Genomic DNA, 72,089 nt, shown 5'->3' with positions numbered 1-72,089 from the left:
TTTTATCAGTACTTGGCTTTATCAAGCACTTGAATTGCTCTTCCATATTTTGCAGCTATGGCTTGTGCTTCAGCTCTATGGGTGATGTACTACATCAGATTTGATATGGATGAAGTAGATATAGAGAATAAGGAGTGAGGGATTGTTTCCCTCTAATCCACCCACACAATAGTGAAGGTTGAGGATAACACATTGAGCCAGTCATGGGTGAAATAGGACATAGTATGCTTCAATTCAAAATAGAAATGAGTACATGAGAGCCTCTTATATAGGCATAGGCTAGAGCTTCTTGCTTGCATCATAGATGAGGTGTAAGAGGGTTCAAGAATTAGCTCAAAAAGAGGATAAACAAGTGGAGAACCCGTATGCACATTTTAAGGGGCTTTTTTGACCTCCTTTTTGGCTTCATATGCATTAAGAAAGATGATGAAAAGGTCCATGGTTCATATATACATGCATGGGCATTATTTTGGATGTGTACATGGTCATGGGGAGCTAGGGAAAGGCTTCATAAGCTAGGATAAGCTAAACTTACCCCAACATATGCACTCCTAAGCCTAGATTATTTATATGATTCTAGGAATCTCTTTGACACATCTACAAGGTTCACATGATTCATCATGGTGGTTCTCAATTGGATTCATCACCAAGGTTCACTAGGATACATAAATTAGGCTCCTAAATAGAGATCCTAGGGTTTGATTACATGACAGAGCACATTTGTGTAGGTAATGAGAGAGTGCTTGTGAGTAGCTTCATCTTCATGATCATGGTCTTCAATTATGTTTACCTTTGCTTTGCATCGATCTTTGTACTTGTTCTCCATGGTCCTTTTGTTGACGTCATTTCATCCTTGATTGTTGTTCATGTAGAAGCAATGGAATGGTGGATGTCCTGTCCTTCCACAATGTTGGCATTCTTTGACTTTGAAGCGATCCTTGGACTGATGGTTGGTTCTACTGCAATGTGTGCATTTCTTCTTTGAAGAGGTTACTACATACGCTCCATTTGAGGTTGATTCCTTGTTGCCTTTATTGATCTTCTTTTCTTCTTCTTGTAGAGAATTGATGATGCTATCAACCCAAGGTATTGGTTCTTTTTCCTTAAGCACAATTACAATTTGGTCATACTCCTCAGGAAGGGCCTTTAAGAGCATTGCTACTTGGTCTTCTTCTTCAGCTGGTGACTCTATGTACACCAAATTGTGTGCTAATTCTTTTAAGCATATTAATGACACTAGAGAGGTCCTCATCATGAGCCCGTACAATTGCATTTCCAATGAAATTTTTTGAGTGCTTACCTTTAACTCCAAAGAGCATTTCTAAGGTTTTCCGTGCACTAAGAGCAGTAGTGGCTTCATTTAAATAATGCACGTAATTATCATGAAGTGTTGTGAGAATGACGCCAAGTTCTTTGAACTTTCACTCAGTGGTACCCTATATATGGACACTGATTATGCAACCAATTTCTCAGTTTGCAGTGCACCATGGATCGTGATATATGTTCCTATACGTTAGTATTAGGTCTCTTAGTCAGCTACTTACTATCTATATCTTTAGGCTATTTCCACTAGTATTTCCCAAGTTCAATCCATTTGATGGGTTTTTGGTTTCTTGTTTGATTTTGGTTCTTTCCTTTGACCTTTTGGCCCGTTTCTTATTTTTGAACCCCCCTAGCTGGAATCTTTATGTTTCTCAGTGCAATTGATATCCATGGTCTGCATGGTCTATAGGATCTGGTCTTCTCTAGGTTTTAGCCTCAATTGAAAGAGGTTAACGGCATGCTATCCCCAAGTTTTTTGTTGTTTTGGATCTAAAATTCCAATTTTTCTTTATATTTTGGTTTGATCTGGCAATTTTTGGGCTCTTTCCAAGTTCCTTGATTTGAGGAGGGTCTTTAAATCTTTTTGCATTCAAAGGGCTATAAGTCATTCTCCACTCTGTTGCTAGTGAAAGTTGGGATGGTTTTAAGATGGCTTTTTGGACAAAGAAAATACATTCACAAGGTCACTCGACCATCGTAAGATCAATTCCTTGAAAGAGGGGGCAATGTTCGTGGATTGCTGTGATGGACATTTGTAGCATAGCTATTTGACACTAATTAAATCTAACGTCAATAATCAGGGAAGCATGGGGCACAAAGACACATTGGGTTGTCAAGCACAACGGAGTTACTACTGCAAGAAGATGCACTCACGAGTAGTCCCAAATCATGTCTAACAGTCTAACTACAAGCATATGCTTCATTTTCGCTCATGTTAACTACTTGATGATTCCTCGGCTAAATGTCGACTCAGAGCTTGAAAAGTCTTGGGAGACTATAGGTAGGGATCATTAGAAGGTACATGAATGGTAATCCATCGTTTTGCAGGTCATCAAAACATGACTAGGAGTGGTGTAATGATATCTCCTAAAGCTTAGGAGCATTCTCTTATAAAAAACTTAGCATTATCACTTAAAAATATCATCAAAACAATCAGTTTAAGCTCACAAAGCGTAGATGATGCGATCTTCAACCAAACTGACAATGAATCACTCAATATAAAGAACAAGAGGAGAGAAGCACAATGCAATAGTCAAAAAATCAGTTTGGATTACCAAAGTGAAAGAAATGATGATTAAAAAATAGCTCAATATAGCCACAGCTTCTTCCATACAAGCTTACAAAAAATTCTCTCTCTTTAATTTGACCTTTATACCTAGGGTTTCTGAAAAATACCCTTAAGCCCCAGTTCTCATGGAATTATAGAATTATAGAAATGAGAGAAAAATCTACAAAACTCTTTTGCACTATCTTTCGGAAATCTAGATTTACAATAGAGTTTTTAGGGCTAGAAGGGATTTTTGGATCAACATCTGCAAACATATGGCTCATTGCACATTTTTTATTCAAACCAATTTGGCAAAAGCATCGTTGATCAAATGTGTTGGTCTCGAGCATGGCATTCACTCTTTTTTTGGTTGAAAAAGACCTTTCCAAGTTCATATTGTTGTGTTATTAGACATCCTCCTTATGTGTGTATATTAGCATAGTGGAGTTCACTTTAGATCTAAGCAAGTGATGTTGATGTAGATGCAGAGTGGGAATTTAGTGTAGTGTGTACTTATGATCCTTCTGTCCATGATGCATATATGTCAGTTGTTGCAGAGTCACACGTTTGGTACTTTGATAGTGGTGCTACAAAGCACATTTCTTTGCATTGTGATTTATTTGCCACTCTCGAGGCTGTTCCTCATAGGAATACAGTCATTTGTGCCAACAATGCCTCTTATTCGAATGGTCAAGGGAGTTGGAAAGATTGTGTTAAATTCTACAAATAGAAATTATTTTATGATTTTGATGCACTTTATGTACCAAGGATAAAAAAGAATCTTTTGTCTGTATCTGCACTTGCAAGACTTGGTCTTGTTGTCAAATTTGTGGATGGCAAATATACAATTCATGATCTTAGGTTTGGTGATAAAATTGTTGCATCTAGCATTTTTTGACATGGGCTATATAAGCTCACTTTGTATGATGACAAGTGTGGGAAAAAATTTGCAGATGTTGTGAATTCAAAGGCTATTTTATATGTCAAACTTTGGCATGCACATTTTAGGCATCTAGATTTTGCCAGTTTGTTGCGTTTTCAAAATTCTAATATGGATACTTCTTCGCCACCTCTTGAAGTACCTTCTAAGCATGTTTGTGAAAGTTTTATTTTGGGTAGAATGTAGCATTCAAAACTTCCAAAAAATGGGTCAATAAGGGCTACATGCAGGTTGCAACTTGTGCATAGTAATGTTTCTGGGGCCATGCAAACTCCATCCTTGGGTAATTACCTATACTTTGTGACTTTCATTGATGATTACTCTAGGCATGCATGGGTCTATCCGCTAAAAGCTAAGTACAAAGTGTTCATGTGTTTCAAGAAATATTTTGTCATGGGTGAAATTATCTCTAAATGTACTAGGGACACCCTCCGTTCAGATCGACGGGGGGAGTATATGTATCATGGATTTAATGCATTTCTGGCTAGTCATGGGATTAAATTACCAAATGCACAGTACCCTATATATCTAAGAAAAATGGTGTTGTTGAAAGAAAAAATGGGTCTGTTATGAAGATGGTATGATGTATGCTTAAGAGTCAAGCTTTACCACATTCATTTTGGCTTGAGGTTTTCATGTGTGCTTCTTATGTACTTGACATGTGTCCTATCAAAGCCTTGCAGTCTATGAAGCATGGAATGATAAGAAGCCATATATTGATCACATGCACGTTTTTGGTTGTTTAGCTTATGCTTTTGTGCCACAAACACAACACAAAAAATTCAATGATAAAGCTTTCAAATGTATTTTTGTTGGTTACAATCTCGAAAGCAAAGGCTACAGGTTATACCATCCACAAAAGAAACGTATCTTGGTTTCATGAGATTTTGTATTTGTCAAACATTCTATTCAACCTTTGTTATCATGTACCAAAGATAGTAATATAACCTCACAACACATTTATGACACTTTATTGCCTCTTTTTTAATGTGAAAATTTGAATGTAAGTTCCAATGAGGCAATTGTATAGCCTATGGGGGTTTCTAAAAAGGTTACAGTTGAGTCTATTACTGATGCAGATGTACATGATGTACTTGATGTGGAAAGGAATAAGAATGAAGAGGCTTGGGGTATGTGCCAAAATGGTCGGTGCATACCTTGCATGACAGTAAATTGGATGTACCTATGTCTAGTCATACTTGTTCAGGTTCTCGACATGCATCATATGTGTTTGATTTTGATGCTTTGGTTGTTTCTTGTTTATGTGATGAAGAGGAACCTCTTTCTTTTGATGAAGCACAAAATTCAAAAAATTGGATGGCTACAATGCAATCAAAGTATGATGCACTAATAGAGAATGAAAGAGACTTTATGTGATTTACCTCTTGGCAAAAAGGCCATTGATACAAAGTGGGTTTACAAGTTGAAATGTAAGTTAGATGGTGAGATCAATCGCTACAAGGCTAGACTTGTTGCAAAAGGTTATGCAAGCAGAAAGGCACTAACTATGAAGAGACTTTTGCTTCCACTTTTTGTATGACTACTATTTGTTTTCTATGTTCATTGGAAACTTACTTTGGATGGAATGTACATCAATCAGATATTCTTATTTCTTTCTTGAATGGTGATATATTTGAGAAAATATATGGAATGTAGCCTCGTGGTTATGTCAAGAAAGGACAAGAAAACAAAGTGTGAAAATGTAAGTATGCATTATATGGTTCAAGCAATCTCCTTGCGCTTGGTTGAGAAAGTTGGCATTCATATGGTTAAACGAGGCTTTTGTAGCATTCCAATTAAACGCACTTGTATGCCAAGCGTGATGGTGATGTATTTCTCAACGTTGTTTTGTAAGTAGACGATTTGTTGATAATTGGTCCAAATGAGATACACATTGTTGAATTCAAGGCTGAATTGAGTGTTAATTTCAGGATGAAAGACTTGGGGTTTTTGCATCATTTGGGCATACAGTTTAAGCAATGTGATGGAGGTATTAATTTGTGTCAAGCAAGATACATAGAAACATTATTATGTAAGTCAAGGACTACAAACATATTGCTACTCCAATGGAAACAAGTTTGGAATTGAGCCTTCATGATTTCGAAGATTTTACTAATGTCACTCTTTATCATAATGTTGTTAGCTACATTATTTATGTGTGCAATACAAGGACGCATATTCAATTTGTAGTTTCACAAGTCAGCAGATTTCTACATAGCCCAAGGTCTTAGCATTGACAGTCTGTTAAAAGGATCTTCCACTACTTGAGTGGCACTTTACATATTGGATTTTTTTATCCCAAGGGGCAAGGGGGATCAATGCCACTATATTTGCATGCTTTTTTGGACTCGGATTGGTGAGCTAGTTGTTATGACACCACGAGTGTCCACAAGTGGTTTTATTTCATGCTCGCTAATTGATGCATATCATGGTTGAGCAAGAAGCAACATATTGTGGCCACTTTTATGTGTGAAGCTGAGTACATGGTATTAGAGCTACAAATGAGTGTGTGGATTGATCATGTCCTCAGGGCATGGCACTTCCCTATACACTATGTGCCAACTCTCGTTCATGCATCACTCCTAGGGGGATTTGTTACCATATATGTGTTAGTGATGTGTGTGAACACACTTAGGACCATCGGGGTACTTTTTCCCTCGTTATAAGGTTTTTCCCCCCATTTATTGTATATACATCCATCACTCTAGGGCTAACTTATCTTTCTATTTGCACACTAATCAATATTCTCTCTTTAGTGTGCCTTGAGCTTCTTCATTTGCCCCAATTTGTGTGTGCATATGTGCAACTCTAACTCCAACAAAATATACAAATGAGCTACTTCAATTGTCAATAGAAGCATCAAAGATTCCTAAAAAGGAACTTGCCAGTAAAGCCAACTCTGAACCCCAGTTCAAAGATATGGTTGAGGTGTTGTTCAAAGCCAGAATCAAAGCGAATTAGCCATACCTAGCAGGGTGGATTCATATAGCATCCATCTATCGCAAGCTGGCAAGGTAATGGCTAAGAAAATGCTCCATGAAACTGATACAAAGATTTGGCATGATCTAACACCCTATGAAGTTGAGATGCTTATAGAGCGAAGGGAACAATTGGAGCAAGAGGCCATCTACCAAAATATACAGAAGGAGACTACTATCTCCACTAGGCCTCAAATTAAAGAATGGGCTAGAGTCCTCCAATCACCATCTCACAAGTACCAAAGTCTGATATGAAGGAAGCGCATGACAAATGAAAATATAAATGTGAGTGTATCATTCCTTTAAAATTTTGGGAATATGCCAAAATTCAAGAAAGAGGAGGACGATGTAGATAGCAGGAATCTACCCACAAGAAGCGACTTTTACGTAGTAGAATCACCGACAATTTCAGTAGCTACCAACTGGTAATTGTACAGTTAGACAGGCAGTCAGGTAGAACCCAATACGAGTGCTTATAAATAGGATCCAATACTTTCATTTTGGGATCTGCTGTTGATCGATCGGTCTAGGGTAGAGCTTTATTGTATTCATGAGTCTTTGAAACTCTTGTAATGTCTTGTAATTTAGCACTCAATGCAATACCAATTGTACTTATTATGAGAACTTATCAATCTGAATATCTAATTTCTAATTTTCTCAATTCTTATCATCTGACTTCATTCGTTCAGTTCAATCTAGTTTTCTATCTCTCTTTTTCTATATGGTGATTTGAAGTCTAATTTCTTTATCCTATTGGATCTCATCTCTGACATCTAACTCTGAAGTTCTGAACTTGAATAGCTGCCAAGTGACCACCTCATTTTAAAGTGGTACACTAGCAAATCAAGAGGGTCCAAGGCATAAGACCAAGCCCACAAAACCGCAAAAGAAAAATACACCTTTGTTCTTTGTTCCTAAAGAGAGGTATTATGTTGGTGCATCCACTCTCTCTCTCTCTCTCTCTCTCTCTCTCTCTCTCTCTCTCTTTCACACACACACACACACACACACACACACACACACACACACACACACACAACATTATGGAAATCTATTCTACATAATAAGCACATCCAGAAGCATCGTACCAAATAATGTATGGAGCATGCTGGATATAGTGAGGCAGGAAAAAACTTGCGATCATGTTAGTTTCTTGGGAAAATACCTAGGTAAGAGAAAATGGAACAAAAATTAGAATTTGGATTATAATCAATCAAGGAGTGCACATTCTAGTTTCTTGTTCCATGTAGCCACCACTTTGGCATTGATGATATTGGTAGTTGTGTCTTGTATCTAGTTAAATCTATAGATGACAAAGAAAGATGAGTAGATACTTACACTTTACTTCAAGGGTGAGTTTAGGTTTACAACACCTCCTCAAACTATTGTCTTGCTATCCCCTTATAACACCATCATCATCACTACCAAACCTCGCAGCTCCCTCTCGATGATCCAAGCAACCAATGCAAACCACATAATTGATGTCATAAAAACCCATACAATGTTTGTTAGTATTGATGCAATCATGCTTGCAAATGGGCACCACCCATTCCGATGCCTTACAAGAAAGTAGAAATCCATCACAAGTCATGGTGTTGATGTTTACACATAGCAATTATGGTGGTCTACATTCCGATGCCTTACAAGAAAGTAGAAATCCATCACAAGTCATGGTGTTGATGTTTACACATAGCAATTATGGTGGTCTACAACCCAAGTTATACAACTTAGCCAAACTAAAGTGGCAACTACGGTTGAGGATCACCATTGAGTGAATTGAATCAACTAAATTATGTTAGCATGTTGAGATGTCAAGCTCAACATGTACAACTCTTGGATGATTACCATCGACAGTCATCATCACTAGCATGCCTTGGTGGATACACATATCTTCGCTAGTGATACTACAGTTGTACTACACCGAGCTGGTCTACTTATCGGAGTGATGTCACACTTATCTACTCACTAGCATTTTGTACTAGACCGTTGTACTAGTTCCCCTTTTATGTTGTATTTCCCTTATGTTTTGTAGACCTCTTATCTTGAATTAGTGAAGAAGAAGAAGTATAGTCTTTTGGCTCCATCTTTGTGTGTGTGTGTGTGCGCTTGCAAGAGATCAAGCTCTCTCCTTCTCTATCTCTTAACATGGTATCAGAGTCTGGTTGTGTCTGAGGAGCTTGGAGCAACAAGCAGGAGTAGTCTAGGAAGCGGCTTATGTATTCCCTGGAGCCATCATCATCGATCTCTGATTGAGGTGATTCCTTTTTTAGAGTGTGTGTCTTAGGTTTCTATACAGTCAATTTGTCCTTTGGACTCAAACTGTGTTGCCAAAATTCCATTCCGGGTGCATTTTGACCCCCCTGCATAATTCAACCACATTATCACCTCCAACAATCAAATCATCAACATAGATGCATATTACCACAATTCCTGCCTCATTTCTTCTGCACATTTCTGTATCAGACATCTCAAAAGCCCAATGAAATCATTTGCATTAAATGCAGCCATCTCTTTATCCATAACTTGCTATCATTTTTTATCCTTGACAGCATCCTCAAAACATGTGGGTTCTAATTCCTCTGTAATCTTTGCCATAACTGCACAATGACAAGCCACATAGCTGTCATAAGTCAATCTTTGCACAAGATTTCTTGCTGTGTCTGACGTGCGTGGTCCATGATCACTTTCGGGTGCCTTGTTCCTTGCTTGCATCCTTCTTGCACCCGGAGTCTTCACAGAGGGTATGCCAAACTCCTCATCCAAACTCTACTCTCGCCATCATCATAACCAACACTAACATTTGGCAACTTAGGGGCATCATCAACTTTTTCCTTTCCTTTCCTTGATACATTTTTCCTTTCCTTTCATGTAACCTGCCAATGCTGGATTCTCACCATGGCCAACATGTACTAGATGACCCTTGCGGCCCACTCAAAACTTGTGATTGCGCACCTGTATTTTTTGTAGCCACATTATCTCTTAAATCAACCCCCAAATCATCTTTTACATCAGCATACCAACTTGCCATTTCATAAAAAAATAACATACTTGCTGACCCTCACTTTACCCGTGACATGATTGTAACACTTGTACCCTTTTTGCTCGAGGGAATAGCCAATGAGCATGCATTTTTTTGGCTTTTAGATCAAGCTTTGTTCTTAGCTCCTCTGGCATATGTACATGAGCAATACATCCGAACAGTTTAAATTTTGATATATCTAGTTTTTCACCACTGAACTTTTCTTCAGGTGTCATATCATGTACTGTAGCAATAGGGGTCCTGTTCATAATGTAGACACCTGCAGCAACAGCCCCTCAACCCAATACCAATAAGGCATGTTCTTCTCATTCATCAATGCTCTAGCCACTTATGCAATGTGCCTGTTATTTCACTTGACAACACCATTTTGCTGCAGAGTATACCTGCATGAAAACTGCCTCTGAATTCCATGCTTTTTTCAAAAAACCATTGAACTCATTGGAGAAGTATTCTCCCCCTCCATCTGACCTCAGGTGCCTACATGTTTCCCAATATATTTTTCAACCTTTACTTTGAAATTTTGAAAATGCATAAATACCTCACTTTTCTGCTTCATGAAGTAGACCCATACCTTCCTTGTATGGTCATCAATGAAACTCACATAGTATCTACATTCACCCATAGATGCAGTCTTTGTCAAACCCCATGCATCTGTATGCACTAAATCCAATGCATTCCTTCTCACATGCTTATCATGAGGAAAGGATTTTTTTTTCTACTTTCCAAATTGACAAGCTTCACAAACTTTCTGCATTTCAACAAATCTAAACGTAGGTAAACCTGTAACCATCTCTCTAGTCTGCATCATTTTCTCCCTCTGCAAATTTGCATAAACAATACGTTTGTGTCAAATCTCTATATCTGGAACAAGACCTTTACCTTGTGCAAACATGGCAGCATTCACTCTGGGCACATTTACATCCAAAGTAAACATTTTTCCCACTTTCTTTCCTTGCAACGATCAACCTTCCATTTTTCTTAAGCTCTTCACCAAAGAGACCATTGGAGTTAAAACTGACTTGCAAACCCTGCTCAACCATTTGCCTAACAAAAACCAAGTTCTTTGTAATGTTGATGGATACATGTAGTACATAAACCAGACACTTCACTTTACCATATGTTATACATGTAGTACATAAACCAGGTACTTCACTTTACCATATGTTATAGACAATGGCACATTTCTTGTATGCATAATAGGATGTGCCGTATCATCCCCAATTTCTACATAACTAGGGCTTTGTAAAGTCTGCATTTCCTTGAACCATTCACGTAGAGTCCACATACTAGACATTATCACTAGATTTTGTAACATTTGTAGACATAATAGTCAGCATGTGCTACACCACAAATAGCCTCTCGTGCTCATTTGTATTCTTGCTAGTGGTTGCATAATTGTTTTGTTGGCTACTGTGTCTGGACAGTCACATTCAAAGTGACCATGTCTTCCACATCCCCAACATACTACATTTCTGTGTTGACCTGCATTATTGCGTCGCACATTTCCACAACCTCTTGGACTCCCCATGCCTTAAAAGATTCCATAACCACCATTTGTGTTCTAACCCTAATTGTTGTTCTGTTGTTGTGCTTGGTGGTTGCCTCTTCCTCGGCCTCGTCCTTGACCTTTATGACGTCCTCTTCATCTTCCTCTATTGTTGAAGCAGAGGAGCTAGACCTCTTAGGATTTTTACAAGTGACACATCAAGGGAGTACCTCATTTGACCTCTTGAGAAGGTTGATTCATCCTCATTGAGCTCAGTTTCAAGCTAGTCTTTGGCGCCTTTCTCTTAATAAATGTAAGATTCCAGATCCATCAACATCATGATTGGGATAATCCCTCACAACCAAGACCCTTGACGCTATTAGCTGCTTAAATTTCCATCTCTTAGGTGAATTCATTCCCTCTAGTGGTTGCCTAAAAGAGCCATTTTTGTCCTCCCCTATGAAGATAATATCTTGATGACGTACATTTGAGTACATTTGGCACGTTACACAAGACTCCACAAACAAAAATACATCTTTATACATACCTTTCTACTAATACCTCTCTTTGATCTTGGCAAAAGTAGCCCATACACCACGATTAGTGTTCGGGAAAAGTGTGTCTCAGCTTATATTTGTGTTGCTTTGAAATTCAAAAATTTTGCTTGAGAGAAAGAGGAAAAGGCAAAGTCCTACCTAGATTTTGACAAAAATAGTGTGAAAATATAAAAAATTAGCTCAAATATTCAAATTTTCCTTTTAGAAAATCCATGGGGAAGAATTGTGTAAGGTTTGGAAGGACATAATTTTTTGGTGAGCATTTTTCAACGAGCGCTTTTTAGGAATCCGACAAGCAGTTTCCAAGAAGATTCTTTCCTACCTTCTCAACTTTATTCTCTCTCTTGATCCTCTCTCTCTCTCTCTCTCTCTCTCTCTCTCTCTCTCTCTCTCTCAGGTGTGTGTGCTTTACCAATGGTTGTATGTTTGTTAAAAAAAGGGGTAAAGCTTGGTAGGTGGGTTTAAGGTATTTTCATCTTGAATAACCTATATTGAGTTTAAATCTCCTCGTTGGATAGATCTCCAAGGTCTCTTCGATTAGTTTCCTACGATGTTTGATCAATTTGCTTTTTCTTCTCCATCATCATCTGCTTCTCTCTCTCTCTCTCTCTCTCTCTCTCTCTCTCTCTCTCTATCTATCTATCTATCTTCTCACTCATCTATGCGACTTGTCTTCTCAAATGTTGTGATATATGTTGGGCAACAAGCTTAACAACCAACTTGATAAGTGTCCTTCTATTTTGTCACACTTGGGAGCACTCATACATATGCACAATTGTATACAAACACAAAAATATACCCATAGTAGAGCACACACACTCTTTTCAAACAACATGCTATACACTGTGTAACATGATAAACCATCAACCGGACAATGATACATGTACAAAAAACGTTCGCAACAAATCAATTTCAACAGTTACACTCCATAATAATGGTTCGAATAACATTTAAAGACTGCAACAAAAAAACCATAGACTAATATTGAAAAGGTTTAAAGTACACAACTTAAAACAACAACTACAATAAATTAGATATGGACAAAAAAAAACAATAGAATATGCTAATATGGTGTCAAGGCCTTATTTCTCTAACATTAGCGAGGAAAGGTGAGATCTAGTTGTTTTTGTTGTTTCTGGCTTCATTGGCTTGTCCTTGCACAATAGTGTATGCCATCCACACTTCTACCCAAGCCTCCACATGTCATTCAAAGGATGCACACTCTTGTGGGGTGTGAAAACCATGTTCTCTCCAAATCATGTTTGCATTATTGGCTAGTGTGGCAATTTTCTTAAAATCCCCTTCTGTTGGATGTGCATTAAAATCAAGGTCTTGCATGGCATTGAATATGGAGCTTGTGGCCTCTTTGACTATACGGAGAGCGTCTATGTAGTTGTGTGCACTCTATTGTGCATACAACATTTATAGCATAGACACTGTTGAGAATGTAATTGGTGTGCACATTGTTGATGGGCCAACACAGGGAGGTGATCGAACACGCTGATCGCGTTGTCCGTGGTTTCCCCTAAGCATGGTAAATATGTGAATGAGAGAAAATGAAGAGAATAACTTTAGAAAATAGATACTTAATTAGAGAGACTTGCGCATGAATGAATGAATGAAACTAGTGTTCTTCTGGCTATTTATAAAGAAACCCAAGCGTCTTTACTTCAAAGGTCATTTGCACCATGTCCTCCGTAATATTTTCACATAAAATATTATGAAGAAAAAAAATCTCACGAAAAGATTAACCACCATCAATTGACTTTCCTTCAAAAATTAAACATAGTTACAAGAAAACAAAACATAGTGGCAAATACATAGCATATGGTGCGAAAATTAAAACATAGTATATCCAACCATTAAGTTTTGGTTTGTCATTACATAGAGAATAAGTTCATATGGATTAATCAATACAAGTCGGGATTTAGGTTCCAGGTGGTCGCAAATCTTATGGGGGTTGCGCTATTGGGGCGTGTGCAGGTGGGGGGCCCATGGGTAGTGTGGGAAATAGTGGTGAGTAGAGCGGTTGACCATGGCTTAGCCAACCTAGAACTATAGCTGGAGGTCTACTCGGAGGAGGAGCAAATGGCACAACCGAATCCTGGTGACGTCGTAAAGGAGACGGGGGTGGCTATGACTGTGCTCTATATGATACCTCTCCTAAATGAAGAGTCAATCCTAAGCTACTAGGAAGTCGCTGCTATGAATGAATACGTGCCAAAACAATTTCTTATCTTGGTCAATGCTGATGCAATGTGGTTATAGATGCTCACACTCCATTGCCAAGCCACCACAACCTGCAAGACTATCCAAAAACTGCATCCCTAACCTTTGTGAAGGTACCTAACAACCACTTGTTTACAATAGCAAAAACATTAATAGACATTTCAATGGCACATTAGCGGACTAGTTCAATGGCAAAAGTCGAGCATAAAAGTGTCCTCATTGACTTACCAAGAAAAGAACTCGCTCTTCTCCACTCTAGGTCAAAATGGTGCTCCAAGGACATCTAGAGTCCATGGCAAGTCCCGTAGTGGCTCTCGGATCTCGCTCTTCTCCACTCCATGCCAAAACGGTGCTCCAAGGGCATCTACCGTCCATGGAAAGTTATGTAGTGACTCTCGGATTGTGTCATTATTAAACTCGAACCCATCGTTTTCAGCTCTCACATCTCCTGCTTGACGATCATATAGTGGAATCATTAGAAGGCCTTCAATTTTACGTGTGAACATGACCAACAGTAAGGTCGTGAACTGCAATATGGGTATTGTTTTAAACAAAAAACACACTAACATCTACCAACCACAAAATTCATGGAGAAATGGTTGAGAACTTACTGGATCCGTGAAATCATCTATCACAGCCTATGTGTGTGACACCATTCAGAGAAGAATGGTGCAAAGATGGCAAAAATCGTGCAAGTGGGCCTCCTCGATGATGAGTGCCAAGTGGTCTGCTCGGCACGCCATGACTATTGTGCCACTGGCAACAAGCTCGACAGAGAATGCATTCCATCGGGGTATGCCACCAATGCCGTCATCAAGTTTGCAATGTGTGGGAAGGTCTGCCACACAAGTCGCACCCTCCAAACCGTTGATTAGGCTCCATTTTGCCGGAGTGTGAGAGAGATCCAATCAAACATTGGATCACTTGAAGGCTCCTGTAATACATAAATACCATGTGAAAGAAGATTGAGTGAGTGCTTATCAAGTTCAAAATTGAAAGTGGATGCCAAAGTGTCATAAACTACTCAGAAGAAATCTTCGGATCCATGAGAGCCTTCCATAGATGGCATAGATCAGCAAGTACTACGAGATGTATTGGGACTATCCCAACACTTATAATTTCTGTCATTTCTACGTTAGAGTAAGCCGAAACTATGTCAAACGCAAAATTTAATGAAATGTCAGATACCACAATTTTTATTTTTATTTTTAAAGCATTTATTTGTGGTGGTATTCCTTACCTAGTGGAAATGAGTCAAGTGGTTTGAGTGACCGAATAGAAACTGGGTGGTTACCCTTGCTTTGTCTAGTAGCAATGGATATGGTTCACTCGGGACCTCAGGATCTCAAATCCTAGGAAGGACTAGATCTCCGTGACTCCAAGTGACGTTCGGAATCACCCTCCTCAATCTAATCCCCCACCTTCACGACCGCTCCTTTCACTTTGAAACTCCTCCAAGAACCCTGAAAAATCATCGATGACTGGCCATCCTCTCTTCTTACCTTGTTTAGGTCTGTCCACTGCAACTTTTGGGCTTCGACGTTCCTTGGTTTTACTAGGGGAAATGGCATCGATGGGAGATTGATTGATGGTGACACTTCCTCTTTTGTCATTACCCTTAACCTTTTTGTGCAATGATGCAAGTCCAAAAAAAAGTGAGGACACTATAGAAAACCAAACACATTAGTTGAACAAGAAAAACATTATTTGCCGTTGTATGCTTCAACTTCGTCTTCAAGAAATTTACCATCTGCATAGTTTAAAAACCATGGACAGTCTCTCCACGTTTCCTTACCATGGAGCTTCTCTAACCAATCGTCGGGATACAGACCGCTCTCCTCTCTCTCAGGCTTCACCCACACATCGTTGGGATACTCAGGGTATGGACTGCAAAGACCTATCTTAAGGGCGCCCAACCACCATCTACAAATAACAAGAGGAATAACTCCACCATTCATAACACACAATTTTAATGTTGCATCCTAATAAAATTGTATAGTTTAATACATGTTTAGCAAGCGTCGGACAGTACATGCAAAATGTGGCTGCTCCTCTGCATTGTGTGGATCATATGGCTTGCTTCCACTGCACAAAAGCCTTGCCAAAGTGCTTTTGTCAAAAATCCTGCAATGCCTTGCCAAGAGACATGCCACAATCACGTGCGACGCGTGTATGTAGCTTCTTTGACATGGAGTTCTCGGCCTCCATCTTCTCAGCAACACTCAAATACACCCTTACACTTTTAAGTATTAGAATGTGGCAATACCAAGTAAGACCCTAAACTCTAATGTTATTAGGCTCACCTTTCAAGCTGCCACCAATCTACGTGCATTCTCAACCATTGTGAGAAGGGATTTTCCTGTATCGGAATAGATGCCTCCACTAACGACACATTGCCCTTGGCCAATATATCAATCAGGCAATATTTTTTTATAATTTACCATTGGGATAACATAAAATCAATAAATTAAGGAGAACAAACACTGCTTTTCAAAGCAAATAGTACTTACTCCGAAGGACTAATGCATGCACGTGCAACCTCAGAGACTCTAAAGGCAGTCATTTTACAACCCTTCTCTGCCCAACCCACAAAAGAGATGCATTTTTTTAAAAAATATGTTCCATTCTCAGGATTGGCTATGACTGTTATCTCTAGTCCCTTTCGCACAAAAAAGTTATCAATCTCTTTCACAACCAAATCATAGCTTGCGTTGTAATCATCTTCAAACATGTGGTACTCTCTACTCCCCTTGACTGGTAAATTTTGTGTTTTTAGCCGATACATTGCATCGAACTCTTCCTGTAATATAAATCGTCAAATAAAACTGATTTCCAAGAAAGACCCCATGTACTTACCTAATGCATGTGTATTGTAAATTTAGAATTATTTTTCACAATAGTTGCACTAGCAAAGACATACGTAGTCTAAGCCATTTTGAACGGTTCATTGTCGTCGCACGAAGTGCCCTATCAGCTTTTGCCCTATCTTCTTCATTGAATTTGTCCAATAAGAACTGTGGGTCCGCAAGCGCTAATTTTTGCATCATAAATATATCGTGTGTAGTGGTGTGAGGCACATGGACTTGTGGCACCTTATTTTTTAATGTAACATAATATTAACAATTAATAATATCAAGTGCACCAATAGAAGTGTGAAGAAACTTATTTGTTGATCATGCCGAGCACCAATAGAAATTTTACCACCTCCGTAAGGTCGCACTTCACAATCGTGCACTTAACCTTTGGTGTAGATAATTCATCCAATCGCTCCTGAAATGCCCAATCTTTCCACGCATGGAATCGATGATTGTCATCCCATACAATGAACATTTTCTCCTCCATGTGAGAGAGCTCAGGAATGTCTCTAATTTGGTTATCAAATGTGACCAACATCACTAACTCTCTCCAATAAGTGCCACGCATATCAAATGGTATAGGATCTTGTTTCGCAAAAGCTTCGAACACAATGAAGCGAGCCATCATGGGTTGGTAACCTCTTTCGGCTATAAAGGTCATTAGTTTTGTCACACAATCATTATTCATTCTAATGGCAGGGTTGGCCAAAAGATGACAAAGGGGGATGTGAGGCAACAAGTGATTGTATGGCAAAAAATGTGCATCAATCCAGCCTAATGAGATGTAGCTATCAACCACGGATCCAAAGAGATCGGTAAGAGGATCATTATCCGTGTTTTCTGCGAGGATGATCGTTGACATGACTGCACCCGTCGAAGGAGGCACTTGCACTGTCGTCAAAACGGACGCTCCAACCACGAAACCGCTCTCTTGAGTGATGTACAGAGGAATTTCTTCTTGGGTGGTGTGAATCGTCATTTCTTTTTGACAGTCCACATCTTTGGTGCTTATGGATTCCAAAGAAAAGATGAAAGGTGAAAATAAAAGAAGAGGTTTGAAGGTAGGGGGAGAAGGTTTGAGAGAAATGAAATGAAACAGGCTAGGAGAAGAAGGTTTGAGAGAAATGAAATGAGAGAGAGTGGGAGTACAAGGTTTGGAAAGGTGGGAGGCAATGAAATAAAAAGGGTTTTTTTTTCAAAGAGATAGAGATCACTAACGCTAAAGAGAAGAGTAGGAGTGTGAAAGAAATAAAGAAGAGAGAGAGAGAGAGAGAGAGAGAGAGAGAGAGAGAGATTTTATAGACAAAAGGGAGGGGGGTGGGGGGGTCAAAGAGGGAGGTTAGGGCGGCGCGGGCGGCGGGTCAAGGGGGGGTAACATGGATGGGGTCGTATGTGCGGAGTCAAGGCGACAAGGGAGAGGGTGGGGACAAGGACCCGGGCTCGTATGCTCGCGTGGACTACAGTGCGGCGGTAGACCACGCGGCACGTGGGCCTCACTGTCGCCCATGTGTCGCGTGGCCTACCACCGCACCACAGTACACGCGAACGTAGGGTGGACGCCTGTGTGGACTGCAGGCACCAGTAGTCCATGCACGCCTACAGGCGTTGTCCTTGTCCAAGCCCCCTCCCCGTCCACACGCCACCGTGACTCCACTCGCGCTGCGCCCTCAACCCTTCGCCATGACCCCGCGCAATGAGGTCCGCATAGAGCCGGTTCCCACGGAGAGAGAGAGAGAGAGAGAGAGAGAGAGAGAGAGAGAGAGAGAGAGAGAGAGAGAGAGAGGGGCCAATTCCCACAGGGAAAGGGGGTTTACAACAACTTTGATGAAAGAGGGGGTCTCTAGCCATGTACTTGGTGAGCAAGTATTTCTAAATTTTGTTGAAGCAATGGTTCCCTTGGTGGAGGACAACTAGTGAGGATGCTTACATGTTTCTCTTGTTTGGACATAATATTCAAAGTAATTTAACTCTGAAATACAAGTTTCGAAGGTCCGTGGCTGCAATTAGAAATGGGCCAACAAAGGAGAGCTTTGGTGTGGACTCCTTGCTGCGGCAAAAAAGAGATTGCAAATATGATTTTTTTCACAAAAGTAGGTTTCCCGGGCAAGGAGTGGAAGGAGAGCGATGCTTTGTGTTCAAGAAATCTATAGTTGATCCTGCATCATGATTAGGTTTGGTTAATCACATGCGATGAAGTGGACCTGGAGATCTTCGGCACACTTGAGTGCAGTTTGATCACACTCATCGAGTGACGGATTGGGTGACCATGGCATGTCACATTTACAATCCAGGGTTTGTTGTCTTAGAAACATATTTTTGAAGTTTGGCATATCTTAAGAAACAACCAACAACATGTTTAATAATGTGCTTGTCTTATGTTGTAGCATGCAAGATCTTCTCACTATTGCAACTTGTGAAATAAAAGAGGAAGACATGGAAACACAAATTCTTTTCTGGCAATGCATAAATGAAGTTATGGAGGGTCATGGATGTGAAAGAGCGGATTTCCATGGATTCATGGCGGACGAAGCTTAAGCCAACTGGAATGCATTTCGTACCGTGTTCACACTGGTGGCAAAGACAATGTTCTACAACATCAAGAGGGATCTTACCCTTTTCATTGGAAACAAAGCATGGTGGCACACACCACAAAGTACATTGTCTCTTCGACAATGGTGATGAAATGAAAATTGCATGGATAAAGACATCCTTGCAATGGACTCTTGGTTGAGTTGGTGGGAGGTGCATATTGCACATTGGGGAGCATCATGACAACAATAGAGGAAAGTGCTAATGGGGAAAACACTCCAAGAACCAACTTGGCCATCGAGAGCAAGCATGGTAGTTGGCTTGCAAGCAAAGGGTTCAAAAGAAAAAACTCATTGTATGACGCATGTACTTCAGATATGAAAAATGCAATACTACAAAGCACGAAGGCAATTTCTTACTCTCAAGGTAAACATATTGGAAAGGGTCCTTCATTTAAGAGGCTTAAGGAAAGAGTTTCCTCTAGTGCAGCACAAGTGATAAGAGTAGTGAATGAGGCTTTATCTAGAACACCCATGTATAAAGCTCGCACCCCTCTTGAAGGAGACAAGGAAATTGTTCAGCAAAAGGGCGGGCCATCGATTGTGATTGATGTTGAGGATGAATCGACACATAGGCCAGAGTGCAATGCAAAAACACGAGACCACACAACACACGAGAGGTCAATGAAGCTACATAGGAAATATGAAGAACCCCTCAGTCGTGTGACATGTAGTGACACCCCCAGTGGTGGAAAAAGATGTGGACAAAATATTGTGGCATGTAGTAAAGGGACTCCTACACCATCCTTTGAGGGGTAGTCTGTAGAGAAAACATCCAAATGAACTACTCAAACAATGGTTTTGATTATGTCCTAGACATGTTATTCATTGCTATGTGTTGGATCATAATATAGAACCAAGGCCAGCTCCTCCTCCAACAACTTGGCCGGTTGATTTAAGAACAAATCTCACCGATGAAGAAGTTGAGGTACTACTTAAACGAGGATTTCAAGTAGAGACAATTGGAAAAGATCAAGAGAGTGCAACAACAATGCGAACTCCTCCCAAGGGTGGAGGTGATTCCTCTTCCTCTTCAACAAAAACAGGTAGCAATGGTTCAATACTAAGAAATGGCATAAGAGTCAAATTTTGGACTTTCATTTCAGAGGAGGCAGCTAAGAAAATTGGTCTCGCTCTTTGTTTAAAGGCTAAGGTGATTGAAGAGAAATACATTGTAGACAAAGCACATGAAGTCTCCAAGGTTGAACATCACACATTAGATGGACATGTGGGGGGTGTATGAAGTGCACATCAAGGACGAGCCCTACTGCACATACCCTAATTTCACCGACAAGGAGGCCAAGAAAAAATCTTATTTGGCTTGCAAGCGCTTGTGCTTCATTTTGTCGAGAGTTCTGGGATTGAGCCAAAATGAAAACATGTTCATACATCAATCCGTGCTAAGCAAAGTACATGTCTATAATTCTCTTAGCCATGAACACATATCCAAACTTAGAGTAAAACCCACGATTGTACAATTTTGTGACACATTTTTCACTATGTATTGTAGCTAGCGAAGTTGATATCGATTGGATAGGAATTGGACCTTTGCAAAGATGTTTTGAATTATCTTGGTTTATAAATATTTTAATCGCTCTTTTTGTTGCGTGTGCGTGTGTGTGTAAGAGAGAGAGAGAGAGAGAGAGAGAGAGAGAGAGAGAGAGAGAGAGAGAGGATCAAGAGGATCAAGGGAGAGAAAAAAGGAGCAAAAGCGATGGTGAGAACAATGTGGGATCAAGGTGTGTTTACCAAGGAAAACAATTTGAGAGAGAGAGAGGGGGGGGAGGGGGGGGAGAGACTGAAGGAGGATCGAGAGAGAGAATAAAGTTGAGAAGAGAAGAAAAGAATCTTTTTGAAATTTGCTCGTCGGATTCCAAAAAAGCACTCGCAAAAAAATATTTCCCGATTTGAAAAATGATTTTTCCCAAACATTGACCACGATGTCCTGTCTATAGACTTTCATGAAACTCCTTGATGAGCTTTTGTTGAGTGTCCCTATCACAAATAACCTTTAATGGCATCCCATTCCTTTGTTTGGGATTTTTGCACAAGTAACCATCTTGTAAGAAATATCCATATGCTTTTTTGTGTATCCTCTTGAATTCTTGTTTGGTCCAATCATCCTCCTTTGTCAAGGTACTCAAATACCGACCTATGAGTAACCATTCTCCTTCATACATATCCTCTTCAAACCATTGCAGTGAACTTATGTAGTATACATGGTTACCCTTAGCATGAGATATAGTGTAGAAATTTGCCCCTACATCATCAATCTCATCCACCATCTCTTTCTCGTCTTCATACCTTGTCCTAGAAAGCATATCTGCAACTAGATTATCTTTCCGTGCAATATGCTTGATTTCTAGATTCAAGTACTTGATGTATGCAATCCATCATAGCATAGAAATATTAGGAGTTGAATAGCTTGTGATCATCCGAAGAAGAGGCAAGCAATATTTTTCCACAATCACACATGCTCCAATCAAATGGTACTTATCACTTTTCAAAACCGTAACTATGCACCACAATTCCCTCTTCATCTGTGGATAATCTCTTTGGCGAGTATTTAGAACTTTAGCTCCAAATCTCACCACATATGTCCCTCATCATTATCTTCCCATATTGCCCATGGTAGGAATAAGACGTAGCTAAGTAGATATTAGATTGGTTTACTTAATGGAGAGAGAAAATTTTCATACACGAGAGATTATAGAGAGAGAGAGAGAGAGAGAGAGAGAGAGAGAGAGAGAGAGTACGATATACGTGGCTCACCCAATGTGGGCTACATGCATGGGAAAGCAACCACTCAATGGCTTTAGTACTTCAAACTAAAAGTAGGTTACAAAGGGATTATACCTTTAATGGAACTCCCGATTGCTTCACTCTCATCACCTCACACACACCTTGTTTCATCAACTTCACAATAAATTTTGTGTGTAGAAAATGACTCCTTTTATAGGCCAAAAGCGTTGTCTTCTCTCATGAGAAGCAGCCGTGTGTAGGCGCCCTTGTGTAGACAAGTCCGAGTTGAATTCTCCCATGCGCCCATGTGTGGCCATCCTTCAGAAGACAAGTCCACCTAAAAATTAGCCACCAGCCAAAGACTTCCACCCACCAGCTAATCGATCAACCGATGAAAAGGGAATATTTAGGTGATGGCGTGAATTTTTGGTTTTTTAGCAAGTGATTTTTCTTACGCACAATGGCTTCTCCTCATAATGGGAGCCTTTCAAATGTGCGTTTTTTTTACTAAAATTTACAAAGGGTAAATCAAGCTCCATACTTAGCAATCTCCCACTGATCTCCACACCAAATATGTGTCTGCTTTCCATCCTGGCTTCTTATTCTTGAATAGGAAGCGTCCTCTGGGATTTGTTTGAACGATGATACATACTAGAGGTATTAGATTCATTGAGAGAGTTTTGATTTGTTGAACTTGCCCTATCTTTTGTTCTACATCCCTCATAGAAGGGCTAATGGTATTCCTAGTCATGGAGTCAACCTTAGCACATACCTCTGTATCTCTCTTTACGCCATCTTTTGTATCAACAACTATACTTGTGGCAATTTGCGACACAATTTTCAATCATTTGCGATCATCATGCTCTCAATGAGTCCTTCGATCATCACATCATCCCAGTGGCTATCAACTTGTTGAGGAGCATGTCCACTTGAGAAATCTACGCCAACCTTTAATTCTCTTCTGCAAGGGTCTTGTTGCCTCAATTGCACTCTCCTAAGTGCTAACAACATACCCACCATGGTTACCACTTACCCGCAAAGCCAAGAAAAAGGCACAGAGGAAGGCACAATGGAGGTGGTGAGAAGAAGAAGAAAATGGATGAAGCGGTCCTGTAACCACCTCAAGCTGCTTGCAAATTTGTTGGGTAATCTCTTCAAGAAGTACATTCAATTGAAAGAAAAAGACACAAGCCTGTAGTGACAAAAGAGCGTGTGTGCCAAATAGGGAAGCAATCCCAACTCACCTTCTATGGATGGATGATGATGGCAAAACAATTCCAATGAGATTTCCAGGAGCTTGCTTTTTCATTTGTATGTGTGAAGAACATGGTAAGGCATGGTGCAAATTAGATCCTGTCGTAAAGTTCCCTTCAACAAGCTGCAAGGTAAGATAGTGGTTAACAACGACTAGGACCCCAGTCTTTTGTGGCGACTTTTCATCTGATCTCAACTCTCGAGTTCTGCTACCATGTCTACCATCACACTGCTTTTGTGTTGTTCTACTTCTATGAACATACTAGCATGAAATTAAAGAAAGCAAATTAGATGTCTAGATTCGCCAGCATATGCCTTTTGAATCAAATCTCACAAAGGTATTTTGAGAACAGAAATAAAGAAGTTAAATTAAATTACATGTCTAGACTCTCAGAAACCACTACACATACTCTCATAGAGTTACATCTACAGATTCCTCAGTATATACCTTTTCCAATTAACGTTCCAAACGTATTTCCAAAGCTAAGCACACCACCATACAATGGATTTCAGAAAGGACATAAACCACAGCACTGTTGTTTAACAATCAGAGTTTCAAACTATACTATTTTATTTACAACCCCGCCTTCCTAAAGCTTTAGAGAGCCTTATGACTATTGCATTTAGCCTATTCAATTGGCTCTTCGTATCAACAACCACTTTCTTCAATGCTGCTATTTCTTCTTCCATTCTACAAACCTGTACATCTGCTACATTTATCTGGTATTCATCTTCAGACTTCTTGAAAGACTATCAAACCACAAACACGGCTCCTGAATGTTGCATTCCCCTTGTTGTCAGGCTCGCGCGACTCTGCCCATATTTGCATCAGATATCTCCCAATCGCTCAAATGCTGCCTCACTCACTCCATTTGCTGATTCCTCTATCTGCATCTCTTCGACGTCAACCGCTTCGATCTCAACATCCATTGCTTACCTACAATGTATATACATTGTTATGTTGAACATGGCATGCAGAAAAAAAATCAATTATTAAGCATCATGTGGACTGTACAGCACAACAGTTGTTGCCTCGGCTCGGTGCAGCAACGGGATGTATTCATCACCTAGCTTGGGCAGCCTCTCGTCCGTCCCGACACTCCCGACATTGCTTGATGCCTCGTCACCAGCAGGCGTCTCGATTGTGGGGCTCGTATCGGTTAACTTCTTACTTTCACACCCAAAAGCAACCAGACATGTGCAAATGTACTTGTACAAATTAAACAGAGTGCTTAATTTTATGTATCTCTCTATGTCTGTCCAGTGGGATGTAAACCAATCCAACCTCGGTTGACTATTTTGATACAAATCATCTGCAACAAAGATTGCCACTACATCTTGGAACGTCGTCGTAGATGGGAATGTCATGCAGGTTCAAAGAGCTTTCATCTTTTTCACACTCATCCCTTGCCCCTGATACGAAGTGATCCATGTCGAGGAAGGGTAGTACCTTTCACTTCGCAACATTTTGTGCAAAGTATCCAAGAAATTATTTTCAAATGGGTGCCGCATCTAAAACCTCCAAAACATCAAGGCACAATCGAAGATATTATTGTACGTCAAGCAAATGCGGCTCTTTGCATCGTTGACCCCATACAAGCTGTACAATTCTATGCCTTTGTTCATCTCTTCCGCGGTTATGTTGTACTCGACTTTTTGAAAGTAGGCCTCGTCGTCGTCCTTCAAACAATACCCAATCACACCCTCGAACGTGTTTATTCTGCCTGAATGCTCGGCAAAGCACATTTTCCCCAAACGAATTCTCTTTATCCCAACCCAAATAAGTTTTCGCCTTTTTGTTTATAGCTATAAGGGAGATGCTCATTATACGTATGACCGTTTGAAAATACAAGTGAAACACACTGCCTCCCCTTTCCACCGAGAAAATACCAACTACTGTCTCTTTCACCAAGAACTCCTTCACTCGAGCTAAGAGATTGATATCTATACCAGCACCGCCTACAGCTACGGTGACGCTAACTTCCGTCATTTTTTTGGGTTTCCTCTCATCCCTTCCACATTTCTCTACTCTCGTCAGTGGCGGCCGGCCTTTCTTCTTTGCTACACGACCAAGGTCATTCACTACGGCTCTCCTCCTCTTTTTAGGCGGGCGGGCCCGATCTTCGGCCGCTCCTGGCGCTAAACTTTTCAGTCGCACCATTGCACTTGCATAGACACCGACAATTCATAACTATCCGACCATATCCCCCCCTTCTTCCCCGTTCTTCTTTGCCTGTGGGACATACGCCCTGCCTCATACACTTTCCATAGTTACTATGGTCTCCAAGGCTCGCCACCTCAGCCGCCCACAACAGCTTGCAACGCTCCTTCCACCTCGCCGTCACAACCGCACACAACAGCACCCGCTCCCTCTCTCGCCCTGCATCGCCATTTCACTCTGTCCAACTGCCGTCGGCGCTCCCTCCACCTGGACATCACAGCCGGACAGAGAAGCATGCAACGCCTAGCTCTCTCGCCTTGCCATACCCGCATGTAGCTTTACCCTTGATGTGCAGCTCTTCTCCCTCTCAGCCTTGCAGCTTGTCATCCTCCCTTCCAATTATCCCCACCCACATAATGTCAATGGCAACAAAAACATACCTGGTCATTCCTCAACAAAAACATACCTGGTCATTCCTCCTGCTCAACCTCCTGAGAGTATTTTATGATACTTCACAGGAGATGTTGAGAGAGTTGGATGCTGTAGAGACGGGCCTATCCAGAGTATCACAGGATGGGGAACACACTGAGTATGGATGACACTTGATAGACATGGGGACTGCACATGGATTGGCCATCTTGAATGGCCTACAGAGATTTTTCGCAACGGGGGGTTTTACATGCTTTCCACACATACATGGAGCTAGCACAGTGGATTATGTCATGGCACAGCCGAGCCTCATCTCTAGTATCCAGGATCTCACGGTTGGACTCAGACCAGTTGGTGTGACAGTGGATCATGCTCTTGTGTCGTTGACCATCTCTTTTCAGTTTAGTGTAGCACACAGGCCTCGGGCAGCAGCCCCTACTCGCTACACCTTCACACGGGAGACGGACTCTGTATACATAGATGGGATCTACACACGCCTGTACAGGAGCCAGGGCAACCTCTGGAGGAGCTTACTACTATACTACCATAGACACTACATGATGCAGCAGTAGAGGCATACCCACATAACCAGCCTGAGCAGAGACGCCATTTGAGGAGCATGCCTCAGAACAATTGGTATGATGAGGAATGCCGGGACACTAGAGCTAGACTTCAAAGGGAGGTGCTTTTAGGGGACATCACTCACAGACAGTCACAGATTGACTTCCGACGCCTGGTGCGGCGGAATAAGAGGGCATTTTTGGCTCGCTTAGAGCAGGATCTATACCAGCTATTCTTGAGTCAGTACTCACGTGAGGCATGGCGGCTCTTTCATGAGCACCCCCCTCCCCCCCCCTTCCATCACTTCTATAGAGGCCTGGGGCCAATACACATCATCTCTGTACACAATTCTTCCCGACCCCCCCAATCCATGCCCACACACATGTGCTTTTTTTACCGCTGAGATGGTGAGGAAGGCCATTGACAGGATGAGGACTCGGAGAGCATATGATCATGATGGCTTAGTGGCTGAGAATTTCACGCATGCCAAAGATCTACTGGCAGAGCTTCTAGCAGTTATGTTTAACCGTGCCATGTGAGGGCTTGCCTGATACTTGGAGCCTATCTACTATTGTACCTATCTTCAAGTCGGGAGACCTTATGGAGCCTGGGAATTATCGCACTATCATGATTGGACACACATTGGCACGGTTGTACGCATCTATTCTTGAGCAATAGTTGAGTAGATGGATAGAGGCAGGGGATACGTGCAGCCGGGCAGGCAGGGTTTAGGAGGGGTTTTTCTACTCTTGACCGTATCTTGACACTCAGAGCCATCATTGAGGAGGCAGATCACATGGGAGACGGATCTATTGTAGCTTTGTGGATTTCCGCAAAGCATTTGACACAGTACCCAGAGCTAGATTGATGCGCAGATTACAGCAGATGGGAGTACCCACAAAGCTCATTTGGGGGGTCATGGCATTATACAGGTCAGTAGTGGGGCATGTACGCACCTCAGAGGGTCTATCCACACCGGTTCACTCAACTATTGGGGTGAAGCACGGTTGCCCGCTCTCTCTATTGATCTCCGACTCTCCGGAGGGGATGCAACGTCACTTGGATGCTTTGCATAGGTTTGCCCAGAAAAGTGGTTTGTCCGTCAACCTTGGTAAAACCAAGGTCATGGTATTTAATACCACCCCACAGTGGATCAGGAGGTCAGCGCCCACATTCACATACGGCCAGGAGACAGTGGAGTATACATCTGCTTACACTTACCTTGGAGTGGTTTTTAGTGGGCCAGCATTTTCATTGAGGAGGGCAGCAGGGACTAGATTGACCAGAGCCCATGCAGCATTGGGTAGATTGGAAAGGATGTGTTCACAGGTTCAGTTTCAAGAGCCTCGGACGAAGCTCTGGCTCTTTGATACTTTGGTGGCTTCTACATTGCTTTATGGAGCTGAGATTTGGGGACCTTCATTGGATCATCACAGGAGGACAGCCCACACTGATGGATGGGGGACATGGAGAAGCCTCTGGTCTCTATGATCTTGCGGCTCATTAGAGCTAAGGCTTCAGTACCACGTGCTATTGTCTGGGCAAAGCTAGCTGCCCCTATTGAGTGGTTGAGGCACTCACCAGATCTGTCTCCTTCATACATCGCATGTGGGAACTTCCTAGAGACAGATATGCCCGCCTTGCACTTGAGTCCTCTCGCAGTTAGCCATGCAGGGAGATACAACATGCTGGTATGGGGAGATGACATCATGGTTTCAGGCGCATGGGTTCAACATAGACAGATTGCCTCCCTTCCAGTACTCACTGGATGCACCCTCTCTAACTCTTACACAGTCCGAGATCACCAGGTTCATCAACCGGGACCTGACTCATCTAGACACCAGGAGGACATGGATACAGCCAGCAAAGGAGTTGGGCACGAAGATGGCTTTCTACAGAGAGCATCTTCTCCAGCTTATGAAGGACGGTTTTGTGACGAGACCCAGATACATGGACACCCACTTGTCTCATGGGATACGATGTGCTATTCATAGTAACAAGCAATGGCCATTTTTAGGTCTTCGTTCCCCGTTCCCATCCCACTTTCCCGTTCCGGATTCCCGTTCCGTGTTTCAGACGTGAGTATTCGAAACAGGAAATGGCATTTCATGCATGTTGCCGTTCCCCGTTCCCGTTCCAATTTCCCGTTCCGGGTAACTATGGTGCTATTGGCCAGATACGCACATCTTCACACCAGCTGTGGATCGAGACTAGGAGAAACAACGGAGTACTAGTAGGGGCCAGAACATACCCCCTATGACATCGAGCCTGAGACAGAGTTGCACTACACATGCCACTGCCCCGTCTACTACGAGATACGAGGCCGCTTCCATTGCTTGTTCAGAGCGGAATTTGGACCACTCTCCAGAGTCATGCGATACGAGGATCAGAGATGCCGGGTTTCTGTTTTTGCTCGAGTTGCGCAGACACAGAGAGTGTTTGATGAGAGGAGAGATTAGCCAGTCTTAGAGACAGATCACAGACTTCTTTAGAGCTGCCACTGGACATCTGGAGGAGCTACTACCACAGCAGAGCTCGTCGCCTCACACCAGAGGCACACTAATCGACTGAGCTGGGGAGAACACAGCATCGACGAAGACTGCATCAAAGGATTCGGATCACTTTGGCCCAACATACACGACGCCCGGTCAGACTACTGACCATGGAGGAGATTGATAAGATCCACCAGCGACCGATGCTCGATCTCTTGTGATCTAGCTATCCTAGGTAACTGCTTAGTTCACACCTAGCAGTTTAGAATTCCATAGTATTTTATTTTGTCATCTTGTTACTCTGACTTTGTATCAGATCCACCACATTGTAACGTTCTGGTCTCATAGGTCATTTTGACCTTTTGAAAACGTTAATATAACATTTCATCTCATTTCATTCTCTCTCTCTCTCTCTCTCTCTCTCTCTCTCTCTCTCTCTCTCTCTCATCCAGCTGAATCAAGTCCTATCTGATGAGCCTGGTAATCTTTACCCTAGTGAGGGAGATGGAGGGTGCATCCAGAGAGTACTGAAATGGGGGTAGCTGATCCATACTAAAGCCATGTAACTAAAACCAGATGCCATCTCTACATACCAACATGATCTATCTCCTTGCAATGCCAGTTGTCGCGAAGACTCTAGTGCTAATCGAGCATATTTGTCTCTAGGGAGAGCCCAAGTGCTATGCATAAATGAAACTGATCGAGTGAGTGCATCCACTACCAATGGAGGAGCAGCAAGCTCCGCCCTAACAATGTCATGTGGTATTGAGGCCTTGACCCTAATCATCCGAGAAATCATAGACACCAGGGGCTTCTCCATACATCTCCATCCATCAGTACTGCTAGCTCTGCTATGATGATCAACTGAGGGGCCCCATATCTCCACTCCGTACAGCATGGCCGAAGTGACCAAAGTGTCAAAGAGCCAAAGCTTTGTCCGAGGTTCCTGGAACTGAACTTGCGAACATATCCTCTTAGTCTCCCCAATGTTGCATAGGCTCTTGTCAATCGTGTATCTGCTGCATGCCTTAGGGAAAATACTGGACCACTGAAAACCACCCAAAGATAAGTGTATGTATCAGCATACTCCACAGTCTCTCGACCATATGTAAAAGTGGGGACGGACCTCCTTACCCACTGCGCCGTGGTGTTAAACACCATTACCTTGGTCTTACCAAGGTTCACAGACAATCCACTGTCCCGTGCAAATGCATGGAATGCATCCAAATGAGAGAGATCCAGCAACAGCGGAAGATTACAATTTTTTTTAGTCACAGACAGAGGAGTCCGAGCAGCCCCAACAACATAACAACACCAGAGGCATACTGCTTGATCGGGCGATAGAGTTGGGGTGGTCCCGTCACCCACGGATGAGGGGGCCCTCTCGACATCGACGCAGACTGAGACAGAGGATCCATACCATACTGGCGCGACGTAAAAGCCGTCCCGACAGAGTGCCTACCTTGGAGGACATTGAATCTCTATAGCCTTTTGGATACTGATGTATATATATATGATGCCTCGACTATCAGAGAGCTCCATTGTATCAGCTCACCCTTTGTATTCCCCTTGTATCAGCTTTCACCCCAACCCCCCCACCCACTATTTTCTTTTCAGTTCTTTGTACTTTTTGTACCCAGACCTCATATTAGATTCACCACATGTAACCTTTTGGTCTCATTGGTCATTTTGGCCTTTTAGAGACGTGAAGGACTGCTGAGGACGGGAGGACTGCTGATGGCGTGAAGGACTGTTGAGGGTGAGCTCCTCTTTGCGCACGTGAAAGACTGCTGCTGCCCCTGCTCTTTGCGCGCGTGACGGACACCATGGCGGGCTGCTGATGCCCCTGCTCTTTGCGCGCGAGAAGGAGACCATGGCGGGCTGCTGATGCCGCCCTGAGGCTCGCACTCACACTGCCTGAGGCTCGCGCTCACATTGCCCTAAGGCTCGCGCTGCACGTCTGTCCCGCGCAGTCCTACGCGTAGCACGTCAAGTTGTTCTACGCGTAGCAAGGCCAAGAGTCGCCCCAACTGTTCTACGCGTAGGAAGTCAAGATCCCCTACGTTTAAGTTTATTTCAATTTTAAGCCCTAAGGTAAATTTTAAGTCTAAAGAGATTTTAAGCCTTCTCTTTGCGTCCAATTTAAAGCGATTTAAGGCCTTAAGGTAAACTGGTTAAGTTTGCCATACTCTCAGTCCCTCACCCTAGTACCCTAGTACCCTATCCCAGATTTGGGGCTCGGGTTCGATGGACCCGCCTACCGAAGGGGAAGGGCCGGGTGTAGATAGCTACACCACCCCAAAAAAAGCAACGGCTACTTTCAAATGGAGAAATAGAGATACTGTACTATCACCACGATCCTTACGCGTTGGAAAAACCTCCAGGATACATGATGAGCTACTGATGGAGAAGGTCCAGGTGATGCTCAAATCAGAGCTAAACTATATGAGGGATGACATCAGGAAGGAAATGCACGCGAACGCCGAGAGCTACAGGAACTCCATGTATGGAGACATGATGAGAGAACTAAGGAGAGAGATCCGGGGGATACGGAATGAGGAAATTCAGATCGTAAAAACGGAATTACAAAACCTAATCAAGGCCAAAGTAAATGTAACAGAATGCGTTATGCAAAAGAAACTTGATGAGGCAGTAGCAAGTTTTGAAGCATGGAGGACAAATATGGAAAAGCACATGGAGGAAAAAGATGCAATAATCGAGGAGCTAAAAGGAGAACTTGCGGCTTGCAAATCTGCAACTAAGGAGAAGGGAGACGACCAACCTTCGGTGCTGAAGGAGCTCGAGGACATGAAGGATCAGATGAAAGCTCTATGGGAAGGAGATGAACAGAAATCGAAAACGGCATCTTCATGGGCAGAACGTCTTGTTAAAACACAAGAAAAGGTTGATGAAGCTGAGAAATGGATTGAGGATGCGAAGAAAGGGAAGGCCCAAATGCCTGAGACCACACCTACTTCCACCATTATTAATATGACCATTGAGGAAGAGCAGAAAAGGAAGACTCGGGCTCTGCATGTGCGGGTCACAGGAGTCATGGACAAAGAGAATGTAGATAAAGAGGTGAGGGAACTGCTACAACGCATGGGCATCACAGAGCCTACTCACACAAGTGCATGGAGAGTGGGCAAGAAAGGAGTCGATGAGAAGGGAAACGTAAAGGATAGGGCACTTATTCTCCACTTCCCGAATATAGAAATAAGGAAAGAATTTCTAAAGAAGAGGCCAACTCTTAAGAAAACCGGTATTTTCCTGGGAGATGACCTTACATTGGCACAAGTGGCACACATGCAAGAGTTGATGCCAGAGATGAGGGCAGCAAGAGAAAAGGGGAAAATCGCCTTTTATAGAGGAGGGAAAGTAGTGGTTCTGGAAAAGCGCTCATCATGACGGTGTGAGACCTATGGGGCGACGCTCCGGATAGCAGTGTGGAATTGTAATGGATCATATAGGCTAGATGTAGGTGCCTTTGAAGACAGCTTTAGGGACAGAGACATAGTTTTCTACTTAGAGACACACCAGATACCGGGACAGCTTATGCCACATGTGAAGGGGTATTTATGGAAAACAGCTGGTCGACCAGACAAGAGATCTCTACGAGGTAGCCGGGGTTCAGGAGGAGTAGCAGTCTTATTTAAAGAGGAGCTGAAACCACTACTACAGATTATCAGGAAAGATGAACAAGCAAGGTATATGTGGGTGAGAATGAGAGCCGAGACAGGTAGATTTCTATATATCGCTATATGCTACTTCCCTCCAAGTACATCAGTCTACTCCTCACCTAAAGGACAGTCCCCTTTCTCCATATTGAATAATGACATATGGGAGTTCTCTAGAGATGGCGACATCGTTCTCTTAGGAGACTTTAATGCCAGAACGGCCAACTCTCAAGCAGTATTCTATGATACTTCTGAGGAAATGCTCAGAGAAGTGGATTTATCACAGGAGGGGCTTACTAGAAACTCACAAGATAAAGAACACACTGAATATGGGAGACATCTCATGGAGACGGCAACTACACATGGTTTGGCCATACTTAATGGTCTAGAGAATTTCCCTTTATCTGGGGGATTCACATGCTTCCCGCACAGGCATGGGGCCAGCACAGTGGATTATGTCATGACTTCACCAAGCTTTATTTCTAGTATTGAGGACTTTAAGGTGGGACCCAGACCGGTTGGGATTGCAGTGGATCATGCTCTCTTGACCTTATCAATCTCCTTCCAATACAATGCCTCTCAAGTGCAAAGGAAGAAGACGCACACAAGATATACTTTCACACCAGAGACTGATTCAGTCTATGTGAAACAGATCTATAATAGGATGTGGGCAGCCGAGCTAGTATATACTGTAAAGGAGATTACTTCTCAGCTAACAGAGATACTACATGGAGCAGCACAAGAGGCATACCCACATACTCAGCTAGATCAGAAGAGAGGATCTGGGAACATGCCTCAAAACAGTTGGTACGACGAGGAATGCAGAGAGACGAGAACCCAGGTCCAGAAAGAGCTTACACTTGGGACCATCACATATAAGCAATCTCGGATTGCTCTTCAGCGTATAGTACGTCGCAAGAAAAGGGCATTTTTAGCCAAACTGGAGAAGGATTTATATCAGCTCTTCTTGAGTCAGGACTCACATGAGGCCTGGCGTTTATTTCACGAGCACTCATCGCCTCCGACAATTACTTCTCCTGAGATTTGGGGTCAATATGTAACATCATTATATATGGTATCTGGACAGCCTCCATTACCAGATCCGCTAGAGCCATGCCCTGCTACTAGTACTTTCTTTACTACGGAAATGGTGGGAAAATCCATTGATAAGATGAAGACAAGAAGAGCATATGATCATGAGGGTCTAGTAGCAGAACATCTGATCCATGCAAGGGATCTACTTTCAGAAGTCCTTGCTCGTCTGTTTAATCGGGTCATGTGTGAAGGATTACCTGGATCTTGGAAACTATCTACTATCGTACCTATTTTCAAGTCAGGGGATCGTATGATACCCGGGAACTACCGTACCATTATGGTGGGTCACACATTGACCCGACTGTACGCATCCATTCTGGAACAAAAATTGAGTAGATGGGCAGAGAATGAGGGCATAAGGGCAACAGGACAAGCTGGATTCAGGAGGGGTTATTCCACTCTAGATCTCAGAACCATTATTGAGGAAGGAAGAGCAAGCGGGAGAAGGATGTATTGTTGCTTTGTGGATTTTCGGAAAGCTTTTGATACAATACCAAGGGCCAGATTGGTGCGCAGATTGCAAGAGTTAGGGGTCCCCAAAGAGATTTTCTGGGGGATCATGGCCTTATATGGGTCAGTAATAATTGGTTATGTATGTACTCCAGAAGGGGATTCCGACATTGTTCATTCCACCGTTGGAGTAAAGCAGGGATGCCCACTGTCCCCTACTTTATTTGGTATGTATATAGATGAGGTATCAGATTACATTGATAGAGAGGGTGACAGAGGTGCTCAACTTGCAGGGTCATGGATCCCTTTGTTGTTGTATGCAGATGATATTGTATTGATAGCAGAATCACCAGATGGAATGTAGAGGCAGTTAGATGCATTACATAAATTCGCGGAGGACAGCGGACTGTCGGTGAATTTGGGTAAAACCAAAGTTATGGTGTTTAAAACCACACCGTAGTGGGTTAGGAGATCGGCACCTACATTTGCATATGGCCAGGATACAGTAGAGTACACAGATGCATACACATACCTTGGTGTGGTATTTACAGGACCGAAGTTTACTCTTAAGAAAGCACCGGAGGCTAGATTGTCCAAAGCCTCTGCGGCCTTGGGAGGGTTGGAGAGGATGTGTTCACAAGTGCAGTTTCAGGAACCACGAACAAAACTTTGGCTCTTTGATACTGTGGTGGCTTCGGCTATGCTTTATGGGGTCCAGATATGGGGACCATCTGTGGATCAGGATAATTGGAAGCCAATGGAGAGACCGTTGGTATCTATGATTTCCCGAATGATCAGAGCCAAGGCCTCCGTACCACATGCGATTATCGGAGCGGAACTAGCTGCCCCTCCGATAGAAATTGAAGCTCTTACCAGATCAGTGTCCTTTATACATGGTTTGTGGGATACAAATAATTGCCGATATATAGATTGGCCCTCGAATCCTCTCGACAGTTAGCAATGAAAGGAGATGCATCATGCTGGTATGCGCAACTGTCTTCGTGGTTTCAGAGACACGGGTTCAGTATGGAAAGATTACCCCCCTACCAATACTCTCTTGAGGCTCCATCACTGGCAATCACACGAACGGAGATTAATAAAATCATCCGCTCTGATCTTATACAGTTGGACACTAAGAGGACATGGGTAGGCCCCACACAAGAATTAGGCACGAAGATGGCCAACTACAAAGGAAACTTCCTACAGCTATCTGAAGATGGTTTTGTGATTCACCCGAACTACATGGATACCCACCTGTCTCATGGTTTAAGATGTGCTATTGGTCAGATTCGTACATCCTCACACCAACTGGAAATTGAATTTGGCAGATTTTGGGAATCCCACCTGAGAGCAGAATTTGCAAGTTACGCGGAATGGAGCCGGAGACAGAATTACACTACATATGCCATTGCACTGTATACTATGAGATACGTGGGCGTTTCCATTGCCTATTTAAAGAAGGCTTTGGACCTCTAGATAGAGTCATGCAATACCAAGATCAAAGGTGCTTAGGCCTGTACCTACTGGAACTACATCGACATAGGGATAATCTAATGAGAAGACAAAGAGCACTACAACCTTAGAGGCAGATCACAGATTTCTTCGGATCGAGAGAAGCAGGAATGGAAGGAGAAGCAAGAGGCCAGCAGCGAGCACAAAGGAGTACCCACATTCATACCAAAGGCACCCTCATTGACAGGGCGACTGAGCTTAGGAAATCGAGACGACCACGACCGAGATGCAGAAGCACACTTCACCGGAGGAGACTACAACAAAGGATTAGAAGCATTCTAGCCAGACACCCAGAATGCTCCTAAGAAGTTTATCTAATACTTTGTATTTAGTTTTTCGCATTTATTTTCACACTTTCACACTTTTTAGACATTGTACAAGATTCACCACTTTTGTATCAGTTTGGTTTCATAGGTCACTTTGGCCTTTTGAAGACGTTAATATAACATTTCATTTTTCATTTTTCATTTCATTTCATCTCTCTCTCTCTCTCTCTCTCTCTCTCTCTCTCTCTCTCTCATAACAGGTCTTGAGTTCAACTCTCGTCGGATAGATCTTCAAGGTCTCTTAAGATAGCTTCCTACGACGTTAAGATTCTCTTCTTCTTCTTCTAAGCAAGATTTGGGCAAAACAAAACAAAAGAAGGTAGTACTTCACAAGCACACCACCGGTAAAAGCTTTTAAAATTCAAGGTCGAAAAGTTTATCGTGATAACCTGTGGGTTCCAAGGTGGATCAATACTGGCTTTGTGGCCAAAACTTTAAAGCAAGAGTTTAACAGCGCTCTCAGTCAGTCTGTCATTAGGACTCAAACTAAGTCACCGGCACACCATTTCAAGAAGTTGTGATACAGTTATGATTACATGATGTACAAAGATCACACTGACCTTATCAAGGTGTGCACCTTTGATTAAACCTGGAAGGTCTGCCATTTTGGGGCCCTTTGAGAAACCACCATCAGCCTCCTTGGAGCTTCCAGGAAGGTGCCCAAGATTTGGCATCAATGTTGTAAAGGGGTACTCAGCAATTTCTGGCTTTGCTCTTGTAACTGCAGCTAGAAGAGAGGACTTCCCTGCATTTGGTAGACCCTGTAGAACACAGACAACATTAGGAGCAGACTAGAGATAGCACTGCAACGAATGAAAGTGAAACTGTTCACATTTATGTTTGCAAACAACTTTTATAAGCCAGTTCCAAAAAAAGGTCCCCGGGATACGGGCCCATGTATCTTGAGCTTAAAATGACCTTTTAAGCAAGTTTCAAAAACTGATCCCTATAAAATTCACAGCATTTGCAGGCACTGCCAACAATATTCACCATGGGCTCTCACTCAGAGTAAGCCACCATTCCACTTCTGTCAAGGCTATCACTTTTGTCCACATAGCAGGAAGCTGGTAAAATTGTGCTTACTATTTGCAAGCAGTAACTCTTCCACATCCTAGGGGATTCAGAGGGAATCACTCGCTCAGGAGATGTAGAAGAGATAAACATGGAGCCCACAAACACATGGAGGACATCGTAGCCAGACTGAATAAGACACATAAAGCAGAAGAAAGAAGGTACAAATACTGGCAAGATGGCAATCGTGTAGATACAATGGGAAAGGCAGTACATAAATGATAATTACCAATTAGGCATGATTGGATGTTATAGCAATTAGCCCCACCCTATGCAAGAAAACAAGCAGAATAGATATATTACAAAAAAAGGAAACTCTCACAAGTTTGGAATGTGAAACAAGAAAAAGGAGACAAAATAAGATTGCCCAAAACATGGCAGATACACGGTGCTACCATATTTGAAGGTTTGAACATGTTACCCATAAAAAACAAGGAGAAAAAGTTGGCAAAATAGCTATCTTGTAGATGCAACAGTTTCACGAATTAGGCAAACTTTATAATGTGAGTGCGTGCAGAGCGTGCGTGCGATGAGTGCAGGAAGGAGAAGACACACACAGCATGTGGTGGAGCGCAGGATGAGAAGAATATTCAATCCACTCATTATTGTTCTATTAAACCAATAAGTGAAATATGTTAGTGATGGGTTAATGGGTGTCTGACCTAATTGACCTGAAACCGTAACAATCTCCCTCTAGAAGGCCAACGTGGCCCAAGTGGCCTATGTATGTACACCCATCATCTCAATGCAATATGCAAACCGCTCTAAGGCTAAGCTCTTTGTAAGAGTATTTGCGGGGTTGTCATCCAAATGGACTTTGACAAGCTCAATGCATTTGCTAACTAATATATCTTGTATCACATGATACCTGACCACTATGTGTTTCGACTTCAAGTGAAACAAGGGGTTCTTAGCTAACGCTACAGCACTCTAACTATCACAATGCACCACTGGAGTCTGATAAATGCCAAGGTCTCCCACTAGACAAGCTAAAAATATGGATTTCTTGCTAGCACTAACTGCAGCGTACTTTGGCTCTGTGGTGGCAGATGAAGTGCAATCCTGAAAACATGACCTCCACAAAACGGTTGCTCTAGCAAACAAGAATACATAGCTAGATGTGGATTTTCAAATATCCACACAACCCGCATAATCTGCATAATCGAACTGTATTCTGATTGCAAAGCCTGCTTCCACTTCACTCTATTGTCCATCTGAATGGCTTATTGGTAGCAGGTTGGCTCTCCGCAGTCAGTGACTAATAAATAGTCTAACCCTGGTTGCAAATCTCCTCACTGCCTAACTGTTGGAATCCACTTTCTCTAGAGCACTACTAGTGGTACTAGCGGTAGGAAAGTCACAAGTAGACTAAACTGTCGGTCTAATCTCAGTTGAGGCTACATTGTCAAATCTAACTTTTCGACATTTCACCTCTTTAACAGGTTTCCTATGCATCTTTGATTGATTGAAGATAAGAAGCGAGCTCCTAATTACTCGTTGAGATTCCGGATGCGAGAGATAGTATCCCTTGGTAGTCGGCCTCATGTTTCCTGGGGTCCCATGGCAGAGGGTTCAGCACGCTCTCTAGGTGATTGGTTACAATTTTCAGGCTTGTCAAAGGAGCTTCAGGGCTTTCAACTAACAGCGCATGAGAGGGGTGCAGAGCATGTGTCAGGACATCTCAGAGGCAGTACCAGCTGAGTGGCTCACACCTCTCGAGTCAGCAGTACCCAGATGGATGGGAGCCTTCACGCGACTGGAGGTTCTCGTCTCAGTTCGGGCTTGCTCAAAGAATATACCCTCCCTGTTTTTCGAGCTACAGGGTGAGGGACGCTTACACCGAGTTGCAGTAGAGGCCCCGCATGTGGCAGAGTGCTTTTTCAGAGGATCCGAGTGGTGGGCATCTGTGGGAGGACTTGTGTCATAGATTCCGACCCAACAGTTCTTGAGTCTGGCCACTGGAGACTATGGGCTTGGGAGAACTGTCCACTGGCACGAGTATAGTGGGATCCTGGAGAGTGGCTCTGGAGGGACCCTTTCTCCTCTGCACACCACCTAGGTGTTCCTTTCTTTCAGTACACTGTTTGACTGGGAAATCACATACTAGCAGCATAGAGAGAGGCTCGTCCTGCTACAACACCTCATTGGCAGGAGGAGGGTCTCACAGCTGAGTTCTTGGCAGCTTTTTGGGAGAGGTTGTGGGACTCCATACAGCCGAGACGAGTCACTTTGTTCCAGTGGCTGGTTGCACACAGAGCTACAACAATTGGGAGCTGGCTTGTACATAGTGGTCTCTTGGCCGCATGTGCAGCTTATGACCATCTCGTGGAGAGTCAGTGTCACTGTCTTTGGGACTGTCCTTTGGCACAACAGGTGTGGCTTCGTGTTCTTTGGCTGATGCTAGCTCTTTCCACATCTCCGAAATACACTTGAGGGGAAATTGCTTGGTCCACTCTCATGGGCCCGGCACTTCAGTTTGAGCTATCTTCCATTAGCAAGATGATAGTGATGCAGGGGGGTCGACCTACACTCCAGCTTGCCACAAAGCTTACTCCACAGAAGTGGTACAGTGAGAGAGAGGAATGTTGGGAGCTCATCAGTGGCCTGACACTCTGGTTTATCTAGCGGGCCCGCTGCTTCCACATCTTCGAGGCTCGCCCTGTACCACCAGCAGAGACTGTTCGCGATCTTTGGCTAGAGCTGATCCATACTCTCAAAGGACAGCTAGAGAGACTCTAGGGCAGCTCCGATCGCATGCAGGAGGGCAGAGAGGCTTTCCTTCGACTCTGGCATCCTGGGCCTTTTCACCATGGTCCAGGGTGTACTCAGATGGCATTACTTTCCACCTGTGTGGCTTTTCCCTCCTCCCATTTCTTGATTTAGCGTCATTGTACATATGCTATTTTTTCATTGGGAGAGTCTCCCCATCATGATTGTTGTAGCTCTCCGTAGAGGTGGTTGTAGCCCCATGGGCAGTTTCATTAACTAATAGTCCTCGGAAGAAAAAAAAAAAGGTGTAGCTAGATTCAAGTACAGTACTGTGTGTATTCACGTGTGCATGTTGCCTGTGTAGATGTGGTATATATGTATATGTATGTAAGTCAATCACTTGATCTCCTAAAAACATTTCAGCCAGACAATACAATGGAAGACATGAGGCAACAGAAATGAAATGGATACTAACGTCTGCAAAAGGCCTAGACGACCTATGACACCAAAAGAGTTTACATCATCATGATAATATGATCCATATCCTGGCATGAAAAAGACTAAACAAAATACCAAACGACCTACACAACAATGATGTCACATGAAATCTCTCATAGGCTTATGCCTCATGGCCTCAATCATAGAGAGAGGATATTGAGAATGTCCATAGCTCTGTGGGTGTGTGCATTCATATACGTCTCATACCATACCATTCATAAGCTATCTCAACTCCCTCTTCCTTCACAATCTACAAAAACTTACCTACGGACAGCCATGTGCAATCTAGGGCCGCAAAATGGTCCATTCACGCTGAGGATTATGGGCATAGCAGTGCCCATCAACATGAAAAATCATATCCTGTGGGTGATACTGACGGTCCAGATGCATGACCAAAACTGTTGTTGGAAAGCTGGGAAAACAAGGTCGACACATGATCTCCTCCGGAAGGATTCTACCACTCTAATAGGCATTAAACTACTGATCAAGTGGGACCTCACCCCCAAACTCCAGTCTGATGTGACGTCCGTGATGGCCAGTCTTAGCAATGCTAAGAACTAGGACCTCGCCCCAAACTCCAGTCTGATGTGACGTTTGTGATGGCCAGTCTTAGCAATGCTAAGAACTAGAGTCTCCTGCTGAGCAACAATTGGGCCTCCCGAGCAAGGATCAAAGTACACCCACTGTCACAAACTGCTGACATGTCACGCCACTAGAGAACGGAGCCAACCTGTAGATCCCGGCCAAGGAAACTAAAACCTAGAAGTCGCAAAAGAAGTTTCACCAACTTGCAAAGTCTTACCAAATGGCCTATTTTAAAGAAGAGTTCCCACCAACATATGGGACCCCGTCCGATGGGGCCTAGGAGACCTAAAGGCTTTAAAATAAAGCAAGACGACACGCACACACTCAATCTTGTCCACCACCACCACCACCGAGCTACAATGGTTGGAGTTCGTATGGATACCCTTATTATCCGTACCCAAGATACGCACCTAATCAACCAAAAGATTTCAAGGATGGCGGCACGACAATCAAAATTTTTACCTTTTCTAAAGTAAAAGATCGAAAGAAAGAATTGTAGTTCCTACAGCAATTCGACAACATCTATGCTTTGGGGAACTATACAAAAGAATCCAAGATTTCTTGAGCAGCACGATTTCTTAAAGATAATGCTATGCAGTGATGGAGTTCAATCGCGACCCAACCGCATGCTCCAAGGACCTGCTTTCAGGACTATTTGTGCGCAGTCATATGACTACTCTCTTTGAAGTCCGGAGTTTGGCAGAATGGGGCAACTTGAAAATGCTTGCCACAGAGATCATGGACGACTATAACCAAAGGTTTCTCGACGTCTACCTCCCGGTGTCCTTCTTTAAATTCATTTCCTTGGAGGACCAGTGCAAGCGATGCACCATTGGACTACCATCACCATTGCAGGAATATTGTCTATCCAAGCAAGTCTCAACCATGCAAGAGCTTTTGGACTATGCCACGGTCGGCTACAAACTGATGAAGGGAAAGCTTAAATTTACTGCAAAAGCAACTCTGACCACTAACCAGAACTCTCGGCAACAACGAAAAAATTCTCGGGAGTACCATGAAACCCAACCTCAAAGGCCTCGTTTGACACAGCGTCAATGAGAATGCTTTTACCAGAAGACCGATGCTTTGAATGTTTTCAAACAAGGCATACGTTCCCTACATGTCCTCAGCGAGCCTTGACGTCGTTAGAGCAACCTTCTGCTCCCACAACAGAAAGATCCCCAGGGCCACCTCTGGCTAAGAGAGCCAAACCCGCTATTGGACTAGTACCTGATTTGTATGGCATACGCCTTGAAAGTACAAATGAATTGTGTCGAGCGTATGGCAAAGTCAACGGCTTGAAAGCCCTTATTTTCTTTGACCCTGGAGCTATGAGAACTTCATCCATCTAGAATTCTTGAAGCAGATGCACTTTGATTATGATGCAGAGGGTGGAGAAATTAAAGCCGAGCTAGCCACGGGGCAAACTCAGAAAGTGGTACCGCTCATTGGTGCTCTTCCAGTGACTATCCAAGGCTATCATGGAAAAACTGATTTTGACATTATAAGTTGGGCAATTGCGACGTTCTCTTGGGCATGCCTTGGCACGAGAAGAATGATATGACTCTCCACATCCGGAACCGAACCATTACCCTCACGCAGAAGGACAAACCAATCGTCCTCAAAGTTCGGCTGGCCGTACAAAAACCTGAATGAATTTTCTAGTTCTTTTGTAGTTAGATACTTTTGAACTCTATTTGAGGAAGTATTGTTTGAAATTTGATTGAAATGGATGGTATCTGTTTTAAACTTGGTTTGATGCCGATTTGAATTGTTTCACTCTAGTTTTAATATTGGTTTCAATGCTTGGTGATTTATTCCCAGCTAGAGTAGTGAGAAATGAGGTTTTGGTATTGTCTGAACCTCGGAACAAAGCAAACGGGATGTGTGGGGAGCGTTGAATTATATGCTTGAAAACCTCGGAATGACATAGACGGGATGTCTAGGGAGCATTTCGTTCTATGCTGGAAAACCTCCAAGCGATGCAGGCTGCCATCTAGGGAGCGTTTGGTTGTATCAGTTCTCTGAACTCATGGCCTAGACCTTGTGGGGGGCAGTGACAAGGTAGTCGTTCAATAGCTTCATAACGCAAACCGTCTGTCTCGAGGGAGTTCTCAGCGGTGCTGTTCATTGCGTCTTGTAACATGTATATGTGAGCATTTGTGTTGCATTGTCAACCACTAAATATTCTTTATTGGATGAGATTTTTCTGGGAAGCGAACGACCCAGAATATCAAGGGCTCCAATCTGGAATGAGACTCCTTAATGGATGAGATTTTCTGGGAAGCCAACGATCCAAGATATCAAGAGCTCCAATTTGGAATGAGAAAATTTATTGTCCTCAGAATGTCCTTGAAATGACCCTCAGAAATTTTTTAGCGAACTTGAGTTGTTTTGCTGATATGTTGTTGCAGCAGGCTACAGTGTCACTTTCACAGGACACATAGTTAGTACAGTTGGTTTGGTTTGGTTCACACTAGACGGACTCTCTGGGCTGGGCAGTGACACATGGCAGGATACGAACGGTGGTCCACTCAGTTTGGGGATAGACTTAGATGGCTGGCATTTATAAGCCGTTGGTGGCTCTTTATGGTTGTACATATGAGTAGTAGCTATTGGGTCATCGGATTATCTTCGAGATATATGGTCCAGCGTCGTCGTCTAGAGTAGCGAGTCGATACACACAGCATGTCTTCACCATCCCTGCACATCTGAGCTTCAACACCCCCATTGTACCTGTGAGTCTTGGGCTGGAGCTGAGTGTGCTGCCATGCCAGAGTCTGTACCGGTTCTTTGAGATAGTCGAGTCATATGTTCAGGTATAGTGTTGTGTCTCTGTGAGCTCAGTTGGTATCTATTCTTTCTTTGTTTTCAGTTATTTGAGTGAGATTGTCACGCACATTGCACTGAGGAGCACCCACTGTAGAGAGCACGACACACTATCCGCGCTACAGGTGCTCTCATTTTGGCGATCACGGTGGGACCTCAACTGAAGTCTCACTCTGTGTTGAGATACAAATCGTGAAGCTAGTTGGTTTCGCCTACTTTGACTTGCACTGTGTAACCTACTGGTCTGGTCTTGTCTGGTCCTCTCTCGTCCTGGTCCTGGTCTAGGCCTTCCTCGTGCCTAGTCTAGTCCTTCCTCATCCTTGGTCTAGTCCCTCCTCGTCCCTGGTCCAGCCCTCCTCGTCCCTCCTCGTCCCTGGTCCAGCCGGGGTCTAGTCACTTGCTGGTCTAGTAGAGTCTAGACCTGTCTTCATCCAGTTAAAGCACTTAAAGGTCTTCTTGCCCAAAGCTTGGTTGGATTTGTGGTCGCTGCATGACACATACAAGGCGGTCATTCGAGCGTCAAAGCGCACTACTGAGTCCTCTGAAGTACTACAATAGAAGACAACCCTTGGTACCTAGTAGAAGTCCATCAACCTCATCATTCATACCTCCACATATGGCATCACCCATTCCTCCATCCGGTTCCACATCTTCCAGGTCACCTTCCCAGTAAACCTCATCATCCATACCTCCACATACAGCATCACCCATTCCTCCATCCGGTTCCACATCTTCCAGGTCACCTTCCCCAGTAAAGCTCTCTCATATTTTGTTACAGCAGGCTATTGATCAACGGGCTTCTGAGTAAGAGGCCATGGAGGCGTTGGCAAGTGTTTTGGCTAAGGTAAACATCAAGTTTCCTACCTTCAAGGGACTCTCTTCAGAAGATGCAGATGACCATGCAAGAAGGTTTGTATCTCTCTATAGGGGTCGTGGTCTTAATAGAGAAGATGCTTATTTGGTACTCTTTCCATCTACCTTGGATGGCTTAGCATACAAATGGTACAGTCAGTTTGCAGAGAACCATTTTGCAACTTGGGAAGCTTTAAGACAATAGTTATGTGCAGCATTTAGGCTAGGTGACTACTAGGAGAAGGTTTTGGATGAGTTGGCAGAGGAGACTTTTGCAGAACTTATGACTAAAACCAAGTCTCTGGTTGCCAAGCTTCCCCAGACCCGGTGAATTTATGGTTAAGAAGTGGGTGGAGAAGGCTCTTCCCAAAGCTTCTCAGCAAAAACTCCGAGAGAGCCTCCGACCTGACACCACTCTGGAGGAGTTTGTCGCAGTTGCTACTAGGATAGAGGGGGCTAGGAAGCTGTTCACCAACTCCCCTCACATAGAGACTCCCTCTGTGTTTTCGGAAAGTCCTGCCGATCCATTGACTTCTTTGCGTAGAGAACTTGAAGCCCTAAAACTACAACGCGCTCTTCAAGAAGAGAAATCAATCTCTCTTAGACAAGAGAAACCACCACATCTTGAGGCTTTGGATCAAATCAAGAGAGAGCTAGAAGAGCTTCGGTCTCAGCAGGAGACTAAAGCTATGGTATGGTGCAGCTCGTGTCGCTCTCTAGGACATCCTCCACAGGACTGTCCCCTTTGGGCTTATTGCCACTTCTACGAAAAGTCTCGGCATGAAGACAAGGATTGCTACTATATCAAGGGATTACGGCAAATACAACAAAGTCTAGGTCCTTCTCTCCAACAAGGGCTAGCACCTGCATCCAACATGGTTTCACCCTATGGCCATCAAAACCCAATGCCACCTCTGCTGACAACACCTCCTATGTAAGGTATGCACAACAACTTTGCATCCCACAGCTTTTATCATGCTAGTACTCCTTTAGTTCCCCAAAGCTTCTACACGTCAGCATCCGGTCCCATGCAGCAAGGGCTGAGACCACCTCGCCCCTCCAATAGGCCAATTTTGTGCTACAGGTGTGGGGAGTATGGACATTACCAGTGCAAATGTCCATTGCTAGAAGGGTCCCCTCCTTGCCGACACTGCCTTGAAGCTAAGGATCACTATAGTAAGGACTACCCAAAACAACGTGCATCCACATCTGCAAGCACAAGCCAGAACTAGCAGGAGTTTACATTCCCAAAGGTTAACCTCATCACAGTAAGCACCATTCCACGGGCCCGCCTTCCACTCTTGTAGTTGCCTCTCGAGATGGGTTGAAGCAGGTGGAAGAGCCGGCTGGTGTGCTCACACAGGCACAGAGAGTTGCTCTTGGTCTCAGCCTCCCTGGCGGTCCAATTTTTTCGTCTCCAGTCCCACAAATGAGTCAAACTCCCTTAGTAGCTGACAAACCAACAGGTAGTGCCAAGTGCCAACCTACCTCTCTTCTATCGGATATTGATGGTGCTTTCATGGAAGCAGTAGAGGACTTGCAGAAGCTTAAGATACCGGAGCAAGATCTGATCAAAAGAGAGAAGCCTACAACAGAGTCTATCTTGAAAAACGCCTTTCAGCAAGTGTCACTGTACGACATGCTTCGACTTGATGCAAATTTTCGAAGTGACACCCTTTCCATCATCCAGTCTCTGTATCCTGGTGCAGGGCCTAGTGGCGAGCACCTACCTGTACAGCCCTTGGAGTCCTACATGATTTCTTATCCAGCTGCCCCCTCACCGACTACAAAAGTCCTCGTCTCATTGTGTCCATTCTTGGGCATCATTTCTCAGGCGTCATAGTGGATGGTGGATCTGGGATCAATCTGATGCTAGAATTTACTATGTTGGTCGTAGGTCTGTAGCCTACTCGCCCTACTCCATTCGTTGTTACATTGGCGGACCAAAGGACAATCTACCCTGTGGGCATAGTAGAGAGGGTGCCTCTGAAGGTACAAGACTTCACATTTAACTTGGATTTTGTGGTGGTCAGTCTTCCTCAGGTGGAGGGAGGATTTCCTTTGCTTATTGGTAGACCATGGTTGCGACATACTAAGGCACTTCATGATTGGGGAAACGACGCCATGTGGATACATACTCCTGGCTCCCCCATGCAACCAATTTGGCTCGAAGGAGGTATGGATCCAGTGGTTCATCGCAGCTCATTGTCAGTACAGTCCAACCCCGACCCCGAGCAGCAGCCCATCCCGCCTGACGGGTCTGACGAAGACCTGCTACAGTGGTTGGAAGCTACCACCTCGATGCCATGCTATGTGGTCTCTATTCAAACCTCACCTATGCCGGTAACACTCTCTCTCCCAGCTCCTCAGACGGACACCAGTGTCCCAAGCCCTACAGCAGAAAATGTGCCAGGCGAAGAAGTAAGTGTGTTAGTCCCTGATTCCCATGATTCAAGTGTTCCTCTGATGGAAGCCGTCGGCCTTGGTGAACCTATAACACATCATCGAAGGGGGAAGAAATCTCCTCTGCATGAACTTGCCAATGATTCCCCCCTTCCTCTAGCATCTCCCAGGTCGGACGCCCCGCCCCCTCAAAAGCACTCTGCTATGTCTATGTCTGAAGATTTACCCTTCGATGAGCTTCCACCAGGATGGTTACAAGAAGAGTATGCAAAGTTTCCAATCGATCAAACACCAGCCCATGAAGTCTCGAAGCTTCAAGAGGTAGCTCACTTCTCAATTTCTACAGTAATCTCCACATTTACACCTCCTGATCCGGTCAAAAAAGTCAACCTCGGCGACCCTGACAACCCTCAGCACGTCCTCTTAGTAGCTTGGTTATGGGAGCATCCCGCATTACTTGATCAGGTAGTTTCTTTTATACACTCTTTTAAAGATGTTTTTGCATGGTCCTACAAGGATTTGGAAGGGATCCCACCAGAATTGGGTGTCCACACTATCCCTCTGGTTGAAGGGGCTAAGCCTGTCCAAGGTCGAGCTTACAAGCTCGACCCAAAATATGCAGCGGCTGTTAAGTCAGAGCTCTAAAAAATGCAAGAGGCAGGTATCATTGTACTTGTGGAGCACTCTGAGTGGTTATCACCCATGGTGATAGCGCCTAAGAAGCAATCCAATAAAATCCCCGTGTGCGTAGATTACCGCGCTCTGAACAAGGTAACTATCCCAGATGGTTTTCCCACACCTTTCACTGAGCGTGTGCTAGAAGATGTAGCAGGGCATGTATTGTACAGTTTCATGGATGGGTTCAGCGGATACAATCAATTGGGCATCCATCCAGGTGATCAGCTTAAAACGGCCTTTGTGACTCCGTGGGGTATTTTTATCTACACTAGGATGTCGTTTGGGTTGAAAAACGCTCCACCTTTCTTCAGAGTAGTATATCTTATGTTCTGTCCTTTACTTACGGATCATCTTCGCATCTTCATGGATAATTTTTCGACCTTCTCAGGTGCCCAATGTTCAACCCCAGTGGAAAATCTAGAGGAGCACCTCGCTCAGCTCTCTGTTATCTTCCTCAGGTGCAAAGAGGTACGCCTAAAGCTCAATCCTAACAAATGTCATGTTTTGGTCACTGAGGGCACACTTCTAGGCCATGTGGTGTCTGCCAAAGGTTTAGGGTCTGACCCAGAGAAGATCGTGGCCATCTTGAAGTTACCACCTCCCATCAACCCGAAAGGTGTTCAGAGCTTTGTGGGCCACACAGGCTATCATCGCAGGTTTATACGAATGTATGCACAGGTGGCTCAACCATTGACCCGACTCACTAGTGCTAATGTACCCTTCCAATGGTCAAAACCTGAGGCTGAAGTATTTGCATACCTCAAAAAACGCCTCACTGAAGCACCTATTCTAGTGGCTCCAGATTGGTCTCTACCTTTTCATGTGCATACTGATGCCTGTCAACTGGCTGTGGGGGCTGTGCTGACTCAACCTAGTAAGGAGTACAACCTGGATCGCCATGTTCACTATGCAAGTCGCCTGCTCACCAAAGCAGAGTGCAACTACAACACCACAGAAAGGGAAGGTTTGGCTATGGTGTATTCTTTACAGAAGTTTCATCATTACTTGTTAGGGGTTCACTTCACTATTATCACGGATCCACATGCGCTACGCTAACTTTTGAATAAACCCCAAGTTGCAGGAAGAGTCTGGAGGTGGCTACTGATATTCCAGGAATTCAATTTCAAAGTAGTTCTTAGTCTAGGCAAGCAGCATGTCATGGCTGACCATCTCTCTCTCATACATACAGGTGAGCCTGATACTAGGGTTGATGATGACATTCCGGATAGTCATCTCTTTAAGGTCGACACGACCCCAGATGGTATGGAGATGTGTTACATCTGCTCTCTACTGGCCTATATCCTGAGAATGCTTCTCCCTTGCAAAAAAGAAGACTCTTGCTGAAGTCTAGACCCTTCTCTTTGATTGACGGACAGCTCTACAAATCTGGGCCAGATGGTGTACTGCACAGGTGCGTCTCCCCTCATGAAGTAGACCACATTCTGGAGAAGCACATAGTGGTCCTACAGGTAGCCACTACCCTGGTCACATCACGGCGCAAAAAATCTTACAGACCGGCTTATGGTGGCCCTATATATTTAGAGATGCTATTGCTCATGTCAAGATTTGTGATGTCTGTCAGCGATGTACACCTAAGCCTAGCAAGCAATCCAATCGCCCTCTGCAGGTATCTATGGCGTGATTTCCCTTTGAGCGATGGGGCTTGGACTTAGTTGGTCCAGCTACTCAACCTGCTCAACCTGGCAATCATAAGTATCTCCTGGTAGCAACGGATTATGCAACAAAGTGGACCGAAGTGGTAGCTACCATCGACTGTACAGCTGCCACTGTCGTAAAATTTTTGTATGAAAATATCTTTTGCAGGTTTGGGTGTCCTTTGGAAATCACCAGTGATCGAGGTAGTCATTTCGTCAACGACTTGATCTCCACACTGCTCACGAACTACAAGATTTTTCATCGCAAATCTTGCTCTTACTATCCTAGAGCAAATGGGCAAGCTGAGAGCACTAACAAAGTGCTAATCACGCTTCTCAAGAAAGCTTGTCACCTGCATCCAACGTCTTGGGCTCAGGCTATCCTCGGCACAGTTTGGGCTTATCGCACCTCATTCAAGGCAACCACTAACTACACCCCCTTCCAGCTAGCTTTTGGTCTAGAAGCAATTGCACCATATGAGTTCAACTCAGGTTCAGCAAGGGTGGGAAGTGTTCGCATCACAGCGGGGATTGCTTCCGCAAACCTCTCTCGTCTCTCAATGTTAGAAGAAAGGAGGATGTTAGCTTCACATGCTCTCCAAGCCGAACAACTTCGTCGCAAAGCGTGGCATGATCGCTATCTCAAAAAGCCGCAAATAATGCAGGGTTCCCTGGTGCTACTCTATCAAGCGAAGTATCTGGAAAAAGCTAAGAAGCTGGTCCCAGCCTGGCAAGGGCCATTCATGGTACAAGAGATTTTGCCACACGGGGCTGTCCAGTTAGTCACTCTGGCAAGCGTTCCTTTGCCACTGGTAAATGGATCAAGAATTAAGTGCTATCACTCACTTCCCTAACTCTTTAAAAATCTGGGTATTTTATCCATCTCACCAACAACCTTATGATTGTCCCGTCTTCAGCTCTCTCCGGCTTTCCCTTTTCCCTATTCTCAAGTCTTCCTCATGTCAGTCGCATCTCAGTTGTCGGTGTTATCTTTAAAATTCTCCTCGTTTGACTGAGTGCATCAATTCTGTTCTCCTCTCATTGATAGAATTAGGCTTTTTGGAGTCCTGCTACGATCCAACGTTATTGCTTTGTTTGTTTCTACTGCCTCTCTCTCCTCGTGGATTTGTTGAAAGTCCCAGTTTCAGCTCTCGTCAATAGATCTTTGATTTTGGTATTATTCCTAACACGTTTAAACCTACTCTACTGTATCTCCCTTCCCCTCTCTCTTGTGGTAATCTCTCTCTCACACACATCTAGTTCCTTGCCTTTTTGGTGCGACCTCTTTTGTAGCTTCACTGCTGCGATACTAGTTCATTGCTCTTCCCCTCTTTCTTACACTTACATTCAAGTTTGTTAGAAGCTGGGAATGGTTGCTCTAGCCTTTCTAATTGCCAACTCCTAGTTATAGGAAGCATGCAAATTTTTATGCCGGCAGCACTTTACAACTTCTGTTATCTCCCTTTCTCCTTTCTCTCCTTCACATTACAACTTCAATTCTCTCCTTTCTCTCTGGTGCACTATATATCTTCCTTACTTTGCTGCTAATCACCCTACCCTCCAATTCCATCTAATTTCTCCCTCGCCCCTACTCACTAATTCTCCCTCGCCCCTACCCTCTAAACCCCCTCTCGCCCTACCTCTACTACCCTCGCCCTTCACCACACCCCCTCGCCCCTACCCAACCTACTTCCCCTCGCCCCTCACCACACCCCCTTGCCCCTACCCAACCTACCCACCCCTTGCCCCCTAATCTAGCCCTGGACACCCTTTCCCACCCCTCGTCCCTATCTAGCCCTCGCCCCCCCTACCCAACCCTTGCCCGCCTATCTACACCTCGCCCCTCCCCCCCCTATCTACACCTCACCCCTACCCAGCCCTTGCCCCCCCCTATCTACCCCTCGCCCCTACCCAGCTCCCCTATGTACCCCTCGTCCCTACCCAGCTCTCACCCCCCCCTATCTAACCCTCTTGCCTCGCCCCCAATCGAATCTTTGTCTCCCTCTCTCGCCCTCGCCCGGAAATATTTACCCTCGCCGCTGCCCAACCCTCGTCTGCCGCCGCCTGTCTCCTCCCTCAACCTATCCAAGCAGGCCTGTCTGCACCATACTAACAATAGCCTGTCTGCACCGTACTGTCAACAGGCGTATTGGATTGAGCGATCAATTGGCTGTCTCGCTTCGTGATACTAAATCCTCTGCCTCTCTCAGATTTTCACCCTACCACGTTTCTCAGAAGCACAGATCGGGATATTGCTGTTTGCAGAGTTGCAATTGTATTTGGGACAGAGTTGCAGTTGAGTATGAGACACACAGTGATGTGATGAGAAATGTATGAGCTGGGGATATTTTCTATGTATGCTCTTGGGGACCTTACAGAATCTACTCTGCAGTAAGTTCACTGCTATAAGCTGTTGGGTTTTTTGGAAGACACTACTACAGTGCGACAGTCAGCAATTAGTGGCTATGGCATGAGGCAAAAAATTGTTTCCGAGGAAAAGGACTCAACCACAGAAGCAGGTTAATTATGAAACTGAAGCAGAATCAGGACGTAGCAGCCATGGGGTCACGGGTATGACAGAAGTTACAAAGCATCGGCATCAGATGCAGATTCCACCTCTGGCTCAGACAGTGGAAGCGGCTCAGACAGTGATAGTTCAAGTGCACAAGAGAAAGATACAAAAAGGGAAAAAGAAAGTCATGAGTCACACGATCAGTCATGAAGTTGCAAGGCCTGAAAAAACAAAACACAAAACGAAGTTTTCACACAATTTTCACATGCAGCAGCCCAAGCCATCTCTCAGAGATGTGCTCTCACAGGCCCAATTGGACAACATGGGTGTCACATCGCTAGTTGAAGCTATCCTTCCTGAGGACGTACCTGTGGGCATGGTTCATGATATGCTGAAATCTTTTCCAAAGGTCAGAGGACACACTTTGACAGCTACGCGTCTAGGACATGCAATGGGGATGACCAACTTTCCCTCCTTGCAGCCGAGTACTAGGTCTTACTCAAAGCTCTCCAAAGCTGATACCATACAGGCATGCTAGGCATTGTTCGAACCTGATCATTCGAACCTGCAGCATCACAAAGCTCTCTTAGCAGTATTCAGATATTACTTTTTAGTGAGAGATGCTCAAGGACCAAAGGGGAAATGTGAAGTACCTACCACATCCCCACAATGTGATGGTCTTTACTGCTTAATAAAGAACATACCTTGTGGGTTTCATCAGATCCTCTTTACATCATTGCAGACCAGGGCGAAAAGGTTTATAGCACAAGTGCAGTCACCTTAGTCTAGCTTCCAATGTTTTTCCACGCCACTGTTGGCATGGGTGATAAACATCCGCATCAATCCGCTTGAAATAGATGAGGATGCAGCATTGTCATCGCGTGCAAAAAGAAAGTCCCTTGACATAGATGAGCAAAATAAAAAACAAAAGAAAAGAGTAAAGTGGTCAAAGATACGGTAGAGACACTACGACCTCTGCCATCAGAGAGTCAGACTAGGGTGACGCATCCTCCACGACGTTCTTCTTCTACCTCTGTCCCCGTCTCTACAGTGTCGGAGGCCGTTGTAAGCTCCGCTGTTCTTGGTAAGCCCACTCCTGTCACTGAGGCGGTCTCTCTTCCACAGGTATCTCTCCCCACTGCTGCATCTATACTACTGCCACTGTTACCACACCATTCTCGGCAACACCTATGGTACCCTCGTCATTCTCTCCCATCTCCAGCTCACCCATTGAACTTGCTACCATAGTCACCCCGACCACTACAGTGCCTCTTGGGCACCTTGCTACTACTATCACCCCGACATCGACTGGAGTGCCTCGTGGGCATTCCACACCTCTAGGTGCTACTACTGCTTCTTCTAGTGGAGGCGACTCTACTTTGTTGTTCAAAATCTCTGAAGAAAACCTGCAGGAGTCAAGAAATGTTATGCAATGATTAAACTTGGTGCAGAGAAATTAACAGCTACCCACCAAAAGCACTCGGCCACATATGCGGCCATGGAAGGCTTCTTGTGAGCTGCAGAGAGTGCCACTTCTGATAGAGATGCTATCATTTTTGCCTTGCGTCAGGCTCTGCACGTAAAGTCAAAGATAATTGATGATCTCAAAGCTCAAATGCAAGGATTTCAGGACATGCAGTTTCAGTAGTAGCCTCAGGCTATCATGGGGTACGGGTGGGTTCGTCAAGCTAGATCAGTACAGACATCTATGGGATATGGAGAGTACAGTCATCGACAGTTTGGAGGAGGTGCACCTTCACAGCAACAGTTTGACTACTACCCTCATGGATTTCAGCAGCCTGGCACCTTTGGCTCCTTACCACACATCATCCTCACAGACGGCTCCCTGTAACGGCTTCACAAGCGCACATCGACATGGGTGTGCGAGTTGGCGGCGTCAGTACACTTCAGGCCAGGTTCTCCCATCCACTGAGCAGCAGGTGGCTGCTCCTTTTGCTGAGCGGCGGGTTGTGGAGGACACTCATAGAGTCCAGAGTTTTCCCATCGATCTGATGGCTCCACCTCCAGATTTTGATACTTCGGGTGCAACAGTGGCCACAACTCTATCTCTTGGATGACAGATTCGGAGCTCACCATTGTACATATGCAATACCTAGTGGGTTTTTTTCACAGTTTTTCATTATTCCTCTCACCGAGACAGTGAGCGGTCTTGTGGTGGGCAACCTGTAGCAGGCTACAGTGTCACTTTCACAGGACACATAGTTAGTACAGTTGGTCTGGTCTGGTTCACACTAGACGGACTCTCTGGGCTGGGCAGTGACACGTGGCAAGATACGGACGATGGTCCACTCAGTTTGGGGATAGACTTAGATGGCTGGCATTTATGAGCCGTTGGTGGCTCTTTATGGTTGTACATATGAGTAGTAGTTGTTGGGTCATCGGATTATCTTCAAAATATATGGTCCAGTGTCGTCGTTTAGAGTAGCGAGTCGATACACACAGCATGTCTCCACCATCCCTGCACATCTGAGCCTCAACACCCCCATTGTACCTGTGAGTCTTCGGCTGGAGCTGAGTGTGCTGCCACGCCAGAGTCTATACCGGTTCTTTGAGATAGTCGAGTCATATGTTCAGGTCTAGTGTTGTGTCTCTTTGAGCTCAGTTGGTATCTATTGTTCCTTTGTTTTCAGTTGTTTGAGTGATATTGTCATGCACATTGCACTGAGGAGTACCCACTGTAGAGAGCACGACACATATCCACGCTACAGTTGTAATCGTGGACGATTACTTTCTTTCAAGAAGGGGGGATGTCACAAATTGTTGACATGTCAAGCCACTAGAGAACGGAGCCAACTTGCAGATCCCGATCGAGGAGCCTAAATCCTAGAAGCAGCAGAAGAAGTTTCACCAACTTTCAAAGTCTGACCGAGTGGCCTACTTTAAAGAAGAGTTCCCACTAATTTATGGGACCCCCCGTCCGATGGGATTTCTGCAAAGCATTTGACATGGTGCCTAGAGCCAGATTGATGCGCAGACTACAGGAGATGGGAGTGCCCATTGAGATGATTTGGGAGATCATGGCTCTATACAGATCAATGGTGGGACATGTACGCACTCTAGAGGGGAGATCTGATTTAATTCACTCCACTATTGGAGTGAAACGACGTTGTTTAATGTCTCCTACTCTATTTGGTATGTATATAGATGAGGTTTCTAATTACATTGAAAGAAAGGGTGACAGAGGTGCCCAGCTGGCAGGGACATTGATTCCATTGTTGTTATATACTGATGATATTGTGTTGATCTTTGACTCACTGGAGGATATGTAGCGACAGTTGGATGCATTACATAGCTTTGCGGAGGATAGTGGATTGTCTGTAAACCTTGGTAAAACCAAGGTTATGGTGTTTAACACCACACTGCAGTGGATTAGGAGATCAGCACCTATTCACTTATGGTCAAGAGATTGTGGAGTACACAGATGCATACACTTATCTTGGGGTAGTCTTCTTCTTTAAAGAGAGCAGCAAAGACTAGACTAACCAGAGCATATGCTGCCTTGGGAGGATTGGAGAGAATGTGTTTGCAGGTTCAGTTCCAGGAACCCCGAACAAAGCTCTGGCTCTTTGATACCTTGGTAGCTTCAGCTATGCTCTATGGGGTTCAGGTTTGGGGACCCTCTGTGGGTCAGGATGGGTGGAGAGGTATGGAGACCACAAACAGATATGACAGATTGGCCCTTGAGTCCTCCCGGCAATTAGCTTTACAGGGGGCACATCATGCTGGTATGCACAGATGTCATCATGGTTTCACATACATGGCTTCAGCATGGACAACTTGCCTCCCTTCCAATACTCCCTTGATGCACCATCTTTGTCTCTTACACAGGCGGAGATTATTAGACTCATTCACCAGGACCTAACCCAATTGGACACCAGGAGGACATGGATAGAGCCGACACAAGAGTTAGGCACGAAGACAAATTTCTATAGAGAGCATCTTCTCCAACTCATAGGGGATGGGTTTGTGATTCGATCCAGCTATATGGATACACATCTATCTCATGGGTTATGGTGTGCCATTGGTTAGATACGGACATCTTCAGACCAGCTTGAGATTGAGACTGGTAGACTTAGACAGATACCAGCAGCTAACTGTAGTAGCAGGGCTACAGTGTCACTAGCACGGGCTATAGTGTCACTAGCATGGGACGAGCAGTTAGTTGCAGTTGGGCTTGAGTTCACACTGGGCGGACTCTCGCCTGGGCAGTGACACGTGGCAAGTGTTACGGATGGTGGTCCAATGGACATCGTGGCCAGATCACTACCACCTCGGTTAGGAGATAGGCTTAGCTGGATTCGGATATCTACCAGTTGTTGGTGGCTCTTTAGGAGATACATATGAGTGGTTGGTTCCAGTCGTGGGTACGCATCATCATCCACTTTGTATGGGTTTAGCGTTTAGTCTCGAGTCCTAGTCTAGAGTTTTGCACGCCACTGGCACTCTCCTTGCACATTGGAGCCTCGACACCCCCATTGTACCTTGAGTCCTGAGCTTGGAGCTGTGTGTGCTGCCAGCCAAAGTTGTATGGTTCTTTGAGTTTGTCGAGTTCCTTTGAGTTGAGTCTGCAGTTGTGTTTTAAGTCGTAACCTGTCTTGAGTCATATTCTACTTTTGTGTTTGAGTCATGTTCCTGTGTGATGTTTCTTCTATTGGAGTGAGGTTTCATGCATATTGCACTTAGGAGCACCCACTCTAGAGAGCACGACACCTTTTTCTCGCTACAGGTGCTCTCATTTTTGGCACGCTCAGTGGGACCTCAACTGAAATCTCACTCTGTGTAGAGAGCAGAGTCAAGTCGAGGAGCTGCTGGGTTTCAGCTCTCTACATGTCTTGCTCCGTTGGGTTTGATTGGGTTGGCTTAGTCCAGTAGAGTATCACTTCGACTTGCTTAGTTCTAGACCTGCTGGTCTAGTCCTTCTCGTCCAGGTCTAGCCAAGTGGTCCAGTCACTCACCTTGGTCTAGTCTCTCTCGTCCAGGTCCAGCCAAGTGGTCCAGTCACTCGCCTTGTCTAGTGGCGATTGGACCAGTTTTTTAGCAAGTTACAAGGTCTCTGTGCCCAAAGCTTGGGTGGGCTTTTGGTTACTGCATGACACATACAAGGCAGTCAAATGAGCGAAAAAGCCCCCACTACTCAGTCCTCTGAAGTACTACTACAGGAAGCGTCAACCGTTCGTGCCAAGTAGAAGTCCACCAACCCCATTACCCCTACCTTCCCTTGCAGCTACCTCCATTCCCTCAACCAGTTCTACACCTCCCCAGTCACCCCCATCAATAAAATTCTCATCCCCTGTGTTACAACAAGCTCCAGTGCAACAAGTTGTTGCGAAGATGGCCATGGAGGAGCTCACAAGCGTTCTAGCTAAGGTGAATATTAAGTTTCCGACTTTCAAGGGTCTCTCCACAGAGGATGCCGACGACCATGCCCGGAGCTTTGTTTCTCTCTGTAGAGGTCGTGGTCTTAACCGAGAAGATGCCTACTTAGTGCTCTTTCCTTCTACCTTGGATGGCTTAGCAGACAAGTGGTATAGTCAGTTTGCTGAAAACCACTTTTCTACTTGGGCCACATTAAGACAACACTTCTATGAAGCTTTCACGCCAGGGGACTTCCAAGAAAAGGTTTTGGATGAGTTGGCCAACCTGATGCTTTAGCCCAAAGAGACTTTTGCAGAACTCATGACCATAACAAAGTCTCTGGTCGTAAAGCTTCCTCAGCAACCAGGTGAGTTTATGGTCAAGAAATGGGTAGAGAAGGCTCTTCCAAAGACTTCTTAGCAAAAACTCAGAGAGAATCTCCAACCTCACGCCAACCTGGTGGAGTTTGTTGCTGCTCCTACTAGGATAGAGGGGGCAACGAAGTTGTTTACCAACTCTTATCAGGTCGAGACTGCCTCTGTACTTTTGGAAAGTCCATCTAATCCTTTAACTTCTTTACGCAAGGAGCTCGAAGCCCTAAAGTTACAACGAGCTCTTCAAGAGGAGAGATCTTTCTCTCTTCAACAAGAGAAGCCCCCTCATTAAGAGTCCCTGGACCAGATTAAGCACGAGCTAGAAGAGCTAAGGACTCAGCAGGAGTCTAAGGCTGTGGTCTGGTTTACCTCATGCTGTTCGCCAGGGCACCCTCCACATGAATGCCCCCTTCGGGCTTATTGCCACTTCTGTGAAAAGTCTAGACATGAGGACAAGGATTGCTACTGCCTCAAGGGATTGCGACAAATACAGCAAAGCCTTGGTCCTACTATTCAACAAGGGTTAGTACCTGCATCCAACATGGTTTCCCCCTATGGCCATCTAAACCACATGCCACCTTTGCTGACAGCCCCTCCTATGCAAGGTATGCAGAACACTTTTCCCTGTCATAGCTTTTATCATGCAAATGCTCCCTCTGCCCCTCAAAGCTTCTACGTCTCCACATCCACCTCCATGCACCAGGGCAAGGACCACCCCACCAATCGGCTTACCCATCAAATGCGGGGAATATGGACATTACCAAAGCAAATGCCCCCTACCAGAAGGGTCCCCTTCCTACCGTAATTGCCCTCAAGTGAAGGATCACTACAGTACGGATTGTCCCAAACTTCGTGCATCCACGGCTTCAAGCCCAAGTCAAAGCCAAAATGAGTTTACCTTTCCCAAGGTCAATTTGATAGCAGTTGGTACCATCCCTCAGCCGCCTCCTTCTGCCCATGGTGGTTACCCCTCAAGACAAGCTGCAATTGGTAAAGGAGCCAGTCGGCGTCCTTACGCGGGCCCAAAGAGCAGCTCTCGGTTCCAGCAAGTTTGTTAACCCTCACGGCTCACGGACACCCTATCACCTATGACAGACATCGTATTATTTATTTGGTAGAGTCAGGGACCGGGCTTGTCGGTCCAATAGAAAAAGGGTAGAGTGATCGCCGATGAGAGGCACACTCTAACTGGAACATTCAAGGGTTAGTTGGCTAAGCATGGACACCCAAGTGTGAATGGGGCGAGCTCATATAAAAGTCACATAAACCTAAAATTCATTCATTCTTTCATTTGTGCAATTGAAGAGTGCTCTTGCTTCATCTCCGTCTTCTTCTTCTTCATCTCCTTGTGTGTGTGTGTGTGTATGCGTGAGAGAGAGAGAGAGAGAGAGAGAGAGAGAGAGAGAGAGAGTGTGTGATCGAGAATTGCGACGACGATAGGCGGCGGTGAAGCAGTTGAGCGCGGCGCAGCGGCGGCTCCTTCTTCTTCGCAGTGAGGAATCCTCCACGACAGCAAGCATAGAGCGGTAAGTGACACACCATCGCCATCTTTGAGCTTACTAGTTTAGGCTAGTTGCATGCTTGGAGCCATTTGTGGCTCGCACACACTGCTAGGCAAGGCCCTTGCTTCGATACGTACGGCAAAAGCCCACATTTTTAGCACCGTTGCCGGGGAATCGCCCTGCACTAAGCTCAAGAGGCACTTTGTGCTGCGTTGTGGTGCAATTTCAGATGTAGGAAAGGTAGAGAAGGAAGGTGTGTGTGTTGAGAAGGAATTTGTTTTGCTACTGTGTATTGTTTTGTTAATAAGGTATTGAAAGGTACAGTGTTTTTTCTGTTCATAAGGTATTTTCTTTGTGATAAGGTGTTAGAATTAAGGTAGTCGATCCAAAATGTTGGTTCTGTGTAAAGTAGAGTAAGTAGTTCTATTAGCTAATGAGTTGTTGTAGTAGTGTGTTAGTGTGTAACAGTAGCTCTATTAGTTGTAAGTAAGTAGGTTAGGTGTGTGTGCGCTCGCGCGTACAGCACGGCCGCAGCGACCTTATCCCAAAAAAAATTTAAAAATAAAAAAATAAAAATAAAAATTAAAAATTTTAAAGGTAGGACCGGGCAGGGGAATATTTCCCAGGCCCAAGCCCAAGCCCAAGCCTAGGCCTTAGTCCCCCTTTAAAATTACGTATTTTAGCCTCATGCGTAGGTAAAAATCGACCTTTTTGAGGACCAACGGAGCTTCGAGTAACCGAACGTTGTGTTGTAAAGCACACCACGACCCCCTGAGCGATACGCTCATTTCGAGCTATCACACGCTCTAACCAAAAACCGATCATTAAAAAACATTGAAAAACATCAAAAAACGAAAGAAAATGGACGCCTAAAAAAGTAAGCGGTTAACCTTCGAGGTTATTCGCCGACGCTTGTAGAGTGCCAAAGACACATGCATCTGTGCTCTAGTCGTGTGCTAGAGGCCGAGCAACTAGCGAGCATTTCGACTTACGCGAGTTCTCAATACCCACCTACTTTAGGTTCCGGGCCCTCCACGGGAACCCAAGGTAGTACCACTCAGGACCCGCATATAGCGTTTAGTGACTCTTTCTCTGACTACGACGTCATGGAGAGTTACCCAACGCCTAATCCCAATAGCTCAAGCCAAGACATGCATGCCATGGGTCCACGGTCCGGACCGAGCGTGCTTAGCCGCTTGAAGAAAACCTTTAGTGGAGCCACTCGCTCCAAACATGGAGCTAACGATGTAAGTGAGGGGGGTGGGGAAGTAAATTCGCGATTCATGACCAACGTAAACCCTATGCTCTTAGAGAGTGTGCACGTGAATACTCCATGCACTGCATCCCCTGACTCTTCAGAGCTATTCCCCTCCGAGGTTATATTACTTGATGGTAGAAGCTTTGCCGAAGTGCAAAAGGTTGAGCGATATATTATTGCGGCTAGAGAAAAGGAAATTGAGAGCTTACGCAAGGTGGAGCAACGAAGAGAGTTAAAAGCAAAAGCTCCTATGTCAATATCATTGCTAGGAGAGCAATCGAGTGCTCCTAAATTAGCGACCACTAAGGGTCAACCCATAGAGAGCCACATTGCATCTAGTTCAAAGACACCCCTAGCACCTCAATCTTAGATGGAGCGTTTCTAAATGAGAACTGGGAGTACGAACTACAAACAGAAACTCTAACTAACCTATACACAGGTCATACCTATCACGTGGATTGGTTAGATGTCCTACAATCCACAACGGGTGCTACTAGCGTGGAGGATCAACAACAAAGAGTTTGTGACGTCATCGATAGGGTTATTGAGCTAGAGAGACAGAACAAGAGGATCCATATACCTTCAACGGGTCTCATGAGATTCTTGGATACAGGGAAGGCTAAACAACCAACCTTATCGCAAATGGAGACTCCCTCGGTAAGTCCGATGGATCCTCCATATGTTGTCTCACCAGGGGTCTCAGTGCAATCTGAGCCCACAAGTGATAGCTTTACTTTTCCAAGTCTAGCTCATCTTTCCCTTGATGACACCATAGCTACCATGCCTACCCCAATGATAGGCATGCCAAGAAACACGCCATAGACCTCATTTGTTAGTAAAGCACCGCTACATGGTAGCTCAATGCCTGCAAGAGTATCTACAAGTGTGTAGCAATCGTATACACCTATAGGTCCTCGTACTCATGTAGCCCCTACCCCTCCCATTGTTTCAACAACCTATGCTCCACAACCACAACAGCCAAGCTTTATTTCCATGGGACTATACCGGCTAGCATTAGTATGTCACATCTGACGTCTTCTATGCCTAGGTCCACACATATGAACTTTGGGCCTCCACATGGCACCATTGTACCAAACATGGAACCCAAGGGCTTCCTATGTGCCAAGCCCAATGCCAATACCTACTCCACATGTAGTCTCTGGAGCACCTCCACCCATGGTTCCTGCTCACTTAGGTGACTTGGCAACATTTGCTCAAGCTATCGGTCAATCTATTGTTGAGAATATGTGTAACACGCTTGATAGAGAACCTAGAAGTAAGGCAGTACAAATAGCCAAGCTCACACATAAATTTAGTGAAGACGGGGATGTGAGAAAGCATATCGAAGTGTTTGAACAAATATGCGATTCTCTAGGAGAACACAATGACCTGCATAAGAGTAATGCTTCAAGCCTAACCTTGAGTGGGAAGGCACTGGATTGGTATAGAACCCTAAGGGTGGAAGAAAAAACGACTTACCCTACTCTTAGGAGACTATTCTTAAAAGAATACATACGAGAGGGAGTGCTTTGGGGTGTAACCTCTCAACTCCAGAAAGCACAACGAGAGGAAGGAGAGTCGGTGAGAGACTTTAGTAGTCTCTTAAAGCATTTGAATTCTCGTTGTAATCCAAATGAGCGCTTCAATAATAATCAATTGCTTGGTAGATTCATTAGGGGGTTACGACATGAGGATATCTACAATGGCCTAGTCATTAGAGGTATCACCACTTGGGAAGCAGTCACCACCAATGCGATCCAATTGGAGGATAATTTAATGATTCAAGGAGAAAGAGTGTCTGTTGAGCCTATATCTATTAGCTCGCAAGCATCGGGGCATCAGCCAATGACCCTAAAGCCTATTGCTAAGGAGCCAAAGATATCTGAGATGACTTTAGCAGATCTCACCAAGGCCATTCAAGAGAGTCTTAGAGACAATCGTGCTCCGCAAAACAATCATATGTATCCAAGAAGGGAGCAACAATGGTGCTCAGTGCCACAATTTGCACAGATAGATGGAGCTGGGGAGATGCCAATAGAGGAGGAACACTTAGATCCACAACCCAACCTAGATGAGAACCTTGTTGTTGAAATACCTGTTAACAAGTTGGGACAATACTTTGAGGGAGATGAATCAATGCAACCATACTAATCACTACCAAGGGATTAACTGTGAAGGGAATCCTTGATGGTGGCGCTGAGGTTAGCATTGTGACTAAAAATTGCTAGGAAACTATGGGAAGATCTCACCTTGCGACCACAACCATAGTAGTGAAGATGGCCAATGGGTCTATTGCTAAACCCATTGGGATGCTAGAAGATCTCAAGATCAAGGTCCTTGGACATAAAATAAGAATTACCTTCATTGTTATGGATTTCTCCAAGCACACTATGGCATCGGAGATGAACTTAGGACGTCCTTTTATGAGAGAAACAAAAATGATGCATGACTGGTCTAAAAACCATGTCTACTTGAAGTTCCAAGATTCTGTCATCGAGTGGATCTTGTAACTGGTAGAGCACATCCTCTAGAAAACAAGTTTATAATTGATCATAGATCTGACACCACAGTTCACTCTGCCTTATTGCAGTATTGTTACACATGTAAAGCGGACACTGACGTTGGGGAAGATTCTCCTTATATGGATGCACTACCTGGGATGACTAAGTCGGACAATGTGGATTGGGTCCACCTAGCGGCAACCATAGACACTTGGGGAAATAGGGGGACGACCTGGGTAACACCTGAGGGAGATGAAATGCCACCACTCGTACCCTTAAATATGCTAGAAGCAATGCATATAGCTTTTGACAAGACTCGTTCTCATATAACAAAGAAAACATACAAGTGGATCCCTAAATCTTCTTTAACAACCATGGTTGATGCTAAAAAACGGAAGCCTTGTAAGAAACGTCCCACTCGCTCTAAGAAATGTAAGGAAACGTGGCATTGGATTTATTAACAACTATTGGAAGCCCAAGGCTACTATCAAGGAAATGATCAAATCTGGGTGCCAAAACGTAGATTGTGTTCTTACCTGTCACCTGACCCATGTGAGTCAAACCCTATGACGACAAAGCTGATGAAAGATCGTGGGAAAGAAAAAATCACAGAACACTATACACCGGATCCAAAGCTAGTATGGGTTTCCAAGCAAGAAAGGCTTGTTTTGCTCAATTCAACCATAGAAAAAACGAATAAATCTTTTAGCTCCTCATGTAATGCATCAATAGAGGTAAAAGCTTCTACACAACCTCCACCTACCATAGGCAGCCTCTATGAAGTTACAAAGACACACCTCCCATTGTTCAATTATTACGTGATGCACTACTTCAAGTTCGTTCATGGGAGAGTACCTTACCCCCCTTGCAACTCGATGAGGCACCCAAGGTAATAGAGAATTAAAATCCTCACCTATTACCAATTGGAATAACTGGTTCCAAAAGGTGATGACATCCTTTTAAAGTATAATCTACCCAAGGAAGGGGGGAGTCTTCATTCATGTCAGCCTATTGATTTATTTCCCTCTTACCCTTCTTTCCCTGACCCTTGAGCTTTTCGATCTTAAGGAATGTATATATAAAGCCTCATACTCACAAAAAACAAAAATAGTAAAGAGTAAGAGCAATTAGCAAACGAGTGTGCACAATAAAAGTCAAAACATTGACCCAAACCTACACATTCACATCCGGTACACTAAAACAGAAACCTATGTCATCAAACACCTTTGATCCTCATCACTCGAGTGATGGAGGATTGGTAGGATTAGTACAATAGGAGTGTTTCTGTTTTAGAGTTTAGTGATTAGCAAAGTTCTTTTGCCCCACTGATGTACCTCCTAGAGGTATTCTTCATAGTGTGTACATGAACGTGTTGCTGTGGTTAGGATTTGGAGCTTCATGGAATCTTTCTCTAGTTCACTCTTCAAACCAAGCGCGATCATCAACACAAACAGATGTTTCTTGTCCATTAGCATTGTCCCTTATCTTCTTTGCATCTATGTTTGTCTGCTTTAATTGTGATTGGTAGCATAATATTCAACGCATTTGCTTCGTAACAAACATTAAATTCAATGTAATATTTTGTCATAATTACTTGTCTAGGTTTAAAAAGCAAGCAGTCCGACTAAGCTAGTTTGACCAAGCTAAGCGTTAGAGATCTTCTCTTAATACCATGGGGAATGCCTTCCTAATAATCAATGGTTACTTAGGTTCTTAATCAGATTTAGGCAGCATTGTGTGCGATGTACTAGGGCTTTCTAGTGGGCTTAGTCCCTATTGACCTTTATCTTAAGTATTATAAAGGGAGTTTACGAATGTGATGAGCCTGAGGGTAACAGTGTTATATAACCCCCCCATAGTTACAAAATTAAAATGCTAAAAACGAACAAACAATAAAAAATCAAAGTGTCACAATGTAAAATCTAAAGCAGAAAGAGAAATCTCAGCTTGATTTGGTACTTCACTCACATGTATCGCCTATGGTACTAGAGTCCTAGAGGTTCCCAGTGTGGGCGCTTTTTCTTGAAAAGCAAAAAACCCAAGGCATACAAAATAAGCACACACATCAAAATTGAATCACTATGAAAAGACTTTGGGGGGTCAAAGAAAAAGAAATAAGTCAGCCAATGATTTCATGAGCAATCCTTTTATCGTAGCTTAACTACAAGGTCTTCTAGGTATAGCCTCTAGTTAGTCCTCGGACATGAAATACTTGGCTCTCGCGATTAAACAACTTAATTGACCAGAGAAAATTGAGAAGCTTGCCCATGGTATTAATAGTCAATCTTTAGTGCCTTTCGACCGTTAAATTAGCGACCCCGAACTTGTTTAGTTTTTTCTTTTTACAACTGTTTATGGGTTTGATTATATTACAATTTAATGTTTATTACTGACAAATGGTTTAAAATTTTGTTACCAATCAATTTGGCTGACTATAACTGCATATGCTTTTTAATTCTATATGAGAATGCAATTACTGTGCCAATGTTGTTTGATTTTGCAGTGACTGAACAAGGCTAAGGACATTCATCTCAAATAATGCTCTTCCACCTCGAACGAGCTTCAACTCAATAGCTTCCGAGGACGGAATCTACATCAGAAAGGGGGACATGTTAACCCTCACGGCTCACGGACACCCTATCACCTACGACAAACGCCGTATTATTTATTTGGTAGAGTCAAGGACCAAGCTTGTCGGTCCAATAGAAAAAGGGTAGAGTGATCGCCGATGAGAGGCGCACTCTAACTGGAACATTCAAGGGTTAGTTGGCTAATCATGGGCACCCAAGTGTGAATGGAGCGAGCTCATATAAAAGTCACCTAAACCTAAAACTCATTCATTCTTTCATTTGTGCAATTGAAGAGTGCTCTTGCTCCATCTCCATCTTCTTCTTCATCTCCTTGTGTGTGTGTATGCGTGTGAGAGAGAGAGAGAGAGAGAGAGTGATCGAGCATTGCGACGACGGCACGGCGGCAGTGAAGCGGTTGAGCACAACGCAGCGGCAGCTCCTTCTTCTTCGCGACGAGGAATCCTCCATGACAGCAAGCGTAGAGTGGTGAGTGACACACCATCGCCATCTTTGAGCTTACTAGTTTAGGCTAGTTGCGTGCTTGGAGCCATCTGTGGCTCGCACACAGTGCTAGGCAAGGCCCTTGCTTCGATACGTGCGGCAAAATCCCACAAAGTTCAACTCCCCCACACATTCTCACACCAGTGGATACCCGCCTCCAATTGTTGACAGGCCATCCCACACTGCCAATCAAGGATCCAAATCTTTGCTCTCCGATATCGATGACGCTTTCTTGGAATCAATTGCTGATCTACAACAGATGAAGGTACTAGAGAAACCGCTGGTAGAAAAAGATACCCTTACAGCAGAGACAATCTTGAAGAACACCTTCTCCTCTGTGACATGCTGCGGCTAGATGCGAGTTTTAGAAGTGAAACCCTTGCAGTAATTCAATCACTTTACCACAGAGCAAGTCCTAGTGGCGGGCACCTCCCAGTGCAACCATCAGTCCTATATGATATACCATCCCGCTGCATTCCTCACTGATTATAGAAGCCCTTGTCTCACTGTTGTACGGAATTCCGTGATTTATGCTGGCAGCTTTTTGGCATTGCTTTTGGACCATAAGCTTTTGAGTTTGAAGGCTTTTCATGTAAACTGCTTTTGGGGCCTAGGGCCTTTAAATATGAGGAAATAGGCTCATTCTCGGGCATGCTTCTGGACGAAGGTGCAGAGGATGGAGTACCGGCTTGTACTTTGATGATGCAATATAAAGAAATACCGAAAGGGGCGCCAAGTTTTGGGTCAATACTCTCTGGGGTGGAATTTCGCCACTCCGCGTGTCGTCTCTCTCTTTTAGTTCAGTTGTTATTGAAGTGCTAAAAGTATGTTCGGTCTGTTCTTTTCTATTGGCACGTGGTCCCCGTCTTGTGACAGCGGTATCAGAGCATCAGGTATATGCTTTTCTAAAAGCATACCGGTCCTACCAAAGAGCAGACAGAGCAAGATCGCACTTCCAAAGTTCATTGGAAATTTTAGCTTCGTGCTCCGACCGTAGACTTATTAGTCACTCCCACTCTTACTTCATCGCGCATCGGGCGCGCTCCCGTCTTCACCGCTCATGTCTTACAGGGCATAAGCCATAAAGATCACTTGCAAGAGAAGGATCCAAGACCAAAAGCAATGCCATGCAGATGTTAATAAGTACCAAGCCGCACACTCCAAGGACTTGGCAAGCTTTCAAGAAAAAAATTTGCCCGAAGTTGTATGGTTTCTAACATCTTCCTTCGGAGTGCAACTTCTGGCAGAGTGGGGTATCCTGAAATGCTTGCCATGGAAACCCTTGCAGATTATATCTTGAAACTTCTCGACATGTCTTAGTAGGTGTCTCTTTTCGAGCTAAAAACCTTGGAGATTTGTTGTGATTGCTATGTCTTGGGACTACCATCGCCGCCAGAGGAACTTTGTCTGTCCAAGAGCTGATGGACCATGCTGTGGCCGACTACGACCTTATGAAATGAACCTAACCCTAATTTTTTTGGTGCAGGTTTCGGGATGGAAAGTCAATCGACTTTTCAAGCTCGACTGATGTCGAGATTGCTTTTTAAGTTTGAGTTCTGTTTGAGAACTTGTTTGGTGATCCTGTATGGACTTTGTTTGAAATGGATGGTATTTGTTTTAAACCTATCTTGGTGCCGATTTGAATTGTTTGATTTTGGTTTTAAATACTCCCAGGTGGAGAAGTGAGAAATACTGTTTTGGTATTGTTTGAACCTCGGAACGACGCAGGCCGATACCTAGGGAGCGTTTCGTTGTATGTTTGAAAATCTCGGAACGATGCGGGCCGATGTTTGGGGAGCGTTCCGTTGTATGCTAGAAAACCTCCGAACGAACAAGCCGATGCCTGGGGAGTGTTTGGTTGTATGCTTGAACCTCCAAGCGACGCAGACTGCGGTCTGGGAAGCATTTGGTTGTACAGTCCTCTGAGCTCATGGCCCGGACATTTTTAGGTTATTTGCAGGGGGAGTGACCAGGTAGTCGTTGAGTAGCTTTATACCGCAGACCGTTTGTCTCGAGGGAGTGCTCAACGGCGTTGTTTGTTGTGTCTTGTAACATGCATATGTGAGCATTTGTGTTGCATTGTGATGTGCCAACATTGAACATTCCTGATTGGATGAGATTGCCTAGGTTTGTAATCTTAGTGCATCAAGACACCAATGGAAGATCAGCGATCTGGGTGTGATTGCTAATTTTACTACGCCGGAATATCAAGAGTTCCGATTTGGATGAAAGGAGAAGCCAACTCCTTAACAAAAGGGCCGAAAATAGGAGGAGCCAACTGCTTAACAAAAAAGCTGAGTGGAGAAGCTAACTCCTTAACCAAAAAAACGAGCAAACTGATTGTCCTTCGAAATGTCCCTCGGAAATTTTGAAGCTAACTTGAGTTGTTTTGCAGATATGTTGTAATCGCGGAAGATTACTCTCTTTCAAGAAGGGGAGATGTCACAAACTGCTGACGTGTCAAGTCACTGAAGAACGGAGCAAACCTTCATATCACGGCCGAGGGGCCTAAACCCTAAGAAGAGCAAGCAACAGCAAAAGAAGAAGAAGTCATACCAACTTATGGGACCCCATCCGATGGGGCCCAAGTGACTTAAAGGATTAAAATAAAGCAGGACCCACACACACACACTAAAAGACTTGCGTAGCAACTGATGATGTGGCAACTGTACGAAAAAACCCAGAAATTGCGATGACATGATGATGTGGCAGACTATACGGATTTTTGCGTTTTGCGGTCACTGTTGACGTGGTAGTTGTACGGAATTCCGTGATTTACGCTGGCAGCTTTTGGCATTGCTTTTGGATCGGAAGCTTTTGAGTTTGAAGGCTTTTTATGTAAACTGCTTTTGGGGCCTAGGGCCTTTAAATATGAGGCCATAGGCTCATTCTCGAGCATGCTTCTGGACGAAGGTACAGAGGATGGAGTACCGGCTTGTACTTTGATGATGCAATATAAATAAATACCGAAAGGGGCGCCAAGGTTTGGGGCCAATACTCTTTGGGGTGGAATTCCGCCACTCCGTGTCACGTGTCGTCTCTCTCTTTCAGTTCAGTTGTTATTGAAGTGCTAAAAGTCTGTTCTTTTCTATTGGCACGTGGTCCCCGTCTTGTGACAATTCGCCTAGAAGGAGGCATGGATCCCATAGTGCAGCAAAGTTCTCTGTCAATGGAAACCAACCCTGAACAAGAACAGCCTACTCCTCCTGATGGGTCAGCTGAAGATCTGTTAGAGTGGTTGGAAGCTACCAAGTCTATGTCTTGTTAAGGACTATCTATTCAACCTTTGCCTAAAGTCCCACCCTTTTCCTGTGTTCCTACCGTAACTGAGCCCAATGAGCCACCTGAGCCAACACCTAGTGTAGAAGTCACAGAGGTTGATTGCTCAGTTAGCCCTTTAGTAAAAGCCTTAAAACTTGGTAAGCTCACAAAGGACTGCAGTAGGAGGAAGTTTGTCGCCGCTATCGGTGCTGCCATTATGACAACTCACGTCATGGTATCTGCTATGTTCTCATTGTGTCTCTTGCTCGTTTGTTGTTTCCTACCCAGCCCCTCTCCACCTCTCCTTTGCTCTCGCCCCTCTCCACACCCCCTCGCCCCTATCTAACCCCCTCCCTCCCACCTCCCCATTCAAGTTAGATTTTGAGCAACGCCTCGAAGAAATCAGGGAAATTTTCACAAGTTTAATCGTTGCGGAGGCCCTAAAACCAATGTATTTCAAGATTGGTTGCATTTACACTAGCGTTGTGGGATTTGTTCATCTAGGTAATCTTCAGTTTCTACTTTCTGGACAGCTTACCTCATTGAGCCAGGATCATTACTTCTTCAGCATATCTTGCAAATATCGGCATTGCTTCATTGGTACTTCCTCCTAGGAACTCAAAATCTTCTCCAAACATCACCTTCTTCAGTCAGAGTGTACTGCGTTTTCCTGCTCGTTTCACTGTTCTCTCTAGTTTCATTGTTCTATCTCACCGAGACGGTGCGTGCTCTTGTGGTGGGCAACCTGTAGTAGGGCTACAGTGTCACTGGCATGGGACAAGCAGTTAGTTGCAGTTGGGCTTGAGTTCACACCGGGCGGACTCCCGCCTAGGCAGTGACACGTGGCAAGTGTTACGGATGGTGGTCTAATGGACACCATGGCCATATCACCACCACCTCAGTTAGGAGATAGGCTTAGCTGGATTCGGATATTTGCCAGCTGTTGGTGGCTCTTTAGGAGATACATATGAGTGGTTGGTTCTAGTCGTGGGTATGCATCATCATCCACTTTGTATGGTTTAGCGTTTAGTCTAAAGCCCCGAGTCTAGAGTTTTGCACGCCACTGGCACTCTCCCTGCACATTGGAGCCTCGACACCCCCATTGTACCTTGAGTCCTGAGCTTGGGGTTGTGTGCTACTAGCCAGAGTTGTATGGTTCTTTGAGTTTGTCGAGTTCCTTTGAGTTGATTGTGCAGTTGTGTTTTGAGTTGTATCATGTCTTGAGTCATATTCCACTTCTGTGTTTGAGTCATGTTCTTATGTGATGTTTCTTTTGTCGCACTTAGGAGCACCCACTCTAGAGAGCACGACACCTTTTCCTCGCTACACTAACAGGATATTTCGCCTATGCCATATAGAGCCAGACAGAAATGCATTATATATGTCAGTGCACAGTGTATTACGAGATACGGGGTCGCTTCCGCTGTCTATTCAAAGAAGGCTTTGAACCCTTCTATAAAGTCATGAGCTATCAGGACCAAAAATGTCTTGTATTGTATCTACTTGAGTTACATAGACACAAAGATAGTTACTAAGGAGATCTGGAGAGAGACAATCCCAGAGACAGATAATTGATTTCTTCACAGCAGACACTGAAGAGATAGAAGAGCAGCCACCGTTGCAAAGCTCAGCTCATACTCACACGCGCGGTACTCTCATTGACAGAGCATCAAAGCTACGGAGACACCCACAATTGAGGAGAAGAGCTTCACCCACAATTGAGGAGAGGAGCTTCACAGCATTGATGGAGACTACAACAGAGGGTTCGAGCCATACTATCTCGACATCCAGAGTACAAATGAGGATGGATTCATCACCCATTGTATGTCTCTCTTGTATTGGGCACCCATTGTATTAATGGCTACACATACCCCACACAGTTCTAGCTAGTAACACTTCTAGATTCAATTTCGTATCTCTTTTTCTTTTGTACTCAGACATGGTATCAGATTCACCAGTATGTAACAGATTGGTCTCGTAGGTCATTTTGGCCTTTGAAGACGTTAATATATCATTTCATTTCATTTCATCATCTCTCTCTCTCTCTCTCTCTCTCTCTCTCTCTCTCTCTCTCTCTCTCTCTCTCTCTCTCTCTCTCTCGCTCTCTCTCTCTCTCTCTCTCTCTAGCAAAGGTTGAAAACCCTGACAGAACAAAAACCCTTTTGCTCCCATCGGCCTCCCCTTGGGCGAGGGGCAGCCCTAGGGGGGGCACAACTCAGCTCCGCCCTGTTCTCCTTCTCTAGGCATAGCTCGACATATTTCTCTGCAGATGCTGGTGTGCGACTTGTGAGTCGGTTGGCTTGAGGAGATTCTTGATAGAGCTGGATGCACTTTCAATAAACAGCATGATACTTCCCAGACGTCTTTCGGGGGTAGTAGTTGGATGGTATGATGGGCCATGGCCACATATTATTCGACCTCAAAGTTTTGTAGCAGATATCCTCGTCCACGAAACCCTCCCTTTCCAGTTGCAGATTGCTCACTCTAGCTTCCTGGTCCGACTTCCTTTCCAGGAGTTGAGAGGGACGCAAGCAGGGGTTTCTCCTCGAGCTAAACAGATCAGCCCCAACAGGGGCACCCTCCCTTGGGTGCCCCCACAGATGAGGTCAGTTGTTGGCAGAGATAGCAGCCAGCCTAGCATCTTTTGGGCATTTGCTCCTCTAGCGTTTTTGGGCTGTCGTGGGGCTGTTTCACATCTCCACACGCCGACAGGTCTTCCCACACCTTGCGATGGTCAACAAGCATCTTGAGGAGGGTATGGAGAGGAGAGATTCCCGATCCCTAGAGGGCAACCATGCTTTGATTGTTGCCTTGAGGCCCGTTCCTCTCCTTCCATTCTCGGATTCTTGGGGTGTTGGCCAGTGTGATGGGCAAGCCTATGGTCTTGTGTGCAAAAGCAGTTGGCAGTGTCAATAGCAAGCAGCCGCAGTTGTGTGCACCTCGGGTCTATCCATTGGGCATGTCACTTCTATGTGACCACCCTTGGTCACTT

General features: G+C 44.3%; 1 protein-coding gene across 2 annotated transcripts; it reads right to left on the bottom strand.

Moving 5' to 3' along the window:
- Window positions 1–23,743: 23,743 nt before the first annotated feature.
- LOC147429897 (putative GTP-binding protein OBGC2) lies at window positions 23,744–37,227 on the bottom strand. Of its 2 annotated transcripts, XR_015185909.1 has the most exons (4): window positions 37,046–37,227; window positions 36,523–36,723; window positions 36,352–36,430; window positions 23,744–24,196 (listed from the first exon to the last, which is right to left on the bottom strand). XR_015185909.1 is itself a non-coding variant. In XM_086496091.1 (3 exons), exons 1-3 carry the CDS (start codon window positions 37,175–37,177, stop codon window positions 24,179–24,181), a joined length of 351 nt encoding a protein of 116 aa, XP_086352217.1. In that variant the 5' UTR covers window positions 37,178–37,222; the 3' UTR covers window positions 23,744–24,178. The 2 variants fall into 2 exon arrangements, 1 of the variants encoding a protein (XP_086352217.1); XM_086496091.1 differs by lacking the exon at window positions 36,352–36,430 and having other exon boundaries at window positions 37,046–37,222.
- Between the last annotated feature and the right edge of the window lie 34,862 nt (window positions 37,228–72,089).

This window comes from Adiantum capillus-veneris, chromosome 22 (assembly GCF_014529385.1).
Source record: "Adiantum capillus-veneris isolate H3 chromosome 22, ASM1452938v2, whole genome shotgun sequence".
Taxonomy (NCBI): domain Eukaryota; kingdom Viridiplantae; phylum Streptophyta; class Polypodiopsida; order Polypodiales; family Pteridaceae; genus Adiantum; species Adiantum capillus-veneris.
The sequence above is the reverse complement of the archived record's forward strand: the minus strand, read 5'-3'. Positions and strand labels throughout refer to the sequence as shown.

Excerpts from the sequence above, each read along its gene's own strand:
- LOC147429897 (XM_086496091.1), bottom strand. The coding sequence starts at position 37,177 with ATGTGTCTTATTCAGTCTGGCTACGATGTCCTCCATGTGTTTGTGGGC. Across the intron at positions 36,724-37,045 it reads AGAGTTACTGCTTGCAAATA|GGTCTACCAAATGCAGGGAA; the intron begins GTAAGCACAATT and ends TGTGTTCTACAG.